We start from the raw sequence: 72,089 nt of genomic DNA, 5'->3' as shown, positions 1-72,089 counted from the left end.
TATAGGTTGGAAAAGATTTCCATAAGACTTTGCAAATGGCATCTGGTAGTCTCATTCTTGATTGCAAATAGGAATTATTCTTTGGCCCCAGAAATATTTTCTCACAAATGGGGGTGTTGTCACTTCATCTGACCTGGTGTTTCATAAACCATAAACTCTGTGTCAGAGTGGGGCTCTTTCTTCTTTTGGAGTTCTCCAGACTAGTCCAGGCTTGTTCAGGGTGTCCTCCCCATAATGTTTGAATTTTTAAAAGACTGAAGCTTGAGTGCTGTCGCCGTTCCAACACAGCTCTACTCCAGCTCTTTTCTGGGTCAGCATATTAAGATTTTCCCTGATGTAGCTTGGCCTCAGTAAGACTGGATGACTCAAATTTCTGTTACATAAACAAGAAGGTTCATACTTACTGCCTCAGTTTTTGTTGTTAGGATCTTTATTCATTGCATTATACCCAGGATGGCCCCCCTCAAGTTTCATATTAAAAGGTATATTGTATATTGTCTGTACTTTGCAATATTGAAAAGACCTTTTAATAAAGGATTGAACAATCCAGATAACTTTTCCTCTTTAATTTTGTGAGACAAACACTGGTAAAGGTCCTGTCCCCATATTCCCTATGCCCCTACTCTTCCTAAACTTTTCCTTTTATAGGGGGGTGGGGAGTGGGGGAACCCCAGCATGGGGCAATATCAATGGATAATGTCTATGACTTTCTAGGTGCACAACACTGTGCCATTGTAGTACGTCATCTTATTTAATCCTCAGCACCATTCTGTGAGCAGAGTCCTATTATTAGCTCTGTTCTACAATGGAGGAAACAGACCTTAGAGAGATTAAAGACAGTGCTTGTTAAAGAATAAGACAAGATAGTTTTCTAGACCTATCCCTCACAAAGGAGTGGGCCATCTTATAGTTTCATCTTTATAAGTGTCTCAAATTTTGGGATACTTCTTCAACTTCTAAAGTCACCTAGGCCCAACATAGCCTCAGATGATTCTGGTCTCAAAAGCTTGTAGAAGTCACTCAGAGAGTCTTGTAAAAAGGAGCCAAAGGGATTTTACAGATTCATTCATTATTCTTGGTAGGGTGAGGGGTGGGGTGATGACTTCACAAACTTGCAAGGGATGGATGTCATCATGAACAGCCTTTACAAGAGGTCTTTCAAAAAGCAATATGTCAGCTATTATAGTACATTAAGTGAACACAACAGCCCAAATATTCACTCACAGGATGAATGAACAAAGCAATGGTCTTAATGCTCTGAGAACAGGTACTTGTGGCTGGAATAAAATTTCTCATGACAGCCTCAAACAAACCATGTGGAAATGGCGATTAAAGTCCTGTGAAGATCATCAGGTGCCCCTTATATCAATACTGTGTATTAAAAATCTGAAGAAAACTGTTGCATGAAATGAGTGAAAAAATGTTTTTAAATTACTAGGTTATATGATTCAAAAATATTTAGATGACTAAATAAATTATTATAAATAGACATTTGATTATTTTATTGATATTGCTAAAAGTTTACATAATTCCACTTGGTAAGGAAAGTTTTCAATCTTCTCCTTGGGAAAATGGAGGAATTCCTTATATTCAGGAAAATACAGTAATTTATTCAAGTTCTTGTAGCTAAAAGTGAAATAACTGGGATTTGAACCCAGACCTCTCTGACTCATGGGCTCACAGTGACTACGCAGAATGATGGATTTCTAGAATACCAGTTCTAAGGGGTGTCATAAAGAACTTGTGTCTGTAATTGTACTCCTTTTCTCTCTTGCTTGGAATTGAACCTAGGACCGTGATCATGCTACTCAAGTGCCCTAACCATTGAGCAACACGCCAACCTTCCTTCTCCTTACGTGTGCTTTGCAAAGCCGTAAGACTGAATGTATGCATAACTCTAGGAAATTAAGTGTCTCTATATAAAATGTTTACTAGGTACATGCAATGAAGATTCCATTGTGTGCTCAATAATTGTTTTTATTTGGTGCTGGGGATTGAACCCAGGGCTTCATGCATGCCAGGCAAAGGAAACCACTCCTCCACCCCTCTTGTTCCTTCCCTGGTCCTTCAGTTCAGTAGCTCCTTTTCACTTTTAAGAGGATATGCTTTTTCCAGATTGTTTTTCTTTTTCACGGCCTCATTCTATAGAGGGGAAGATGGATCTGCACTAGGCGATTCTTCTTCCAGGGACACTTCTGACCTTTTACAATGTAGACATTATATAAAGAATCTTAGGCAGGTTGTATAACCACCTATTCCTGTTTTCTCATTTGGCAAACAGGTACATTGATTTTTTTCTAATCACTTCTCCTCTTCCCCTTCACTCTTCCTCCTCCTCTACGAACTCGGAAAGTATTCAGAATGATGCTTATACAGTGACCATCTTGCCTTAGGATGAGCAATTATGCATGATGGAAAACACATGAATGCATCTTGTAAGGCTATTAGCCTCCCCCTCCCATCCATGTACTCCTACCATCCACTCCCGCATCTTTTTGCTAAAAGCTAAAAGCAACTGATATAAATTAGGTGATACTACTGCTTGGTTTAATGCACCAAATCTTTTATTCCATTTCTTGCCTGAGGCTGTTGAGGCTTTCCTTTACTTTTTTCTATAGGAAACTGACTTCTTTCCTCCCCATCTATATGATGGAAGCCAATATATTAGGCCAGTGGCAGTTACTCGGATGTTCAGACATATGGTTCACAAACTGCTTCATTCTGTTTTAAATCAGTTCCTCCTGATGGCCTCCAATCTCTCTGCCATTTATGCCACAGGTGAAGTAATGAAGATGCTTATTGTGGCTTCCTGTTAATATTCCAAGGCCTGAGGCTCTGAACAGCAGGATGTCTGTTCTCCAGCTGTTTTTCCAACAGGAAGAAGGGATAAAATAAACAAAGCATCCACAGTAGTTCATTTGAAACCACAGGTAATCCACAGCTGCAGTGAAAACAATTCAGGGTTGCCTTACAAGTCCACCAAAGAGAGATTCACATCAGCAAAACACCTTCAAAATCAGTTTCTTTCATGTCCTTTACACCTGGAATGCAGTTAACTTTTAAGCCCAGGTTTGGATCAGTGAGACCTAATTCTTCTGCTTTTAAAATGATTTGAAAGTGGAGTTCTAGGCAGTAAAAAAAGGGACACTTTTGGAACAAACACACAAAAAATTACTACTGTATGGTCTTAAATTTAAAAATATAAAATGCATGTGAATTAGCAGGCCCTTCAAAATAGAACAGGATCTTGTGCAACATTACTGCTGATATCTTACTGCACAATTTTAGCTATCATTACGTCCCAAGACACCTGAACATAATACAGTCAATTGAAGACACAGAAATTTTTAGTGATACAGAAAACAGGAATAGAGTGTAAGTTTCACATAAAAATATTTACCGAACAAGGACCCAGAATCTGATCTCTGGGTCAATTCTATATAGATATAGATATATAAAGTTTGGAGTCCAAAGCTGATTTCTTTCTTTTATATAAACTTGCTGACTTAAAGCCTAAAGCAATAGATGCCACATAAGGCCAAAATGCATTGTTAATTCATTGCCAACCACCTGACTTTGATTCTTAATGTCCGTGACGATGCCTCCCCAAAGAAAGATCAGCTTACCTCTTAGTCATCTATAAGATGGAAATCCTGAACTTTTGAAATCCTGCCAACGAATTCCCAAAGACTCTTTTTTTTTTTCTTTTGAACAACGTGTGCATTTATTCTTTCAATGAGGCAATACTCATTGAGGGCCAAGAATGATTCAGAATGAACTTGAAATTGGGTTAAATGAACCATGCAAAGTCACAGGCTTGAGTGGTCATAGACACTGAGAGTGAACATTGGTGATGTTGAATGGCCTTTCTAAGCCGGACATGCTTACCTTGTCTGATGTTGACCCTGAAGACACTCACGTATTAAGTTTTATTATGTTTAGTTACTTACTATTTACTTACTAGAGGTGACTTCCAACTTCCCAGTATTATTATTTTCTTTTTCCATATTCACCATTGAGTCAGAAAAATCAGTCTGTGAGTAGAATTATCAGAGAAGTCTGATGGATGGCCTAGTTTGACTCAAAGATAAATGGATGCTTAAAAATTGCATTTGCACAACAGGAACATCAATTCTGTAATTTTAAGTAACCAAGATTTATTACACCAATCTTCATTTATTAAAAAAAATCAGCGATAACTTATTGCTTCAGTTAAGAAACTGATGGCTGGAGTAAAGCTTCGCACACTATCCCTGCTAACCTTGCAATATGGTAGAAGAAGCACTGAACTTGGAATTGGCAGGTGCAGGGATGAATTTTGTCTTGTCCTGGCTTTCGTGAGTCCTTCAACAGTAATCAGAAGCCTTGTTTGTAAGGGATTATTGATCCCTGTCCCTGACTCTGTACACAAGTGTATAACACAGGAATGAAATGTCTCAGGGAGTGCTTAGACTTTAAGAACACAGACAGGAAGAAGAAATCTTGCACAACAATGAGATGCCTGTAAAGGAGAGTTGCCTACTCTGCATTTCCTCCTTCATTGTATTCTGATTTCTTTTGAGGAATAATCTCTCCTCTATTTAGTGTCAAGTTGGAGGGCGATTTCTAGTGACCAATTCCCACTAGGAAGACTCAAAGGAGGATCTTTCCCACCCAACCTACTAGTATAGCCTCCTGCTGGTCAGGCTGGTCAGGAGACCTAAGGTTGGTCAATTAGACTCTCTTCTAGGACTGTGGCACCAGGATGGAGGGAATATTTTTAGGGCATGCAAGACCTCAGGTGAGGTAGAAACATCTAACGGGGATGTTGTTGCCCTCTGTTGCTTCGTGTCAGCTCCTTTGGATGTTGGGCATTTCCAAGTCTGTTTTCTAGTTAGTATTAAGTTCTTGATACACTTCCAATAAGTTCTTTTATTAGAGTTACTTTGAGTCAGTTTCTAACACTTGCAGCCAGGAATCATGAAACAGTATCACAATCTAGAATGGGGATGAAGAGAGTCGCCTGGGATAACATGGCAGTTCTGAAGGGTAACAACTCTGCCTGGACTTCAAGGACAAGAAGGAATTTCCTAAGTAAGGAAGTGGGGGAGGGCAGGGTAGGTAGAGGAAACAGCATGCAAAGGCTTGGAGGTTAGAGCAGTGGAAGGGCCTGGTGTCACGCAGAAGAAATGCAAGTAGCTGTGTAGTGGGTGTACATATTGTGCATGTGTGAGAGGAATTCTGGGAGCTGAGGCCCAGCAGACCTGTAAGGGATATATAATAATTGACTCTTTTCTCTGTTAGAATAAACTATACCTCTGTCATGTTATGGTACCAAACCCAGGGCTTGGTCTAGAAAAGTGGCTTCATAAAAGCTTAATGAAAATAGGTGACTCTTGAGTTCAGTTCCTCTGAAACACTGTCCCCTAGATCTTAAAGTTGGAAGAGCTCTGTCAGATTGTGTCTGTCCTGGATGCCAAAAAAAAATCCATGTCAGATCTGCAGACTGTCCCTCAAAATTGTGTAGAATTCCATTCCTCTGTTTAGGCAATATTACATGAGGGAACATTCCAGACAGTTGTTTGTATATTGCTGGAGAACAAGAAACTAAGACATCATTCCTGTTAGATTCTTGAGTATTTAGTAATGCTTGCTGCCAAGTAAGTTCCTCATTATCTAACCAAAGTCTTCTATGCTGCAACTTACCCTCATTTCCTGTTGTTCTCCCCTCAGAGGGTATGGACATTATGAGCTCATCACCCTCCTTGGAAATAACAACCTTTCACATGCTTGACATTGATTTCTAAATTGCCTTTAACTTTTCCCTCCAGTTCTCTTAGTTTGTTTCCAGCCTTTAATCATCTCTGTGGGTCTCCTCTCAATCCTGTCCAATTGCACAAAGTACCTCTTAAAGCACTTTTTGGTTTCAAAACAAACACCAAAGTTTCCAGTCTTGTTCAAACTGGCAGAAATGAGATGACTTTCTAAGAAAAAAATATTTTTTAAAAAGACATTTCAGCAAAGGAAACAATCAACAATGTGAAGAGAGAGCTTACAAAGTGGGAGAAAATCTTTACCACGCACACTTCAGATAGAGCACTAATCTCCAGAATTTATAAAGAACTCAAAAAGCTTTACACCAAGAATACAAATAACCCAATCAATAAATGGGCCAAGGAACTGGACAGACACTTCACAGAAGATTTACAAGCAATCAACAGATATATGAAAATATGTTCAACATCTCTATTAATAATAGAAATGTGAATCAAAACTACCCTAAGATTTCATCTCATCCCAATTAAAAAGACTGTTATCAAGAATACAAGCAACAATATGTATTTGTAAGGATGTGGGGAAAAAGGTGCACTCATACATTGCTGGTGAGATTGCAAATTGGTGCAGCCACTCTAGAAAGTAGCATGGAGATTCCTTAGAAAACTTGGAATGGAGCCTCCATTTGACCCAGCTATCCCACTCCTTAAGGACTTAAAATCAGCATACTACAGTAATGCAGTCACATCAATGTTTACAGTAGCTCAATTCATAATAGCTAGATTGTGGAACTAACCTAAATGCCCTTCAATAGATGAATGGATAAAGAAACTGTGGTATATATACACAATGGAATATTTTTGAGTCATAAAGAAGAATAGAATTAAAGCATTTGCAGGTAAATGGATGGAGTTGGTGAATATCATGCTAAGTGAGTTCAGCCAGTACCCCAAAACCAAAGACCAAATGTTTTCTCTGATAAATGGATGATGATACATAATGTGGCAGAGAAGGAATAAGGAAAGAATGGAGGATGGATTGTGTAGATGGAAATGAGGGGTGGGGAGGGGGTGGGGAGAAGGAAAGATAATGGAATGAGACGAACATCATTACCTTATGTACATGTATGATCATACAAATGGTGTGAATACTTCGTGTACAATGAATAAAAAAAAAGATATTTCAGGGGTTTCAGGAATATGAAACAATAGTCCAACCAATTAAGGCAGTAAGAACTTACTTCAATATTAGTCTTTTCAAGTTGGGGTAGTTTTAAGTTGGTTTCCGAAAGGTGCCATGCGTTTTGAATAGCACCAAGGAGATGATGAGAGGCAATTCCTCCTATTACACAGTTCATAGTCTAGCAGTTGAGGCAGACATAAATAGAAGTCATTCAGTATGGTAGGTATGATAGAACAGGTAAGAGGATAAGGAAAAGTGGGGACAGAAGGAGGTGGAGAGGGGGTAAGTCTAGCTGGTGAGGTCAGTTGTAAGCAGATGCTTAAGAGAGTACTGAGAAATTTTCAGGTTTGGGAAGTAGGTGATGAAGGGTGTTCCTTTCCCAGGAAGAGAATGTGGTGAGATAAGAGGTATGAAGACATGAAGCCACATGATGTGCTCATCGGGCAGCACAGGAGACAGCGAGCATGTGACAAGAGGTGAGGCTGGTGGAGATGAGTTCCCAGAGGGCTTCATGTGCTGCTCAGAGTTTGGAGTTTACATGGCGATAATGCAGTCCTTTAGGAAGAGTAGCTATCAGAATAATGGCTAAGAAGAGCGTACGGGAAGAGAATGCCTGGAGGCAGATATCAGAGTTAAAAAAAAGTGGTTGATAGATGAGAAATAACATGGGCCTCGTGAGCAACAGCTAGGAGGAGAAGAGACAATAGAATTAAGCTAGAATTTGAGAAAGTTCCATGAAAGCTGAGAATGAGCAAATCAGGGGGATACTTTAGGACCTGGTAGATGAAAAATTTTCCTTGGTATCCAGCTGTCTGCCCATGTGGATACCAGACACCCGTGAATGGTCAAGTTCCTTGTGTAAAATGCCATAGTATTTGCACCTAACTTTCACACATCCTCCAGCGTACTTTAAGTCTCTCGGTTACTTGTAATACCAAATACAAGGTAAATGCTATCAATAGTTTTTAGATTGTATTATTTAGGGAATAATGACAAAGGGAAAAGAAGTCTGTGTGTGTTCAGTATGGGCACAGTTTTTTTCCAAATGTTTTTGATCTATGTTTGGCTGCATTCATGGATGCAGACATGGAGGGGCCACCGTTACTGCTCAACAACTCTGCGTTCATTTTCCGAGGCCAGCTAGCTCCACCACCAGACTTCAGGTGGAGCTCCAGGGGGAGTCGAGAAGCTACAGTGATGACTTCTGAAATCAATGGAGAACATGTTCTAGAATCAGTGTTTCCTTGGATCTCAGAGAATCAGAGAAAGAGCTCAACACAAAATGGACAATTTGTCATCCAGGATGACCCACCATGGCGACATAGAACATTCAGTCATTTGTATGATTTAAGTAGATGGGATCTATATCTAAAAGATACAGGATACAAAATACACCTTATAAAATGTGCATTTCAGAAGCAATTAGATCCAGGACTCTACCTTTTACTCATTCGAGTTAAAACAATGGGTGAGAGTTGAACAAGTGCATAGTTGCTGTGATTGCCAAATTCCTTGGCATTTTTGGCAGGTTGTGGGTTCTGTAATTCCTTCTTTCACCCCTCCTTCCTCTCCCTGGAGCCTGCAGCCATGGAATGAGGTGAGAGTGGGTTTGAGTAGGAACTGAGGATGGAGCAGGGGTGGAGGGAGCATGCAGTGGGTGCTAGGTGGTGGTGGAGGGAGAAGTGGTGGATGGATGTGCAGAAGGCCAGGAAAACTGCTGAGAAGATGGGGAACCCTTGAGGTGGGGCTCAAGGGATGAGGATAAATGAGGTCTCCTCAGATGGGTAAATTCAGAAAATGAATCTGAAAGTTTTTATTGTCAGTTGGATTTGAGGTGTTACTATCTCCACTTGACTCATTTTCTTAGAACTCTGTCATGATTCAAGAGAATTGGTCAAGATGAGTTCTTAGGATCGTATTAGGAATGCTAGCTTAATCTCTGTGGTCATTCTTTTTGATGGCTAATCTAATAATGCCTATAATGCCAACAGCAACATCAAGGCTCCTGGCAATTTACATGCATTAGTGTTAATTATTACAACAATGCTACAAGGCAGGTATCATTCTAGAGATAGCAAATCTGAAGCCCAGGAGGCTGATGCTGTGTCCACAACTCTGCCACCTGTCAATGGTGGAGCCAGCAGTCAAAACCAGGTCCATCTAACTTGAAGATTTTGTTTTCTTCCCTTTCTTTTTCCTCCCAGTCCATCACAGCACAGAATTATGGGAAGAGTAAAGTTGTGTTAGAGTTAGCAAACGGGTGTCTGCCTGCATGGCGATCCTGGCCAACTATTCCACAGTGGTTTTCTGTCTCTGGCTGGGCTAGTGGTGATTTCTCTCAGGATTCTGACTGAGGTGAATGGAGTTGACACTCAGTACCTGAATCATTGTGCTGGCTGGGCTTCTGGTCAAGTGGGAGGCCCCAGGTCTAAGCCAGATGGGAAGGTGCATGTGGGGTGATTAGAAGGTATCAGACAGCTGTAGAGAAGCCTGTTTGGGTAAGAGCACCCAGGTCTATGAGGACAGATCTCTTGTTTCTTTGGGTGCTCTTCCTGGGTGAACAGCTGCTGCTTGCTTCCTGTCAATGATGCATGATATGATTTTCCTTATATGAGATGAAACCATGCAGAACTTTAATGTTGCTAATGTGCATAACTTAAAAATTGGATTTTATGAAATTTTTCTTGGTTTAAGGGATAAACTTGGGTCATAAAGTCATTCGAAAGATAGGTTTTGAGTACCTAATATATTTTATGTACTGTTCTAGATACTTGGATATATCATTGATTAGAATAGACAAAAATGATCTTCCTTGTCAAATTTGTATGCTTAACAGAAGAATGTTATTCTTATAGGGACATGTCCTTAAAATCAATTCAGCTCATTTTTCAGAGTGTTGTACAGATGAAAAGTACTAGGCATTAGAGATGAACATGAAGTTAGAATAAGATAAAGATACATACAAGTATATTACTAATATGAGTATGACAAATTCCATAATACAGACAGTAAGAAAATGAAGGACTAGGGATGTAGCTCAGTGGTAGAGCTCTTGCCTAGAGTGCCTGAGGCCCTGGGTTTGATCCTCCTCATTGCAATTGGTCAATCAATTGAAAATAAATTAAATTAAAAAATAAAGAGAAGTTGAAGAAATCATATATGATTATCAGAATTAAGTCTCATAGAAGGAGTGATGTATGAGTTGTTCCTTAAAGAATGGTAGAACTTTGACTAAGGGAGTTTAATGGGAAAGTCATATCCAGTGGAAAGATCTGCATGGTAAACATATGGGTGTGTTCAGGGTAGAGTAAGAAGGTCAGTTTGGGAAATGAAGGCTAAGAAAATAGTTTGGTTGATATTGTGAAGGACAAAGAAGTTGCTAGTTTTTTTTTTTTTTTTTCAATAGGAAAAAGGAAGTCACTTGAGGTATAAGCTTGCAAAAAAAGATGTGATCAAAACACTTCTCTAGGGGAAGAGTAATTGATCTTTGAGCAATTATACACTAGGCACTTTAAATTACATCATCTTTCTATACTCTTATAATGAAGCACCATATTATGAAGAAAATTGAGGCTTAGAGAGTTTGGGAAAATTGCTTAAGATCACACAACTGGGAAGAGATAAAACCAGGGTTTGAGTACAAATTTGTTGGATTGTGAAATTTTGTTTTCCCAGAATGGAGTTTGTAGTGGTCTAAGTGAGAAGATACAAGAGCTGAGAGGAGGCATTGAGAATAAAAGGAGTCAGATATTAAGAAGATTGGATGGGAATGATATACTGAAAATGGGTCTTAGTGACCTTTGCAATGGAATTTAAGAATGGAAGGGAGGAAAGGATAAAAAAAGAGGAGAGGGCCAACAATGATTGAGGTTTCTGTCCAAAATTACAGTGGCACCACTCATAGAAGCTGGGGAGTCAAGTGGAAGAACTGGTTTTGTGGAGGAAGAGGATGAGTTTGGTTTTGCACGTGTTTGCTTTGTGGTATTGGAGGAACATCTAGATATCCGGTTGGAAGATTACAATGCAGGTCTGAGCTCATGACCAAAGAATTGGAAGCGATTCATAAAGAAGTGATTGCTCAGTGAATATCATTGGAGGAAAAGCATATTTGGACAAGAGAATAAGGCCGAACCAAGATTAGAAATTGGGTTTCAGGGTAAGCAGACCCAACAAAGGATTCAATTCTTAGTTTTGAAAATGTGACTACTGTAGGGGAAGTAAAGAGAGGAAAAAACATTTGATTAGCATCTGATAGCCTAGAGACTTTGGGATGTGGACTCAAGCACTCCACAGTGACAACAAAGTTTCCTTATATGTTTGAGCGAATGTATTTTTTTGCTACTTGCACAAATGACCTAGAATGACGTCCTGATGTCACAAAAGTGTTGTGCCTCAGTGGCTCCTGTGTATGAGGCCTGGGGTACTCTGGGATGTGCACCAGTGACTCAAACATTGGCATTCCTGCTTGAGGATGCTTGACTAATATCTCCCCAAGTCCTGCCTTTAGGGGTTGTTAGCCTGCAGGACATATAAGTTTTTCCTCCACATTTGTTCCTATCTTTTCCAACTAATTCTGATAGAACTTCCTGATGGCTGAGTGGAAATGGCATACTGGAATAATCTATAGACAGAGGTTTGACTCCACTGTACCCTAAGTGCTTGGGTCTATGTCTCTCTTCCAGTAAAGAGTTGGCAAACCAGTGCAATCACCTTTGAGAGCTTATGGAGAAAGGCAAATTCAAGCAAGTGATTCATAGATTACAGGATGAAAAACAGGAAATGAGGGAGCAAAGCTGTAATCAATCTTTATAAATGGTTAGTCAATCCTCCCTTCCTACATGAAAAAAAAAATCAGCTGTGAGGAGGCATGGTGTCCTTTCTAAACATCAACATTCTTGAATTTATGAAGTGCTGGTTCATGATACTTTATTTATCTGAAGTCTGATTTTATTTTTTCCTCCAGATTCTCATGCCCTTTCCTCAATTCACTTGTTCATGGCCTTCGTTTTGTTTCTTATCAATTATCAGAGCCCAGAACAAGGCCTGGCACATGGTAAACACTGGGTAGACACGCATTGAGCCCACGTGCCCCTGTGTCTACTTGTTTGTTCATTCACTCATTCATCCTACAAATTTTTATTGATTTTTAAAAAAAATGTATCAGATTCTGTGCTCTTTCTTTAAGCTAAAACGGTGAATCAGTTGTCCCTTCCATAATTATGCTCAGAGCCTAGTGGCATGACAATGACATAAACAAAATTATAGTACAGGGCTGGGGAGATAGCTCAGTTGGTAGAGTGCTCGCCTCACAAGCACTAAGGCCCTGAGTTCAATCCCCAGCACCACAAAAAAAAAAAAAAAAAAAAAAAAAAAAAAAAAAAAAAAAAAAAAAAAAAATTATAGTACCACTGCATAAGCACAATAATAGACTGTGCATGTTTGATGCAGACCCATAGTGTGGAGGATGGAGAGGAGGAGGGGCAGCAGAGGTCACAGGAGGCTTCCGGAAGAAGGAAACCTCCCTTCCTGTACTTTAGAGATCTTCCAGTATTGATTATCTTTTTTGCTTTGTTATCTTAAACCTCTTCCTGTCTACTGTGTCTTTCCCACCAACCTTTAAATGTGTTTAATCCTTCACCATCTTAAGAAAAACAATCCTTCTCTGTCCTGCCTCCCCTGAGTGACCCTCCCTCACCTACTTTTCTTATCCATTCTCTCCGGACCTTTCTGAAAATCCACTGAAATCAGGCTCTGGTCTTGACCTCTCCCCCAAATTGCACTCCATCAAGTTTCATGCTGACATCTTGGTGGCCAAATGCAATGGAGACTTTCCAGCCCTTTTCTTCTTTGTCTTTTTGATTGTGATTGCCTCTGCGGACACCTCCTTCATGCTTAGCCTCCTACTTTTGTTACTGTTTCCCCACTTTTCTGTTTCCTTCTACTTTCCTGTCTGCTCCTCTTTACTGTTTGCAGATTATTCTACAGCTCACAATTTAAAGAGTGGTAAACATTGGAAATGGTCAGGGACCTCTTAAAACTTTGTATTTTCTTGCTGAGAAAACTTACCTATTGTGATTCTATTATAACTTTTATCCTGAATATTCCTACATGATTTTTTGCAGTTATGATCAGTTTTCTGAGCATCAGACTTTATTCCTGCCTCTAACTCATCCATTCAATAAATATGTGCTGGTACCCACTGTGTGCCAAATACTGTTCTTGAGATGGAGATTCAGCATTAAACAAAAGCCTTGTCTTTGTGCAAGTTCTACTAAAGAGTAACACACACACACACACACACACACACACACACACACACACACACACCCCTTTCAGATGCTGAAAAGTCCTGCAGAGAAAAATAAAGCAGATAAGAGAGTGCTGGGGTGTGAGTGGGAGATTTTTTTTTCTTGGTAAAGGGTGATCAATAAGTCCCCTGTAATCAACATTTAAGTAGAGACAGTGAAGAGAGGAAGGGAGGGAGCCATGCAGATATCTGGGGAAGAGCTCAATTGTCAGAAAAAAGAGCAAGTGTGAATGGCATTACTGTCCTTCTCTGTTATCCCTGACTATGAGTAAGAAATTCCAGCTACGGAGAATCTTCTACCCTGGGATGTGAGGTGGATAATTAAGGGAATCAGTGAGTGACTGGTGCCTTTTTTATATTTCCCTCCATGTCCTTTCATTCAACAAATGGACTTCTTTTCTTGCTTAATGTAGTTGAATCATACAGGTGGGCTAGGAAGAATTGAAATAGTCTCTGTAAATTACTGGCTACCCGAAGTCATTTGGCAACAATTATCTTCCCCCACAAAACCACTCCTCCACCCATGTCTTTCTGTGAGTGACAGGCACCAGTGTCCACCCTGTTACCTAAACCTGAAACCTGAGCATCACCCTCTCTCATCCCCAATATTGTAGGTGGCATCTTCTCCCAAATCTGTCTCCTTCTGTCTCTGTTTCCCCTACATAAAACAAGTCACTGTTGTCTCTGATTTGAATGCCTGCTCCATCGTTTGCTGGTTTCCTCTTCCCTGGTCAGTCCCTCCTTCAATCTATAGTCTGCAGGCCGATTAGGGGAGATGTCTCTAAAACAGAAATCCAATCTTAAATATTTTGGGGGCTTTTCATTGCCCAGGCAAAGAATCCTATACTCCCTCCAGCACCCTATATTCTGGTCAGACTGAGATATTTTGAGTTCCTGAGAGGAAATACACTCTTTCTATATATTATGCCATACCATTTGTTCATTATTCTGCTCTTCCATTTGTCTGAATCACTGTCCTCTTCTTTCATGTACTTGGTTAACTCCTGCTTATGCTTTGCAACTTGGCTTGTGTCTTAGTCCATTTTCTGTTGCTATAACAAAATACCTTAGGCTGAGTGCTTTATAAGTAAGGAGGATTTTATGGTTAATGATTCCATGGCTGGATCCAAACAATATGCTACTGGTGTTCTGATGAGGGTTCCCTGTCTATGTCACAACATGACAGAAAGGAAACTGGCCACATGCAGAATGGGTCCATCAGGTCGAATGCCTTGTTTTGTAACGACCTACACTCTTAAGAACCAACCAGGACCCTAAGAGCTACATTTTTTTTTTTCTCTCAAGGGTGATATTTCCAGTGACCCAATTACCTCTTGCAAGGCCCTACCTCTTAAAGGTTCATCACCCCACTATAGTGCCACATTGGGGACCAAGCCTTTAACATGTGAACCTTTGGGAGATTGGCTAGCACTTCTTCCAGAAAACTTTCGACTTTGGTTAAGTGACACTTGCAGATGCTGCAGTCCTCTCCAGTCATTGTTCTTATCACAGGAATATAATTTTGCTTGCTTGTCTGTACCCCCAACTCTCTGAAAGCAGAGACTCTTTGTGTGTGTATGTGTGTGTGTGTGTCTGTTTTATCACTATAACCTAGTTTCTGGCATAGAGTGAATATTTAGTAATTACCTATGGAATGAATGAAATCATAAACCAAGTGATAACTGAGCAAAATTGAAGGATGAGGTTACCTAGACAAAGGGGTAATGAAAACAGTGTTCCAAGGTACGTGTACTGCTCGGATAAAGATACAATAGTGAGAGGCATGGTGATTAGTGGACAAACTAGGAGCAGTCTGGTGTTTCTGGGATGAAAAGCATAAATGTGGAATTGACAAGAGGTTTGAGAGGCAGTTTTGAGAGGCAGCCAAATCATGAAGAGCTTATTAGTCAGGTTAAGAGGTGTCAACTTGATCTTGCAGACAATGAGGAGGTTATAGGGTTTGCTTCTAGATCACCCATGCAAGCAGGTCCGTGAAGATGGATTTCGAGGGCAGGAAGAATGCACACTAGAAAGAGTGGTTAGGAGGTTGCCCCATCCTTTCCTGGCTCTGCCTTACAATCTGTTCGTGTTTGTTCAACTTAACCTCCATTATTTATATTATGGTCATCAGAATTCTAAATCGGACCCCACGACCTCTGCTCCCTGGGTGTTACTCTGTGATTATGATCTGTTACATGACAGAGGAGATTTATGCAGATGAAACTGAGGTTGTTAATCAGCTGGAAAGGAAGATTATTTGGACTAATGCGATCACACAGCAGAGAGAAGGGAAGCATGAGAGGGATTCAGTGTAAAGGGAATTCTGTGGTTGATTTTGAAGACGAAGGGGATTCACGAGGAAAGGGACCAAGTGTTGTCTCTAAGAGCTGAGAGAGGCAACTTTGGTGGCAGCCATCAAGGGAAAAGGGCTTCAGTCCCACAAATGAATGCAGTGGATATCCACCTGAGCTTGGAAGCCTGATACTGCTCAGTCTTCAGGCAGGAGCTGTCCTCCATGCTGCACAGCCGTGACCTAATCAGTGTGTATTGTTTCAAGCGGGAAAGTGTGTGGAAATTTGTTAGGCAGCTATGAAATAATAACACAAATTTCAGGAAGGTAATGCTTATACTACATTTATTTGGAAGGATGCTGTTATTATCTTCTTTTGCTTTAAATCAACTAACACTGGGGCTTCACAGAGGACCAAGCGCCACACCAAATACTTGAGAATCGAGATCTCATTTAGCACCCCAAACCATCTCAGGTGAGAGGCACAATCAACAATCTACATTTTACATAGAAGAAAACTGAAACTTGGAAAAACTAAGTCACCTGTCCGAAGTCAACCCACCAGCAATTGGCAGGGCTGGAACTTGACCATATGCTGTCTTCCTCAGCCACAGACCAGTCAAAAGGTTTTGTGATTAGTGCTGGTGGCATTCAGCTGTTTCTCTGACAAGATGGGCTAGCTTATTCATAGGACCGGACAATGGGAATAATTTTCAAGTTCAAGTCGTGTGTTGTTTGGATAGATTTTGTTGAGGACAGGTTAGAGAATCATCTCCGGCATGATATCCTTTTACTCTCATTTGTGTTTTGTCATAGCCTAGACAAGGAGAAGGAAGAAGAAAACGAAAAATAATTGGAGGGAAACGGTTCGAACTAATAAAAAAAAAACAAAAAAACAAAACTGGGCTTGATGTGGGTTTAAAAAGCAGAGGGTTAGTCACAGATGTATCCAATTTGGCAATTCCCTGTTTCATGTCCATTCAAGCTTGGGCAGGTGTCCTTTTTTCATGTGTTATAGAAAGCTTGAGGCTGTCTGCCTTGTGCCAAAGGGGGGAAAAAGCAATTAAATATTTTAATATTTCCTGCCTATAAACTGTTCCCTGTTTTATTACTTCAAATGCACTGGATTTAAAAGGAGGTGTGAAAAACTCCTGAACCATTCATAAAAGGCTGCAGCTGCTTGAGTGGAGCGATGCTACATGTTTTTCAAAGGAATGTTTTTGGTCTGAACACCTCGGTCCACAGACTGTTAATTTAGGGTCACCCCGAAACTGATACAGAAGCATGAAGCAAACAATTATAGTGCTTCCGGAATATATCTGGGCAGAATGCAGACAGAGAGGGAAAACGCAAAGAGTAAAGGGAAGAAATATGAAATTGGTCGTTTAGAGGTTATGGTGCAATGCAGCATCAGCACACACACACACACACACACACACACACACACACACACACAAAAGCAAATCTTTTCCCAGAGTAAGTCAGATAAGTTAGTGGCGAATTTCACATGGTTGGTTTGTGAGATTTCTGCTTTGAGTGAACAGAATGAACAGTAGGGATTTAGGGATTTAATGATTTATTTGAGTGTCCGAGAGACATGCCTTAAAATTAAAAGGGAAAAATCAAGTTTTTTTTTTTCTTAAAACCAACTGAAAGAAGTCAAAGTCCTATTTCTCAAAGGTCTTAAAATTTATTTAAAAAGATGTTCATTTTCCCTTTACAGGGATGGTGTGTAACAGAAGCCAAAAGATGACGCCTGTTGAAGATTCCTTTCCACCCAGTGAACCTTTGTTGAGTCTTCCCACATGCAAGATCATGCTTGGTGCTAGAAAGATTCAAAGAAAGCCACTATTCTCATCCTGTCTTATGGAATTGGTTGGCCTTCTGTGTCAACATGCTAAGATCTTTTTGAACATGCTCTCAGATGTTTGTTAAGGTTCAGTCATTCCCATGACACTTTCCCAATTTTGGCTGTGAATCACCTTATTACACATTTAATTAAAAATATTCAACCCCCAGTATACTTAAGTAAATTTAGCCTCATCTTAAGCAATAGTATCTATGAAATCACAGGTTTACTATGATAGTTGGACCTTTTCAAACACACCTTCAAATAAATAAAACTTAACACTATCTCTACCTAAAACTCTTTGGGCCAGATGAATTTTAAAATTTAAAACATTTTTGGATTTCACAAAGGTAATGAATTGCACGTGCTATATATTTTGTATCATCCCTATGGGGTGTGGACACTGCCCCACAATCAAAGATGAACATTTTCACAGAGGGGCTTCTGAAAATTTTTACTAGCTAGATTGTAGAATAAATAAAAATGTTAAAAAAAAAAAAAACTCATGTCAGTTGGAAAAATTTTGGTTTTCAGAGCTTTTTGGATTTTATAACTGCAAATAAGGAGTTTTGGATCTCTAAGTACCATTTTCGAAAGTCTGTGTACAGGAAACAGAGTTGTCAGTAATGTTTGATGCATGAATGAATTTTTCTTTCAAATACGCAGCTATGCTGAAATTTTTGAAAAATATTTTAAGTAAAGTATAAATACACATTGAGTAAAGATTTTAAAAAGATCTACGTACTTCTCCTAATAATTTTGTGTACATATAAACTATACATATGCAAACATACATGCATACACATACAGAAACTTCCACAGGTCTCTTCCTAGTCAATACCTTGTCCAGCTCCATACTATGATAACCAATTCTGAATTCTATGAATGAACTCCAATAAATGGAATCAAAGACTATATGACCCTTTGCAGGTGTGTCTTTTGTTCAGTCTGTGAGGTTCCTCTATGTTTTTGTGTGTATCCCTCGTTTGCTCTTTTTTATTGTTGTATAGTATTCCTATGCTAATTTTTATCACCACAGAGGGTGTGCCATGTAAATATTTTAATTAAACACTTTCTTGGGGTGAAGGAGTCTCTTTCTCTTCAAAAGACAGGCACTCACATGAAGAACACTTTCATCAGGAAATTTAAAAGCAGCTGGCAGGGCTCACCAAGTCTGCAGCCCCTTCAGCCGACTTAGAAAACACAGCTTGTGTTGGGATGCTATATATAAACAGCGGTTAGATTCATTTCCCATCTTGTTTTCACCACTGTGGTGAGTGGCTGCAAGCTGCTAGCTTCACCAAATTAAAAAAAAAAAAAAAAAAAAAAGATCAGGAGATTTTTGAAGAAACATTTTGATTTAATTTTTGGACAGTGTAAAATTTTAGAAGAGGAAATTAAAAGCCCATATAGTTATCCAGCTAGACGATGAAAAGACATGAAAGAGACATCCCCATGAATTCTTTTTTTTTTTTAATTTTACTAAATTTGGGATGGTGTTTTCTGTTCAGCCCAGCTGTGTGTGGAATGGAGTGAGCAGAGATGAATTGGGAGCAATCATGGGCAGTTTTCTATTTCCTCTCGGGTTCCTCTGCAGCCTGGCTTCATTTAAAACACGTGAATTGGTGTGAATTACTGGAACTTGAGAAGCACTCATTCTCAAAATACAAAAACACATTCCAGAGGCAAATAGAAAGGATTTGCAGACTTTTGCTACTTTAGACTTATAGGGAGAATTGAGAGCTGAATGACCCAAGACAAATTGGAAACTAGTTTGCTTGGAGTTTTATGAAGGATTGTACTGTGTCCTTGATTAAAACACTCCAAAGTGGCTATAGAAATTCTCACTAAACCTGAGAAAGAATCAGAAGGGCTGGAAAAAAAAATGAAATCTTTTGTAGGCATTTGATCCACATTATATCATGAAAAGCAAAATAACAACACAGCATGTGGGTTCTAGACTGGCAAATGCCACCTCTGTCACTGTCTAGCTATGTCGTATTACATCTGTGGTCTCAACTTTGATTTTTTTGGTTTTTCTTTATACGCAGAACTATCATAAGCAAACCATGCCAGAGAATCTGAAAGTTAGATCCAAAGATGATTAAAGAACCTGTTGCTTCTTATTTCAAAATACAAGGCCTACCCCTTAAGAAGCTGGTTATTTAGGGGCTCAAGTTACAAAGGGAACCGTAACTTTCTCTGGATTTTTCTTTGGCTGGAAGTTTCCAGTACATTTTCAATTATACTTTGTAAGTATGATTTTCCCAAGAAGGCACCAAAATAACCACAGAGCTAGCCATAGGATCATGTTTCCTTGTTGTTATTTTTTAGACTGAGTACTAGGATAAGTTGTGGAAAATTAATTGTCTGAGAGGCTAAGCGGGGAGAGAGACTGATAGGGGCAAATAAACTCAAGTGAGCATTCATTATGTGTAATGGAAAGCTAATCATCTCTTCATGGATAACTATTGTCCAGAAAAAAACAACCAGATCACTTACTACATCCACAAACCTTGCTGGCCAGTGACGGCAATCATACGGAAAAACATCACTTTCTGAGTTTATCTGATTACACACTGTTTCACAGCCTCTTGATGATTAGCATGGGTTCTGATCCGTGGTGAACATTTTTTTATCCCAGTACTTTCTTTTTCTCTGCTCCCTTGTACAAACCTAAGAAGATTCATCACAAGAAGTTTGTACCAAGGCCTAAAAAGTACATCACTGAGCCAGGGTAAAATGTGCTTGACCTGAGTCTTCATTAAGAGTTGCTTGATTTAATCATCTGCAGCCTGGGAGAGGCAGGTAATAAAATACCAATTTGACTTTAAGGGTACTGATCAGAGAGGAGGGAGACAGACCTTCTATAAAATGTTTTTATTTGTCTTTTTTTTTTTATTGTAAACGAATGGGATACATGTTGTTTCTCTGTTTGTACATGGAGTAAAGGCATACCATTTGTGTAATCATAAATTTACATAGGGTAATGTTTTTTGATTCATCCTGTTATTTTTTTCCTTCCCCCCCACCTCTCTCACCCCTCCTTTCCCTCTATATAGTCCTTCCTTCCTCCATTCTTGCCCCCCTCCTTAACCCTAACCCTAAACCTAACCCTAACCCTAACGCTAACCCCTCCCACCCCCCATTATATGTCATCATCTGCTTATCAGCGAGATCATTCGTCCTTTGGTTTTTTGAGATTGGCTTATCTCACTCAGCATGATATTCTCCAATTTCATCCATTTGCCTGCAAATGCCATAATTTTATCATTCTTTATGTTGGAGTAATATTCCATTGTATATATATGCCACAGTTTCTTTATCCATTCATCAACTGAAGGACATATAGGTTGGTTCCACAATCTGGCTATTGTGAATTGAGCAGCAATGAACACTGATGTGGCTGTATCTCTGTAGTATGCTGATTTTAAGTCCTTTGGGTATAGGCCAAGGAGTGGGATAGCTGGGTCAAATGGTGGTTCCATTCCAAGCTTTCTGAGGATTCTCCATACTGCTTTCCAGAGTGGCTGCACTAATTTGCAACCCCACCAGCAATGTATGAGTGTACCTTTTTCCTCACATCCTCACCAACACCTATTGTTGCTTGTGTTCTTGATAATCGCCATTCTAATTGGGGTGAGATGGAATCTTAGGGTAGTTTTGGTTTGCATTTCTCTTATTACTAGAGATGTTGAACATTTTTTCATATATCTGTTGATTAATTGTAGATCTTCTTCTGTGAAGTGTCTGTTCAAAATGTTTTTATTTGTCTTGATACCCAAGATAGAGATTTTTTTTCCTGAAAAGATGATTAAAAATTCATTAATTTTTTTTTTTTGCATACTGGGGTTGAACCTAAGACCTCATCAGCTCTCTGCCACTGACTACACTCCCAGTCCTTTTAAATTTTTCTTTCAAAACAGAGTCTTCCTAAGCTTCCAAGAATGGCCTCAAACCTGTAATCCTCCTGTGTCCTGAGTAGCTAGGATTATAAGGGAATACCATGACACCTGGCAAAAACAGACTTTTTAAGAATTTTTTTGAAAAATGTGAGATGTACTAAATTGTTTTCTGGTTTGGATAATAGTGACTCCTTTCTCCATAAGATCTTTAGTGACTAATGTCTTATTGTATTGTGTGTATTTTACTTTTGTTGTAGATCTTTATTTTTCCACAGGCGAACCACTTTATGATAATTTCTACAAATATTTACTGAAAAATTGAACTAAATAGGCACTTTTTTCATACTTCATGTATGAAGACGAAGGCGATCAGGTTGTCTCCACTGATGACTCCTACATTTCTGAATTTGACTCCCTTAAAACATTTGCAGAATAGCCAAAAACTATATTCACAAACACTACCTGGGATGAAGGGATCACCTCATTACTCAGTTTTGATGCCGGATGGATGGCATCCCATTTGAGAGGCTGAAATACGAGAGTAATTTTGTTTTACTAAAGGCATATTTTCTTTTCCTTTTAAAGACATATAAAACTACTGTTTTGCTGGGGGAAGAATGAGTTGGGTTTTGGGCTTTTCATGACCAAGTTAAGTAACTCCGAGCCCTGTGCTAACAATGAAAGTGAGATTCCCTTTCACAGGAGGGCTGGTCCATTGGAAGTTGATGATCCCAGTCTGGCTGATCCAACAGGTTTTTACTTCTTAAGGCTTTGAGCACTGTGAGTCAGAGGGAGAGGAAGAGAGAGGGAGGACATGAGCTCATTGTAGAAGGCTGGTATTAGAGGAGAAGGGAAGGATTGTTTGTTGGACCCAAACCAGAATAAGGAGTGGCTGTTATTGCAACATGAAAATATGAGCACTGTGGGGGAGTGGTTGGGCTGCTGTGGAGTCGCCCTCAGAGCCCCGAGGATAATCTTCCACCGGGAGCTAAGTCACTGGTGACTGGCTCCAGGAGTGAGCTGGTTTTGGAATCTTTTCCCTTTTTGCTTTTCTCTGCCTGGAAACTTGACTGGAGAGGAGGGAGTTTCGCTTCTGCCCTTGATTCACCCACACCACACACTTCCTTTCATCTGAAGACTCTGAAGTGAGATCACATTGGTGAACTCATCTGGATTCATCAAGAACTTTGGCATGTGAAGATCTGCCTGGGTATCCACAGTGCTCGGGGCCGGGTGCCAAGCTGCCTTCTGAATGGAGCCGGCATCCAATTGTCTAATAGGATAGAAGTGTAGACGTTTCCCCTTTCCCGTCTCACCCGCAACTTCACCTCTCTGGACAATGGTTCAGATTCTCCCAGAGCTAAACTTATCACCATTATTAATTTATTTTTACAGGAGTTGCTACTCAAAGGAGAATGAACTAGATTGGTATTTCATAAAGGGATTATGAGAGGGTCTATATTAGTCAGGACCCTTTGCGTCCAAGTGGCAGAATGCAATTGGAGCTTTGCACTAGCACAAAGGATATAACTGGGCTACAGGACAATCCAAAACAGAAACTCAGATGCCTGCAGGCTTCTTTCATTTCCAGCTGTCATTCTTTTCAACATGTTTTCCTATGGACTTCTTCCACAAGGTCACCTCCTCCACCATGCTTTCAGATTTGAATCCTAGGCCTTGATACCAGAGAGGAATTGTCCCTTTTTCTGAAGTCCCAATCTATACAAGCTTAAAGAGAGTCCAGTCACAGCTCTGTGCAACTTTTCTGACCTGTGGATGGGTTATTGTGATTTAGTGACTCTTACCTGAACCATGTGGTGGTGTGATGGAGGAAGATTTCCCAGGAGGAAATGGAAATAGGAATGGTATGGGGCTGAATCTGGAAGAGAAGGGTATTGGGAAGATAAAAATAGTACATATTCATTACAGGAGATGAAATGAACTGTAAGATTGTATTAGGGTTCTCCAGAGAAATGAAACCCCGTGTGTGTGTGTGTGTGTGTGTGTGTGTGTGTGTGTGTGTGTTTTATGTAGGAGGATTTATTATAGGAATTGTCTTATGTGATTATGGAGGACAAGAAATCCCATGATCTGCCATCTACAAGCTTGAGAATCAGGAAAGTCACTGACAGAATTTAGTCCAAGCACAAAGACCTGAGAAAAGGGGAACCAGCAATGTAAACCTCAGTCTGATTTGAAGGTCTTAAGAATGGGGTAGAGGGGGAGAGGGCAATGGCATCAGAGTCTATCTAAGTCCGAAGGCCTGAGGGTCAGGAACACTGATGTCTGAAGGAGGAGAAGATAGATGTTCCAGTTTAAGCTGAGAGTGAATTCACATTTTTTCTCTCTCTCTCTTTTTTTTTTTTTCTATTGGATCCCTCCACAAATTGAATGGTGTCCAGCTGCAGTAGTAAGAGCACATTCTTTTCTCAGTTTATCAATTCAAATGCTAATTTCTTTTGGAAACACCCTCACGCATGCACTAAAAAATAACATTTGACCAGTTAGTTATCTGGGCATCTCTTAGTTCAGTCAAGTTGATACATAAAAGTAACCATCACAAAGAGAGAAAAAGGGAAATTAATGGAGATCAGGTTTAGAAAACTCATAAAGTACATAATTAAACATTGACTATCCTAGAGTTGGCGATATACATTTATGACAAGATCTCTCTGGCTAAACTTTCAGCTTTTATTGTGGGAGTAAATATGTAGCAATGATTGTTCATTTCATGATGAGATGAAAAACAAAAGAAAAAGGCTTGTCTTCCCTACATTCACACCTCATGCCAGAGTGCCCAATAAAAATAATTGGGCTGCTTTCATTTAAAAGAAAGTGCAGATCTCTGATGACTCAGTGCAAGCTTTGGGTTAAACCCAGCTTTGGGTTAAATTCCAGAAAAGGAACATGTCTAAGTTTTGTAGGTCTGGGTTCTCTGAAGATGGTGATACTCTTAGAGATGTCAATCACTGATGATTTGTATAAAAATTCAATAAATTCCATAAGTTAGTAGGATGCCTGAAACTATTCCTACAAATGGTCAATATAATATTTTATTTCACTGTTTTCCCTAAATATTTACTATTTACTGTCCATGTGATCTCAATATGTTTTAGTTGCTATGTTTTGCTTAAAAATATTTTCTAATTAATTCTGCCAAGGATAAAAGGTACCAAGTTCAGTTTTTTTTAAATACCTTTATTTTATTTATTGATTTTTATGTGGTGGTGAGCATTGAACCCAATGCCTCATACGTGCTAGGCAAGTGCTCTACCACTGAGCTATTACCCAAGTCCCTCAAGTTCAAGTTTTTAAATAGAGTAGAAACCAAGGCCAGAAGGAGATTAATTGAAATATTAAATTGATTATTGAAAATAGCTAGATACAGTAGTGGAAGCAGTGTTAAGTGCCTTTGGGAAAGATATTTGGGTTTGGTAAAAAGTAGAATGCAGAGGACATCAGTGTCTGAAGTACTCGGGTGAAACTGCAGCTCCAGAAAGCACTGCAGAAGCCAGGCACCGTGTGTTCATCTCCTGATAAGAGGTACCTTGTATGTTCCTGGACCTTGCACCAGGCTTCTGTGGTCCTGACAATGGCTCCATGTGAGATGTCTAATTGAGAAGCATGGAAGGGCAAGTTAATCTTTATCCCTTTTTCTTAACAGTGGTCTGAATCTTCTTGAGTTAAGGATAAAATAAATATTTGGCAAGCTAGAGGGGTCCCTGAGTTATAGGACCTTAGGACCTTTGGATTAAAGGGCAAAGATCCATAAATCTGTGCATATCTTAGATACGAGTTGTCCCTTCAGTAGATGCTTGTTTGTTTAGTCTGGTCAACATTTCACTTTGAATGCAAGCATTAGTTGTGTTTCCTGGTTTAAACATCTTTCATAATAACCGAAGAGGTTTTTAAGGCAAAACTACTGATTAAAACAAATTAGTTGAGGAAAGCAGAATGGACGTTAACAGTTTCCATCAGTTAAATATAAATAAATAGAGCAAAATACAAAGAATTATAGGTAGGAATGAAGTTCAAGTTGGAGATAACACCCCATCCCTGTTCAGTTTTTAGTCAAGTTTGTCTAGATCACTGTGTGTTTTCTGATTGGGGTATACTTTTTTTTGATGACACTAGCTCTGAACTGAAATTTTACAATAAATATGCCAATATTTTGCAGGAACTTCTTTGTCTGTGGCTACTTGGGCTTTAATGCAGCTTCACTCCATTCCACCTACTGAAGACTTAACAACCGCATCTCCAGTGCCTGGGAATTTTCTACTTCTGTTCTCAGTTGTAATTACACAAATGAATGCAAAATAAGTTCAAATTACTTAGCACATTACACAAGAGCCTTCACAAGCTGAACCAGCCTTCTTAATTTACAGTCATTTCATCCCATCCACCAGAGGTTCTGGTCACGCTGGGTTACTTAGTATTGCACTGTGAAGTTTCATATTGGCTTTCTAGCTCTTTGTAGCTTTGTCTTATTTGTTAGTCTCAGAGGCTTCTATGTATCTGTCTAAGCCCTGTTTAATTGATACTTTATCTGCAAAATCTCCATGATTTCTCCAAATATCCCCCAGATTAAATCAAATTCTGTACAGATCTTAGAATATCACAAAGCATGTTTTTTTGATAATTATATAGTGGAATTGAACTTTGGTTCAAAAACTTATTGTGTGAGAAAGCTCATTTATGCCCCCCTCCCATTACAGTTTGGATCTGGAATGTTCTTCAAAGGCTTATGTGTTGAAATCTGGGTCTCCAGCTGGTGGTCCTACTGGGAGCAGGTGGAAACTTTGAGAGGCAGGGCCTAGTTGGAAGAGGTAGGTCACTGGCTGTGTGTCTTTGAAGGGTATATTATGTCCCTGTACTCTTCCACACTCTTTGTTCTCACCTCTGCCATGACAAAGAGCTGATTAATAAATAGCTATTTATTTTTCCTCTTCCTTCACTCTCTCTTCCCTTCCCTCCATCTTTTATTCTTCCTTCCCTGTTTTTCTTCCTTCCTCCGTCCCTCCTCCCTTCCTTCCTCCTTCCTTCTCTTTTTTTCTTCTCTCCCTCCATCCTTTCTTCTTTCCCTCCTTCTTTCCTTTTAAACATTACTTTGAACCACACAACTTGGCTTTTATATTTGATTCCTACCCAAAATAGGTTGGATGCTTAATCTCAACCTTAAAAATGTTAGGTTGGATCTCTGCGGTCCATCTTCCCAAACTGCTTTACTCTTAGTCTATCCCTGATCAGTCAATAGCAATTCTATCCTTACAATTGCTCCAGTGGAAAAACCTGGGGTTGTTTTCACTACTCTTCATCCCTCACACCCCACAAGATATCTGTGAAGAAATAGTGTTGACTTTACCTTCAGAATCTATTCAGTATCTGACCCTTGCTCGCCAACCTCTACTACTACTACCATGTTCTTGACCGGGCGACAATAGCATTTTAACACTTCTTTTTTATTCCAGAGCATATAACCTTTTAACATACTGTCTAACTTACTTTATCATTTTGTTAATTGTTTATTGTAATTGTTTCATCTAGAATGTAAGCTCCTCGGGGCTGGATGTCCTTCTGTTTATCCCTGTTGTATCCCCTGCACTTGAAACAGTGCTGGAATATATATTAAGAAAACAGTCAAGTCTTGTTTAACAAGGCAGATGCATTCCTTCTAAAACATTTTTTCTTAATTGTAGATGAACACAATAAGTTTACTTTATTTATTTATTTTTATGTGGTGCTGAGGATCAAAACCAGTGCCTCATACATACTAGACAAGGGCTCTACCACTGAGCTACAACCCAGCCCAAGGGGGATGCATTCTGAGAAACGTGTCTTTTGTCATTGTGATTTTGTCATTGTGTGAACACCACTGAGTGTACTTATAGAAACTAAGGTGTCTACAACATCACTCAAATGTAACCTTCTATTATATAGTCTGTCCATCACCAGTTGAAACATCTTTATGCAGCATCTGCCTCTATAAGTAAGTGAATGTATTTGACTCTGAAGAGTGGACTTCTCTCTCATGGCCTTGTTTCTCCACTGCAGCTGTGGCGGAATGGCTAAAGCAAGTATTCATGCCACGATGGTAGATTGGAGGACGTTCCTTTTTTTGCCCTCAATTCACCCTAAACACTTTGGACTGTCCCATTTGTCATTGGTTACTTCCTGTCTCTGCTACTTTCATTTCCATGCACAGGAATCCTAGGTGTGGTTAGAGCCCTTTGCTGACAGCCCAGCCTCCCTACGCGCTGGCTGTCTCCCTAGGAAAGCCCCACTGCCGACACGCTGGTCTCCACTACCTGTGACCCGTTGACGGCCATCTACTTTCTTTCCCACAGGGAGAACCAGTGTCCTTTCTCTGCCTTCAAGGACATTCTCCTTTCCTCTCTTTTCTTCAATGATCTTAGGCTCCAAATAAGAAGCAGCAGTTTTATCTTTGAGCTGCTTGTTTCATCTCTGAAGAAAACTTGTGAAATAAGAGGGTCACCCAGGCCCTGAGAACCACTGTGAAATAGAACAGGAAGTGGCCATCTTATTCTACTGTTCACACATATACTGGGGTATGATTTCACTGCTTTTTGTCAGATAGTGGACATTCCTGTGATAAATCCCACTTTTCCACGATGGCTTGTAATTTTATTACACGCTTGAATTTTAGGTAGGAGTTTTGTACTCATTACCGTTGTTTGTCAGTAGTTGTGACATTAGCAATACATGTGTGTGTGCATGTGTGGTTTGTGGGGTTTCAGTGTCACAATTATGCCAGCTTTGTAAATTAAGCTAGGGGGATTTATGTCTTTTTATATATCCTGGAATTGTTTATATAGGGTGGCAAGGATCTATTTCTTGAAAGAATGCAACCACATAATAGGTTAACTCTGAATAGGGTTAGGGTTTGGAGTTATTTTTTAGAACCTTTTTTTTTTTTTTTAAATAAACGTTTCAATTTATTTCAGGTCTATTAAATCTATTAGGCTGTTTGTAAGTTTTATCATTTGATTGGAATTGTGTGTTTCACTGAAAATTTCAACCCTGAGTGGCACAGGGAATTGTTCCTAGAGAATGATCTCTTTTGGAGTTTTCCAGATGATTTTCTTTTCTCCTACTTAAGCACTAATTTTTATGCTTTATTTTCTCTTTATCCATCTCAGAATACAGTGTCTCCTTTTTAACTTCATTTTTATAATCAGACAGGGTTTGTGTGTAGACTTTGGCTTTCTTCACTGACTCTTCTGCAGCTAGATGAATTCTCTCCTCAGATAAAAATTGGAAGGTAATTGATTATATTAGGAAATTGATGGGCAGGTGTTCTGGTCCACCTCTTAGGATCAGCCAGGCATTCATTTAGGACAACTCTAAGCACATAAAAGGGAACTGGTCTTACCCCTACTTTTTACTTCTCTGAATAAGTGTCATTGGTATGTTTTTGCAAAATATTTGTTACATAATATATTAAGAATTGTTATGTGACAAACTTATTTTCCAGGCAAAAATATTTAGGCAATGATGGATAAAAATCTAGTGATGATTATTTCCTATAGAATATTTAAAGATCGTTACATGTACCGTGAACATCCTGGAAAGAGCTATACTTCCTTTCCCCCAATTCTTTTTTCATAAGATCTCTTTGAAAACTATCTCATGATGTTATTCTTCTGTGAACTTTATTTTGGGAACTTTTCTGTAATAGATCAGAGTACTTGGAAATCTGCGCCAAGAACAAATGGCTAGAATGTTTTCTGTACCCATTCATTTCTAGAATATTTAGCTATTTTTTTTTTTTTCTTGGAATTGGTCTTCAAAGGGTGGAGGACTGACGAATTTTAGCTGCCTCAAAATGCCAAGTAGCACCAGGACCACAGTCTGTGAATCTCAAAGTCAGAGACAAGATTGGGAGAAGAATAAGGAGAACTACCAGAGCTTCCTGTTTTGTTCTTGTTCAGATTTTTAGGTGACTGAGATATTCTGTTTGAACAGATGAAGCATGGGAGGCTTCTGAATATTTCAAATCTACCTTGACTGTTAGCCTTAATAGAAACATCCAGTGAATTCTTCTGATAGGCTGCCGGTTTTAGTTCATAGAGATATAATATCTTTTGTCTTTTGTAATTTTCTGCGTCATCCTGGGTGAGTAGTTAGTATAGGCTGGAAAAAACATTTTAAATATATTATTTCCATAAATATTCCTTTAAGTCCTGTGAATTAGTAATTATTATGCATGGCATTTGAAGTCAGAAAACTGAAGGTTGGTTGGGGGAGAAAGAATGAATAAGCTGCAGAGAGGGGTAAACTTCCTGCCACTCATGATGTAATTCCTGTAGCTTTCACACATCTTGGTCCTACATAAATGTCTTTAAAAATAGGCCACTGCTGCTGCAAACAGGCAGGTCTGCTCTGCTGCCCACTCAGGGGTTCTAAGAAGACTATTTATAAAGCCAGTCCCTTGTTAATCTATCTTTTGCTCTCAGCTTCAGTTAGACTAAATACAATAAACTGACCTTTGCAGGAAACTATGAACAGATCACCAATTAACTTTGACCACCTTAATTGGTCCTTGTAGTGAACCTAAGACACAGAGGAAAAACTGCAAGAGTTTTAGACCAGTGATACTCACAGTCGATCTGCAGACTGTCATTGGACTACTTGTTTCTGTTTGCATTAATGCAGGAACAGACAAGAAGGACTTGTATGGCAATTTGACATTGCCTTGACTTCCAAGTGCGTGGAAGTAGAACTGTCTTTTGAATAGGATATAGATCAATTCAGGTAGGTGTTGTTGGATTCAGGTGGTGGGTGGCATGTGCCACAAGCTGTGTCCTGGTCATGTTCTGAATCCTTGGTGCAGGACTGAGAAGCACAGGTTTAGTGAGTGCATGCCTTTTTCCCACTTCTTCAATTCTGCCGGAGACTTTGTGACATTTGGGCTCTTTCTTGCTTGTTTTTAATTGTACAGAGACACTTGCCCAGTCTCCTCTGACCCTTTTATGAAAATGCCCTGCAATTCAAATCCAAATTACTTGGAATCTGCAAAGGACCCAGTAAGATGGAGAAAAGGGCTTTCTTCTCCCAGTTGCTCCACTAAGTCTTCCTTCTAATGGCAGTGACAGAATACTACATACTCTTCTTTAGCTCACTTGTAGTTCAGGTTGTGTAACAGTAACTGGAGCATGAATTAAAGCCTCTCACTCAATGTCATGGACATGCCAAATGCATTTCTGGCTTGCATTTCAATCAGGAGGCCAAGCTGTTTAGCTGAAACCCAACATAATGAGGCATAAACCAGGTCCTAGAGATGTGTTAAGTTATTTAGCATCATCTGTTAAGATTTCAAACTTCAAATGAATTCTTTTCTCTGAAATAAAAATTTATTTAATTCCTCAGTAGAACATCAGTTGAGTCATATTTTGGCATGCTGTGCCCCAAATAGTGAGCTGATATATTCCATGAATTCACCTAAGGAGACTTATAGGGTGCGTGTGTGTATGTGTGTGTGTGTGTGTGCACTTGTCACATGTGTGTTAGATCAGTATCACAGATACTGACTGTGCCCACAAAATGTGCTCACAAAATCAAAGTGCTGAGTTGACAAAGAGCAGGCTGTAACATTCCTAAGAGACTCAGGTATTAAATAGAATCCGTTTCCAAGTTCCTAAGACAATGTGAGATGAATAGTCTTTTCTTCCTGTTCTCAAATCAAAATCTTTTTTGTTTTAACTAAAACCACTGTTTTTCAATATTCAAGATCATTTCCTTTTTAAGGTTATCTGCCAACACTGCTTCTCAGTAGCTCATTTATTTTTCATTTAAGGAACATTTATAGGGCACCTATTGTGAGTCTAGATCCAAGTCCCTGCCTTTCGAGGGGATGTCCACAATAAATAGCAATCATTGCAGATGAACATTTTTTTTTTTTTGGCACCAGGGATTGAATCCAGGGGTGCTTACCCGTTGAGTCACATTCCCAGTCCTATTTTAATTTTTAAATTTTGATATAGGGTCTCACTAAGTTTCTCAGAGACTTGCTAAGTTGATAATACTGGCTTTGAACTTGTGATTCCCTTCCTCAGCCTGCTAAGTCATGCACATTATATTTTTATAAATGCTTTCATAGAAGCATGGACAGGGTATGGGGGAGCACAGGGGTTGGACATTCAAACTAGAAGCAAAAGAATTAGGAAAGAACTTCCTAGTGTAGGTTCTATTTATATTAAGGTTTGAGGAATTAGAAACAGCTAAACAAAAATATGCACTTTGGTGTGTGCCCTTGAACACACGTTTCTGTGCTTTGTGTGTGTGGCACTGTCCTCAGTGGATTCTATATCCTCAGGGGCAGCACGTTAGAAGGTGCAGAGGCTTGAATGAGAATGACGCATTAAAGCAACTCTGTGTAAGAGGACTCCTACCTCCCCAATCACAAGTGCCACAAAGAGGGACTCTAATTAAACAATGTTACCCAGACCTTGGCACATAATAGGAGTTCCATAAATATTTATGCAACAGATAAGTGACCTTAAGAACTAACTTAGTAAGTTTGAAGCTCTCTCTGACATGCAAATTATAGCAGTATCTTAGTAGTTGTAGTTGGGCTTTACAATGCCCACCCCCCCCACAACCCCAAGGGAAGATGTCTGCCATATAATAGTTGCTCCTATTCATTTTCTGTCTTTTTTATTAGTCACCTGTTCTTACCTTGCCAGTAATTATTGATTGATCTGACAACCCTCTCTGTTTATGATGGTGACATATGACATTTGTGTCAAACATAGAATTCTAAGACTGTCACATGGCTTTTCAGATAAATCTATTGTGACATACACGTATATCTTAATATAAGATATGTATATCTAAATATAAGATATAAATTGATAGCACTGACCAGTTACTAACGACTTACTTGATTTTGGACTAAAGAAAAATAAAATTGGTAAAAAATTACTTATACTGAATTTACTGAGTTTCAAAGCAATCTAGTAATTTAAAGTCTTCTTCAGATTAGAAAACACAATATTCAAAATGAAATTAATTACAATTTTTAACATTTCTTTAAAAGATCAGTCTGTTTTATTACTTTGTTTTTGATCTCACTTTTCATGGTTTAATTTTTATTGTGTCTTTGCAGATCCTCTTTCAGATAAATACCTTTCTTACTGCAGGCATCTCCCTATTTTCTAAACTTGGTTCAGTTCATTCTGTTTGTGAGAGTTCTCCATTTAACTTCACCCAATTCTGAATACATGTACACTTGTATGTATCTCAGTCCTCACTCACGTAGCTTTTAGTTTGTTCTTTGACTTCTCTACATTTAAAAAATTAATATAATTAATGTCCATCTCTTTTTCTTTTTGCATTGCTGGGGATGGAACCTAAGCCCCACGCATGCTGGGCAAGGACTCTACCACTGAGCCCAGATACTGCCCCTTTTTCGTTTTGTTTTTTTGTATTTATTACATTTAAGTCTTTTTCTTTTCAAGGAATGGATGCCTGAAGGGCTTTCTACTGAAAATAATTCGTTGAAAGGCTACTGGGCATCTCTGAAACATTTCCACGCAGGGAAAAATGTATTGTTACACCATAAGATGCTCTGGAATTGCAAAATCATCATCCAAATCTACTCTCTTTTCTCAGTGAACTTTAGGCCTCCAGACAGTACTTTTGCACATCTCCTCGATTATGGTTTTCATATTCACCACCTTCCTCCTGGTTGCTCTGCTCTCCTTGGCTTCTATTTGGTCATAGATTTTGCTTGAATGAGGCCTGCTCTGACTTTGGTTCTATACCTGTCAATGTGTTCCTGACCCACCGACTTCATCTCACTATCTCAGTTGCCTAAGCCTAAATTCTATATGCCCAGGTCAGAGAACCCGATTTGCTGAATATGGATGAATTTTCCATAGGGCAGTTTTCCTCATCAAGTTAGGGGGTGAGTATCATTTAGCACAAGCAGGATGGACTCTGAAAATTGACTGTGGGCAGCAGGCAGTGACTGGTCTCTCAAGTACAGCATTCTCCACAGCGTCTTACTCAGCGTTCTTGATTATTTGAAAAAAGGCACCTGAGAGACTGTGACTAACTTTTGTGAATAAGCACTTCCAGTTCCCAGTAGTCTTTGCAATTTTGTGACCCCCTTTAAAATTAAGTATGCTACTTCTTTCTTTGTAAATGCCTTCTTTCCTAGGCTGCCTCTGAGTAAGGGTGAGGAATAAGCACTGAGAGTGTTGCTTAGATCATATAGATATCACTATCATATAGATATCACTATGCTTACATAAGTAGCTCAGGCCACCCCGCAAAGACAGGGTTCCAAGTCCAGCCTCCTGATTGCCAAAGCATTGCTCTTCCCTTCATAGCTCTTTGCTTTATCATAATTCACATCTATAAAATAAATAAAACCCAGCCCCAGGAACTAAAGAAAGTTTCAAGTATTTTTTTAAAATACAATTTCCCAATTTTTTTTTTTTTTTGATTTTTGTGGTGCTGGGGATTGAGCCTTCAGATTCACGCACAGTAGGCTAGCACTGTATCGCTAAGCTACAGTTACAGCCCAAGTTTCAAGCATTTTAAACATGCACCATTAGAGCATTTAATTTAGTGGAGAGAGATCCTTAACAAAAACTTATTCCTTATTTCTAAATTGATCAGGGAACTTGTTTTGTTTTACATTGACAGAGCTTCTAATATAAAGTAGTTTTAGGCTTTGATATCCATTATGAAATTAAAAAATAAAATTCATTTTAATTTTGTTTGTCTTCAAATGTATCTGAAGTTGTTGCTGTTGTCACAGGGAGTATGGAGAAGAGTTTGAAGGGCTGTGTGCTTCCAAGTCTGGTCTCTTTTCCCAATTCTTGTGTAACCAGGGCCTTTTTAGAATTTCCCCAATGAAGCACATAACCAGATATGATAATCTTGAATTATGGCTTACTAACTTTAGAGATGTAGCAGAGGAAGGAGCTCCTCAGTGGGAGTTTGGACTCTGCTTGTTAATAGCTATGTGACCTTCAGGAAATCCTGTCTACTTACCAAGCCTCCATTTCCTAACCCTTACGAGGGAACAGTCAGGCCTCAGTACTTAGGAAGAATGTTGTGAAGATAAAATAAAATAATATATGGGCAAGCACTTTGTAAACTGAAAGGTAATTCAGAACTGTAAGTGGATATTATTATTTATTTTATGAGCCAGTAGAAATCAAAGCCCTGGTTTCATTGCCAGGAGGATTTTCCTTACAGATCTAATTCTTAAAGCTTGGCTTTGCCTAGTTAATGAGTACTTTCCAAATAAAGATCTCTTTTACTGCTTTGATTTTTGTGAACTTCCCTTTACTCTGATTCAAAGTCACATGGGAAGGTGCTCTTGTAAAGCCATTGTTTAATTTAGACTTTTCATACTGCGTGTACGTCCGGCTATTCTCTGGTTTCAGTCTCTAAGGAGCCTTTGAGGGCAGACCTTGCTTCTTTCCCTTACATATAGTTTGGCAGCAAATGAGATGTTTTCAATAGAGATGAAAAAAAAAAAAAAGACTCTCAGTATGTAACCTGTCACCTCAAGAAGAAGCACATCCTGTTCTAAGAAGTTGCCTCAGAGCTCGCCGAGGACCATACCAGTGTTTTGACTTGTGACTCAGGCAGTAGCCAGGGATGAGGTTTTAAGGAGAGTTGCTTCATGATATTGTGTAATAACAGTGTGAGAAACCACCATACAAAGCTCTTTATTTTAGTAACTTAGACTTCTTAGTCTGGTTCTCAATTCTGTTCAGTTGTTTTGAAGTCAGTATATCTAAACCTTTTCATATTAATACACACAAAAAGTACAAAAATGACATTTAAAAGATCATTGGGTAAAAGCAGATGTGCTTTTAATTTCAATCTCAGTGAAGTGAAGGTACTCAGATAATGGGAAGTCGATTTGTTTTTCTCATGTCTTTTGATGTGGCTTAGATGGAGACAATTGCGCTAAGATTTTGTGTTATAAATATTACCTGTTAATTATTCTTTAATCCTGCTCTTCCTAAGCTTTTATCACCCAGGCACCAAATCCAGGAAAAAGAGGAAGATGGATTTTAAAGAAATGAGGGGACTTTATAATCATAATTCTATGATTGCTGTCTGAAGTACTAGGGGGAATGGTAGAACTGAAAGCATCTCCAATCTCCTGTCTCTAGCCTTTTGAACAGTATTGTGTTTTCAACAAACTCTGAGATAATAGTCTCCATCTGGGGACCCCAGTGGAGTGTCACAATGCCAGGCCAATAATCAAAACTTCCAAGGCATTCTATCTATTGTGATTTTCTTTCCTCTCCATCCTAGTCCATTCCCCAGGATTGAATTCAAAGCATCAGGCCCATAAAAATAGACAGATTGTCCACAGTGATCATATGCTCTGGTTGGCAGCTACTTCCTGAAACCCACATCTAGGTGGTAATAAATGTAGAACTGAAATTCTAATCTTAGAACTCATAGTTCCATTTTTCTGTCCCTCAATAGTGACTTTCTTCATGAGTTACAGAGAAAAGTAAAAATTCATTGCAACCTAAACAATGTGAAATTTGGGACCTCAAGTCAAGAAATTTCAGCTTCTTAATGGTAACAGAAGCAGAATTTAGTTGTTTCATTTCATATCTTAGTTTTCATTAGTACTACATTTCTAAATAAATAAAAGCCCTAACTGATAGACTGTGAATGTTTTTGCCTTGAACCCAAATTTTTAATATGACCAACTCTTTGCAAGATCTGTGGCAAGAATCTCTGGGATTTTCCAGGCAGTGTCCCAGGTTAGCACATGGACAGGTACAGTTAACAATGAAGTCCTTGTCTGTCACTTGAAAATATTCAGAGACCAAATGATCTATTATCAGCCTATATATAGACAATTTTGAGGGTTGGATTGGTTAAGTTTTTTTTTGTTGTTGTTGTTTTTTAAGCCTAAAAGCCTATAATTACAAGACAGTGGAGAAAATTCAAGAAATATTTAAGCAATAGAAAGTTAGTAGGTTTGGCAGAGGCAGAGAGTTCATGGCATAGAGAAGTAGAGAACAGAGCTGAAAGGTCAGGTTGGTTTTTTGTTACTAATGCTGTACTAACCTGGAAGTGAGTATTGTCACAATCTTTGGATATAAAGAGGCTGATTATTATAAAACATTCACAAAACGTATATGAGAATGCAAAGTGACATTGTATTAGGGAAGTTAACAGATAGACATACACTTGAGTTTACCTCAGCCCCGGCTAACTCAGTGATTTGGGGCAAGTTAACATTGTTAGCCTCAATTTCCTCATCTCTAAAATGGCAATGGTAATATTTACCTCACAGGGTTGTGAGGATTAGATGATAGCATATGTAAATATTAAATACATAAAGCAGTTCTCACGCTGCCTGGAAAAGAGGGGACAATGAGTATAATCATCTCTCTCCTGGATGGTTGAAGTGGCTACCAGCCTTCTTGCTAGTTTGCTTGTTCTGGCTCCAGTTCAGCTTCATTCTATTCTCAAGACAACAGCCCCAACAATTCTGTTACAGTCGTATCTTTGTTCAAACCCTTCCAGTGAATCCCCCTTTCACTCAGAGTAAAAGTTTCACAGTGGCCTGCATGATTTCAGTTTTATCCCCTCTTGATTCTATCTGCTCAGTCACACTCTTCCTTAACATTCCAGGCAGGTCTCCCCAACCTGACACCCTGTACCTGCCTTCCCTGTTTAATTTGAACTGAATACTTATCACCAGCTAAGGCTTCCTGTATTTTACTTGCTTAAAGTGCTTACCATTTGTCTTATCCATTGAGAAGACAAGCTCTGAAGAGGGAACTGAGCTCCACATTAAGACCCCTTGTTTTAATTTATTTTAAACCCTAGAAGAAAAAGAGCTCTAAACATCTTTGCAGTATTGGATTTCATGCCTTAAATATTTCTTCTCACTCTAATGGTTAAAACAGCATCATATTTAAAATCACATATGATAACTTTTAGAAATACTGTCATCCACAATGATTTACTAAAATATTACTTGAGTCTCTAATTTTAATTCCATATTTCGTCCCATGATAGGTCAATTCAAATCTCTTCACAAAGCAATATTATATCTCAGAGTCTGCAATTTTGTTAACCTCTTGTGGTTAGAGAAGAGGTTATTTAAAACTTCCTTTTTTATTACTCTTAGCTCTCCCTCAGATTTTAAAAGTTATTACAGATTAATTTTAATACTTTTCCTTTACTGATTATGAGAATAAGCTATTAAGGTATATTCAATCTGGTAAGACTGTATCATGTAAATTTTAAAGTGATTCTTAATTAACTCATCTTTGTACTTGAATTTGTTCAAAATAATTACTCAGTAGTTTTGATTTCAAAAATCAACATTCTGCAATCTGCTGCAGAGTATGATTTAAACAATATTCCTTTACGGTCTGTTTTCCTGTAAAGGCATCACATCTGCTTGCATTGGTCACACTGAATTTGTCATGTTAAATACAAGTAACACAAGCTTAACCCATGCAAAGTACACCATCACAGCTCATTGTAATCAAGTGGGAGGATTGAAATGCTCCCTTTCCTAATCACAAGAGGTTAACGAAATTGTAAACTCTAAGATAATGTTACTTTGTGAAGAGACCTGGGTCAAATTATCAAGGGTAATTCTCAAATAGAATTGAAATTAGGTAGAAGAAGTTCCAGTTGATTGCAATCTGGTCAATCTCAAAGCTATAATGATCAGATATCTCACATTTAGTGGGGTTATATTTTGTCCTTGGATGGGTTTAATTGAAATTAAGACCTAAATTTGAGAAACTTACAACAATTCAGTAGTATCTTCTGCTAAATAAACAGTATTTCTTAACAAATACTGCATTAAAATGGGAATTAGATGCAGCAAAGACTGGTGAATAGAAAAAGAATGAAAGGTCTAATTTGTTAAAAATTTCAATGATGAAAATTGATGACAAAGTTTTGAGTGAGAAATAAGAAAAAAAAAATCTTTCCTATAAGTAAACTGGAAAGGTAAAAGAATGACTAAGACAATTTCATTTAGTTCCAAGATCTAGTCTGTGTTTAAATTTGATTTTATTCTATTCTTACAGAAACACAAAACAGATAATTATCTTTCAAGGGATATAATGGGAATTGCCACTCCAAAATAAAATTACCACAAAGAGCAATACTTTCTACTTATAAGACTTTCAGGTAGAAAATATAAAGTTGAAAAGTACAAGAAAAGGAAAAACTTTTTTTTCTGTGATAGCTTATTAAAAAGATCTCAGATAGCTGTAAAATAATGTTTCTACATGTAATAGGAAGGAACTCAGAAAACTCTTAAACATCCTGTAATGACTAGTGCTTCAGCTTGCAATCAACCTCATCATAATCTCATTGTATTCCACAAACATTTATTGTGTGTGTGTGTGGTATGTGGCAGGTGCTTAGAACACAAGATGATCCTGGACTCAGGAATTCAGTTTAGTGAGGAAGTATACAGGCACTGATAGGGAAGAAACTAAAATTAATCACTGAAGTTTGTGCTAGACCCATTTATTGCTAGGTCATTTACACACCTGATTCCTTTTAATCCTTGTAGAAAAATTACAAGGTAGTGTGTTAGTCGATTTTTTCTTGCTGCGACTAAAATATGCAACAAGAATGACTTGGAGGAGGAAAGGTTTGATTTACCTCATGGTTCCAGAGGCTTAGTCTCTGGGCTGAAGTTGAGAACATCAGAACATCATGGCAGTAGGGTATGCTGGAGGAGTATTGCCTCACTCACGGCAGCCAGGAAGCAGGGGGACAGGAGGAGGATGGTGAGGGAGGGAAGATCCCTTCCAGGGCACATTCCCAGTGACCCACCTACTCTAGCTATGCTCCACCTACCTACAGTTACCACCCAATCAGTCCATTCAAATTAGGATGGGCTGTTTAGGTTGTGATTTCCATAATCTAATCATTTCATTTCTGAATATTCCTGCATTAAATAGTTTCCGGGGCACAACTCTTATCCAAATCAAGGGACCTATTATCACTTAAGAGCTCGAAGATGCACCAGCAGGTAGGGAAACTGATATTCAGCACTAAGTCTGTCTCCAAAGCTGTGATTCTTTCCAACCCAGCATGCTGAAAAAGTGGTTTATACATACACACATAAACATGCATGTGTACGTGTATACGCACTCATACATAAGTTTACGTAAATTGATACAAATATATAAGCACATGTGTAAACATGGAGGTATATTAGTCACACATGGACATACATGGGCATCCTTCATAGTCCAAAGCAAATGAATTGTGTAACAAGGTGTTGTGTAGTTTTCGGTAAATAAAGCCTATTTTATTTAAAAGAAAAAAAAATATTCGAGTGGTGCACGCCTGTAATCCCAGAGGTTTAGGAGGCTGAGGCAAGAGGATTATGAGTTCAAAGCCAGCCTCAGCAATTTAGTGAGGTCCTAAACAACTCTGGGAGACCTTGTCTCTAAATATTAAAAGGGGCTAGGTATGTGGCTCGGGTGGTTAAGCACCCTTGGGTTCAATCCCCAGTACCAAAATAATAATAATAATAATACAATACTTGACAGGCATCACACTTGGGCAAATAATGCTATAAAAATTTTAAAAAATATATGGTAATCTCACAGGGTCTTTGGCATGTTATAAAGTATTTATAAAACCAATAATTTAATTATACAATAATGCACTCAATAGTGCATATGTTTAGAGATTGCAATAATTGTGCAGGATCTGATTGTAATGATAATTTCCATCTGCAATGGATATGTACTGTAATGTAGAGCAATGATGCAATACTATGTTAAAGTTACACAATGAACTCAAAAAAACACTTGGAAAAATAAGTGAGTCAATTTAAAAATATGTAGTGACTTACTGGTGGAAGAATTACTTGAGTGAGGTTGGTGGTGAGATGACAGGAGAAAAATGGAGGTTGTCATCACTGTTGCTGTTTTAGTGACGAATGAAGGTGGAGCAAGGATGCCTTGGAGGAGAGTACAATGCCTGGGGTTCTGGTCAAGGGAACTGGTGGACAGGCTCCTCTTCTTGACATTTGAGAACATTTCTTTGTTCTGGTCAAGGGAACTGGTGGACAGGCTCCTCTTCTTGACATTTGAGACTGTGGATGAGTAAAGTCATAGATGAAGCAATAAGGCAAAGCAACAAGCTCAAAATGGACATCTCTTGGCATGGCAGCTCCTGGTAACCCTGCAGCTATACTTGCCACTGTGGCTGTAGATGTAATGCTCTATGCATGTCATGACATGCCTCACTTAAAATGACAGTTATTTTGTTTGCGTGATCCTAAATTTCCTATTTTGAGATTGAATATTTATGGCTCCTCTGGTTCCTTTATCCCCAATCAATAACCAGTGACAAGCGCCGACTGGAATGAGTTCCTCAGGTGTAAGCTGTATCCTTGGATGCTAACAGTTTCAATATTTTCATTGTCCACTGAATCCAACTTCCTTAGAGTGGTCTAATATTTTTGCTCTGTACCACTTCCTTAAAAACTTGCCAGGAAGCGACTAATAGCCAAACATGTCTCTTGTAAACTTCACTCCTTATCATTGGGATTTTCTTTTCCAAGCCTGATTGGTGTGTCCGAGAGTTTCTGGTATTGTTTGCATCTCATGTGGCTCATGATTCTCCTGGCCCTACCTCCCTCTCATGGGCTGCGTCATTCTTCGGCTTAAGTCGATCAGCCACAAGTCTTGATTAAACATCAGGGTTTGATACACACCATGTTGTAGGAACCTGTCTTCCCATGTGATAGGGACAGGTGATGAAAACCCAGAAGTTCACTGGGAGGCGGGAGGGGGAGGAATTGCAAGTGAAAAGTTAAGTTTCAGCTCCCTTCGTCTTTTCAATGAACTGTCCAGAGTCAAGCCACACGAAGAAAGGATTCATCTGCTTAGCAACTGCTGTGTCTTCTTGCAGCACATCCTGACTCAGTGTCTGTAATGCATGACTTCGTGTAGCTTCTGATCCTTCATTGTCTCATATCACTTTTTCCTCGCTCATGCTGTCCTGATATGGCAATCCATTGAAAAGGATTAACACTTAGTCTGTGCTGTTGACTTTGTTTTCTAGGTAATCCAGATGTGAAAACTCGATCATATAGGATATCAAAAAGATAGAGGGAAGATCAGTAGTAGAAGAAAAGAACTGAGAGGCAGAGGAGAGGATGGAAAAGGGAGGCAGGGCAGAATGGATTCTTAAAGCATCATGTTGTGTGCACATATAAAAACACCACAGGGAAGTTCACCTTTATGTGGAAGTGAAAAGAACCAATTAAATATATATAAATAGATGAGCATAAGAAAGTCTAGCAGAGTAGAGGAAGGAAAATGGGGAAGAGAGGGGGACAGGAAAGGGAAGAGGTGGAAAAGGGGGGGGATGATGAACTGAAATCAAAATCCATGCATTTATAGTTTTGTTGGAATGAATCCAACTACTACGTATAACTATAAAGTTCTAATAAAAAATCTCTAACATAAAGTCTTCATCAAAGTGATGTTCTCTGTGTGAGCCTTCTGTATGTGATCTTTTATGTTGAGATAGTACATGGATCCCACAGGTGACATAAGTGACAGGGTATTTAAAGGCAAAAGGGCCACTAAGATATTGTTACCAAGTTCAGGAAATTATAGCAAATGTGACAGCATCAAATTCAAAAGTTTCTGCACAGCAAAGGAAACAGAGCAAGGAGACAGCCTATAGAAGGGGAGAAAATTGCTGCCAGCTACTCTTCTGACAGGATTGATATGCAGAATATATAAAGAACTGAGAAACTTAACACCAAAGAAGCAAATAGCTCAATGGGTAAGTGGGCGAATGAACTGAACAGAGACTTTGCAAAAGGAGAATTATAAATGTCCAATAGTTATGTGAAAAAATATATGCCATCATCTTTAACCATCAGAGAAATGTAAATGAAAATTACCATCTCAACCCAATTAGAATTATAATCACCAAGAATACAAATACCAATAGCTGCTGCTGATGATGTGGGGAAAAAGGAACCCATTTATACACTGTTGGTGAATATGTAAATTAGCACAGGCACTATGGAAAACAGCATGCACGTTCCTCAAAAAACTAAAAAATAGAACTACCATATGATCCAGCTACATCACTCCTTTGCGTATGCTAGGTGAGTGCCCTCCAAGAGGAGCCACCGCTTCAGCTTACATCACTCCTTGGTATATATCCAAAGGAATTAAAGTTATCATACTATAGATAGACCTGCATACCTGTGTTTAGCACAGCATAATTCACAATAGCCAAGTTACAGAATCAGTCTAGTTGCATGTCAACAGAGGAACGGATAAAGACAATGTAGCATATTCACAATGGAGTATTATTCAGCCATAAAGAGAAACAAAAGTATGTCATTTGCAGGAAAATGGATGGAATTAGAGATCATCATGTGAAGTGAAATAAGCAGAGGGCATGGCAAGTACCATGGTCAGGAGACTGGAGTGTTGGATGTGCCATAAAGCAGAAAGGAGGAACAAGAGAGTTGGAGGGATAGCCAGGCACAAGATCACAAGAACTTTGCAACCATGAATGAGTGACCAAATTATAGGAAAGGGACACTGCATAAACAATGCTAGAGGAAGAAAGTCTGATGCTTTCCTGGAATGGTAAGGCGACAGGAAAGAGTGCATTTGTTTAGAGAATAGACTTTAGCATCTTTAGTATAAGGTTCATGGTTCTCCTCAATGTCACTTCAACCAACTGCGAGGCAATGGTGTTTTTTAAAAACTAACCAGGCATGGTGGCACATACCTGTAATGCCAGTTACTCTAAAGACTGAGGTAGGAGGATTGCAAGTTTATGGCTACCCTCAGCAATTCAGCAAGACTTATCTCAAAACAAAATTTTGAAAAAGGGCTGGGGAAGCAAGTCAGAGGTAGAGCACTTCTGGCTTCACTCCTCAGTACCTGAAAACAAAAACAAAAACAAAAAACAAAACCAGATCAATCTGAAATTGGAGAGGACTATGAACCTTAAGGATTTTAAACTCTGTTCTTTAGGAACTGGGTAACCTTCAAAAATTTTTGAACTATACTATCAGAATTATGTTTAAAGAGCTGTTATTAAGGGTACAATAATTTCGTAGGGCAATTGTGCTATTATCTATTAAAATTTAAAGGGAATATGCAGATATATTATGTAAATCTGCTTCTAGCAATTTACCTTAAAATATTTATCTACATATGTTTATACAAGGATTGTCATTGCTTTATGATAAATAATAGAGATAATTAGAAATAAATTAAGTGTCCAATAATAGGGGACCTTTAAAATTCCATTTAAACAACAGAATACTATGCATTCATTAAAAGAAGTATGGCAATTCTAAGTCTACCAATATGGAAAGATGACTAGGACATACTGTTAATAGGAAAAACAAAATTTTAAAAGAATATGCATACTACATTTCCAAAAAAGAATATACATATACTTGTTTATATTTACATAGATAAATATCTAAGAAGAGACAATAATTTTTCTGACTTCTTGGAAGTTATGGTGGGTGGCAATGGTGGGGTGGATCTGGAGAGAAAATGAAGTATAGCTTATAATAGTGAACACTTATCATTTTTTAAAATAATCATTTTTAGAAGAAAAATAAAAAAGAACTTTTAGCCAAAGAAAAACTATTGATGACATTCTACTGAGAACATGGAAGCATTTTCTGAAAAAGTAGTTTTAATAATCAATTAAAAACCTATTCATGTAAGGCTACCCAAAATACTCATTTCCAGTGAAATTAATCTGTCTAATTATATGTTCCTGGTTCTAAGACAATTAAAACATTGTTTCAGAGTGCTTTCTAAAACTTCGTAATCTTAAATATAATTTAAATTAGTTCATTGAATATAAGTCTCAGTGAACTTCAGTACCCAAAACTCATGTCACAAATTGGTTAGAATTAATGTGTTCTCTGTTGATTTAACATGCGTTTCATTTTAGGGTCGTTTCGATGCTGGTGGTCCGTGTTTTTGATGGATTTTTGTTCAGATATAACCCAGAAAAGGTCATGCACATCATTACCAAATAAATATTTCTGAATTTGGTTTTGAAATAAAATTTACATGATTATCATTTAAATTTTTAAAAATAATTCAGAAATGGCAAATGCACTCTGATACTCACTGCCCATTTATTTTCGTCTAGCTTCCTATTATCAACTATGTTGTTGGTCCATGTTTTTGTATTTAATTTCACTTCACAAATTAGATACGTAATATTTTGGAGACAAGGAGTATGCAGTGTTCTTCCCTACAGCCACCAGCATGGGATGCACCCACAACTGGATGTGGACCTCATAGAGATTGACATGGAGCTCCCCAAGGGTCAAGTTTTTATTTTTATTTTTAAATTCACCAACACGTTAAAATTGTATTTCAAATTTTTAGTCATCTCAGTGTGTCTCTGTGTCTCACAATAAACTTCACACAGATGTTCATTTTGTGATCGCAGGTCACTGCTGTACAGAGATTTCCAGATTTACCTCTGTATTATAAAGGAAGGTTGATTGGTATCACCTCCTCCCTCATATTATTCATCTTTTTGTGGGGCTACAAGTTTCTCTCTGTTCCTGGTATTCCCAACTCTTATTCCCCAATTTTTTTTTTTTTTTGTTGTTGTTGTCTTAACCATTTCCTTGAGTATGTCCTTCTCTCATGTCTTCTGCCTATACTTCATCACGAGTGGAGATCCTGATTAAATGGTCCTCTCTCTACCTTGCTTAAGGAGTTCTTCCATCTTTCCACCTCCATGAAATGTCCTGGCACATTGTAGGCATTTAATAAACACTGGAATAAAGCTTGCCTTTATTTATTTTTTTTAACTAAAATAAGTTCTTTATTTCTTTTTCTTTTTTTACAGACTGCACTTTGATTCATTATACACAAATGGGGTACAACTTTTTATTTCAATGGTTGTACATGATGTAGATTCACACCATTTGTGTAATCATACACGTACATTGGGTAATGATATCTGTTTCAGTTCACTATCTTTCCTTATCCCCTCCTCCCCCATTTCCCTCTACACAATTGAAAGTTCCTCCATTCTTCTCTTACCCACCCCCAGCACCCCCACTCCCCATTATGTAACATCATCCACTTATCAGAGAAAACATTCGGCCTTTGTTTTTTTAGAATTGGCTTATTTCACTTAGCATGATATTGTCCAACTCCATCCATTTACCTGCAAATGCCATAATTTCATTCTACTTTATGGCTGAATAACATTCCATTATGTATATATAGCAGTTTCTTTATCCATTCATCTATTGAAGGCATCTAGGTTGGTTCCACAATCTAGCTATTGTGAATTGAGCATCTACAAACATTGACATGGCTGCATTACTGTATGTAGTATGTAGTAGTTTTAAGTGCTTTGGGTATAAACAGAGGAGTGGGATAACTGGGTCAAATGGGTGGGTCCATTCCAAGTTTTCTGAGGAATCTTCATACTTAAAGCTGGCCTTTTTATAAAGAGTTATATACTTGTCTCATATCAAATCAGCAAACATATATTGCATATCCATGTTGATCAGAGCTCTGGGAAAGAAGCTCTAGAGAGTATGAGGACACCTTGGATCCCAGATTCTTAAAATCTATGAAGCACATAACAGAGTGGCACAGTAACCAAAAGAGAAAAACACAAGAGGTACCACTATTACTTATCACTCATTACTAGATTTGTTACATAAAACAGGAGTGCTAAAACTTCAGGGGAGAGCTTGGCCCCTATGACTTGCAAAGACCACAAGGAAGGAGATGTACCCCTGATCTGGGAGAGAAAGTTGACTTTTTATGAGGGGAGAAGTCATGTAAGGCTGAAGGGAAGAACTAGAGAAGGAGCAGAGGAGGGAGAGGGAGTGTAACCCAATCGCTTGAGGCAGGTTTCTTGCAGAGTAGTGTTCTTAAGTATTTTTAAGAAGTGTTCTTAAGGCTATGGATGCCTGAAGAATTTGATAAATATTTTGAATTCTCTTCCAAAAAGCCATAAAAAAACAAATGCAAAATTTTATGTGCATTGGTAGGAGTTTATGTACATACAGCCTTCCCACGAACATCAGAAGGGAGCCTGGTAACGTTCATAAATCTCTCCACTTCAAACATCTTGAAAGAAATTAATAGGAAGAGTAAGCAGATCTTGAAGCATTTTAGGTAACAGACTAAATAGAAGTAAGGGGAAAAACAGAAAAGCATTCAATTTCGATTCAGAAATTGCTGTTTCCTTTTTGACCCTTTTCTATACAGAATGAGGACGGTGATGATACTTTGCCCTCTAGATTGCTGGGGGTGATTAATGGTAATGATGATGTAGAACACACACTGTATGGGAAGAATGTTTTGTTCTACAGGGAAGAAAAAATCCTTTGAGAATTTTAATTAATGAGTACCATAATTAAAATGGAATTTTAGAAGAAAACTTGGAAGGATGGAAGGAAAGAAGAAACAGCTGATTATAGAAGAGGAGGAAACACTGAGATCCCATGAGAGGAGGAGGCCATAGCAGTGTTCTCAGTGTGGATAAGAGCAAGATATATATATATTTTTCAATAGGAAAGAAGTGTTGCCTAAGGAGGAGTTAGCACTTAAAAATAATTCTTCCTTTAAGAGGTCACTTTTCACAGGAACTTGCTCCCACTTAGTAATTTAGAAAGGTACCATTGCAATCATTGTAAACGTTCACTTAAAATATTCAAGAAATAACCATGACTGGAATTGGTAAATAGAAGCCTTTCTTGGAGAGCTTCACACCAGAGACATAGGATGCAGCCTGGGATGTCCCCAAGAATAATGCCATATTCTTGCTTTCTCTGGGGGATGACTGGCATCTTTCTGCTCTACTCGTCCTTAACATCTCCCTTACGGCTCAAGGTGGAAGTTGGTTCCCATTGGTCCACAGGTCCTTACCAACTGGTGGGTCTATCTTTTCCTTGTTTCCAGTATACTTGATTTAGACCTATCTTTCCATTTGACTTTTCTAACAGCTTCCTAAAGAGACTCCCTGCCCCTATGCCAGGTTTTCCTTTATTTAATGTGTCCTCTGCAATGCAGCCTGAATACTATTTCTACAAATATGACCACATCTCTCTCCTACTTTGAACTCTTCACTAATTCCTTAAGTCCTACAGCTTCAAGTTCAAAGTCGTTAGCATAGATTATAATCCACCATCAACCTATGTCCCTCGAGTATATCCTACCATTCCTGTTGACGAGCTTACCTTCTACCTGCTCCAGGGGCTCCCATCTCTTCTGAGAGGTCAGAGCTGTTTTTCTTTGTATAGAAGGATTTCAGGCATTCTAGTTTAAACTTAATTATAATTTTAAATATGTTAATCATGAAAATCATACTGCAAGGCTGTCCTTGCTCAGTCTCTTGTGGCAAATTTTGATATTCCTTAGGAGCAACCAGATTCACCTCTTAGATATTTCTGGTGTTTTCTTAATCTATCATCTATCTATCTATCTATCTATCTATCTATCTATCTATCTATCTATCTATCATCTATCACTTTTCTTTGAAAAGGTAGACATTATTTCAAAATACTGCAGTGGAAAGAATTTAGCTCCTTTGACTCTCTTGCTGCAATATTAGTTTACCCTCAAAATTAGGTACTGGCTTTATATGTCTCTTGTCTCCCCTGCCTCTATTCACATTCCAGACTATGTTGCTTCTCCCAAGGAGCCACCAGTCATTTGGCATGGATATGGTGGGCGCTTCCTCTTGGCTACCAATAACTCAGCTGGGCCAACTAACCTCATGTCTCTAATTTCTGGGTCTTACTACCACATCTGGGCTCACATGAAACTCCAATCTTCAGAATTCAAATTTCTAAATAAATTTCTACCAGAAATTTAAAGGCACTGTGCTTTCCCCCTATATTGCATTGTTTCTGAGAAGTTCAATACCAATTTAATCCTTAATTCTTTGCATATTATGATTTCTTTTGCCACAGTAAGTTTTAGTGTCTTTAAAAAAAATTTCTAACATTTTGCATATCATGAAGTTGGGTCTTGGTGCAGGCCTTATTGATCAACAAGGCAACAGGTGTCAGGTTGTAAACTCAGGTCTTTCAGTTCTAAGACATTTTCTTGAATTATTCCCTTGATAATCTTCTCCTTTCTATTTTATTGGTTGTTTTATTCATCATTAAGCATCTTTATTATGTTTATGCAAGCTGCCAGGCTCTGGGGATACAGCAGAAGAAACAAAGACAAAAAGTATTACTTTCCTGGAGTGTTCACATTTTCTTGGTAGAGATACATAGACAGATATATAAAAGTACATTAGGTAGTGAAAAATGCTAAAGAAGAAAAGGTCGAGGGCTGAGGCTATAACTCAGTGGTAAAGTGCTTGCCTAGCTTGTGAGAAGCCCTGAGTCTGATCCCCAATACCACAGAAAAGGAAGGGAGTTTCTAATATATGGTGTGCATAAATGATATTGTAATTTTAGATAGAGTGATCAAAGAAGTCTTCACCGAGGAAGTGAGGTTTAAATCCTATTCAAAACTTAACCTTTTCTGTCCTCTACTTACCAACCAAAATAAAAACCTGCACCTCCTATGCTGTTCCCTCTTTCAATTTTTGGAAAACATAAAGAAAATGAAGATCTCTGGAGGAAAAACTTTCAGGAAGAAAAAAATTCAAGTTCAAAATCCACATGCACCTCAGAAATAGTGAATAAGCTAATGTGGTTATAGTGAAGGATGCAGCCGGAGGAGCTGAGAGGGTGAAGCTGAGGGCAGCTGAGACTCAGATCACGACAAGACCTCGTGGGTAGCAGAGGAGCCCTGGAGGGTTTTGAACAGAGGAGAAATGTGGTTTGACTTATATCTTGATGGGATCACTTTAGCTGGTGTGTTGAAAATGGTCTGAAGGAGGACAAAGGTAGAAGAAAGCTACCACTTAGGGGGCAATCGTAAGAACACAAAAAAGGTAATGGTCGCTCTTATCAGTTAGTGGCAGTAAGGCTGTGCAAAGTGCTTGAGTCCTTTATGTGTCTTAAAGATAGAGGTGTCATGGAACCAACCTAGATGCCCTTCAATAGAAGAATGGATAAAGAAACTATGGTAAATATACGCGATGGAATATTACTTGACCTTAAATAAGAATGAAATTATGGCATTTATAGGTAAATGGATAGAGTTGGAGAATTTCATGCTAAGCTAAGTAAGCCAATTCCAAAAAATCAAAGGCCAAATGTTTTCTCTGGTAAGTGGATGCTGATCCATAGTGGGGGCGGGGCAAGGGAAGAATGGAGGAACTTTGGATTGGGCAGAGGAGAGGGAGGGGGAGGGTATGGGAGTTGGAAAGATGGTGGGATGAGACCAACATTATTACCCTGTGTATGTGTATGATTGCACAAATGATGTGACTCTGCATTGTGTACAACCAGAGAAGTGAAACATTTGTGTACAAAGAGTCGAAATGCATTCTACTATCCTGTAGAACTAATTCGAATAAATTAAAAAAAAGAGGTGTCATAATTTGTGCACAGACCACATCTAGGGAGTGAGACAAAAGGGAAGGAAGGATAGCATCAAGGTTTTGACTCAAGTCTGAAAAAAGAAGTTGCTAAAAACTGAAAGAGGGAGCAGTCCAGGAGAAGCAGGTTTTTATTTTGGTTGGGAGGGAGAGGAGGGAAAAGAGCAAGTTTGGAATTGGGTTTGAAAGCATGTCCATTGCACAGTCAAACTGAGATGGAAATTGGCATTTTGACACTTAGGTCTGCATGTTCAGGAGCCCAATGTGATCTGGCCATGGATATGTGACAGTCAACAGCCCGGCGGTACATATGCCCATAGAATTAGATGAGATGGTCTCAGGAGAGGGAATGAGGGTTGATTATAAAGAGTAGTGACCTAGGAGAAACTGGAGGAACTGCCCATTTTTAGAGATGAGTAGAGGACCACATAAGAGACTGAGAGGAATGGTCAGGTAGATAGGAGGGAAAGCAAGCATACCTGGGGTTCCATGAGTCAAGCAAGGAAAGATTTCCAAGGAGGAGGGAACAATGTGCTTTGTCCAGTGCTACTGATAGTGTAAGATGAAGACTGGGAAATGAACTTTTTATGGTTGATCTTGATAAAAAACTGTTTTAGTGGAGTGGTAGGGGTGAAAATCAGATTGAAGTTGGTTAAGAGAGGTAAGGGAAGGGTTGTAAATAGCAGGTGTGTACAGCTCTTTCCAGGAGTTTTGATAAAAAGGAAAGAACAGAGATAAGATGGTAGCTGAAGCTCTAGTCTGTATTTTGAGGTCTCATATTAGTTAGATGTTAAATATTTGAAGTTGACACTCCTCAGTTTATACCCAAAGGACTTAAAATCAGCCTACTACAGTGAGGCAGCCTCATCAATGTTTGCAGTAGCTCAATTCAAAATAGCTGAACTTTGGAACCAACCTAGATGCTCTTCAACAGGTGAATGGATAAAGACAATGTAGTACGTATACAAAATGGAATATTGGAATATTACTCAGCCTTAAAGGAGAATAAAATTAGGCATTTGCAGGTAAATGGATGGAACTGGAGAATATCATGCTAAGTGAAATAAGCCAATCCCAAAGAACCAAAGGTCAAATGTTTTCTCTGATATGTGGATGCTAATTCACAGTAAGGGGGATAGGGAGGCTAGGGAAGAATAGGAGGTACTTTGGATTAGACAGAGGGGCATGAAGGGAGGGGAAGAGGTGTGGGAGTAGGAATGATAATAGAATGAATCAGAATTGTTATCCTATGTGCATATGTGATTACATGACCTGTGTAACTCTATATCATGCACAACCAGAAGAATGAGAAGTTATACTCCATTTATGTATAATGTGTCAGAATACATTCTACTGTCTTGTATAACTAATTAGAATGAAAAAAAAATTTAAAAGTCAGTAAAATATCATGCTAAGTGAAATAGGTCAAGCCCAAAAAACCAAAGGCCAAATATTTTCTCTGATAAGTGGATGACAATATATAACAAGGGGGGGTGGCGGAGGAGGGGAAGAGAAGAATGAAGGAACTTTGGATGGTATAGAGGAAAATGGGGTGAGAGGGGGTGGGGGACAGAAAGGTAATAGAATGAAACAGATAGTATTACCCTATATATGTATGATTACATGAATGATGTGAATATACATTGTGTACAACCATAGAAATGAAAAGTTGTACCCTATTTGTGTGCAATGAATCAAAATGCAGTTTGTAAAAATAAAAAAATTAATTTAAAAAAAGTCAAAAATATTTTGACTTGATTGACTTATTTTCTTTCTTTTCCATTTCCAAAATCTTTATCTTCTTGTTCTACTTGCTGGAAACATTCTTGATTCTTGTCTTAAAACCTTTCTGTTGACTTATCCTGCTGTCATTTTAATTTCAAGAGCTTTTTATTTTCTGACTGTTCGTTTTTCATAGAACTATGAGCTCTGTTCTAATTCTTCATTTATCAAAAGTTTCATTGAAGTATAAGAAAACTAATATCTTTTACTAGTAATAAAGCTTTATGATTTCAGTCTAGTTATATTTTTTCCTTTTCAAAAAAGTATCAAAGGATATTCAGGATATTCAAAATGGCATAAAGGATAATACAACATAATCTGTGTGTTAAAGATATAAATTAAAAAAAAAATTAGTTTCTCAGTTTTCTTTTATAAATACAGCATCTTCTCATCTTCTTAAAGGTATTTATTCGAGTTTGCTTTTTCCCTGAAATTTTCTTACTGACTGTTGCCTAGATCTCTATTTCTTATGTCAAATCCATCCCCCTGCTTTCCCCCCACTGTTTTGATATGTCTTTCATGTGAGAGGATGTCCTCAAGTATGTGGAGATTCCTGCCTGTCTGTGCGTGGTTATGAGTGGGATCCACTAAGGCTTTGTGTGCCTGGGCAGTACAGACCAGCTGCCAGCAAGCGATGGGCTGTGACTCAATCTTCTCCTCAAGAAACTCCAAATATCAATATCTTATAGTTTTCTTCTCTGGGATCATTCTACTTTCCCAGAGAAGAATCTCAATTTTATTTATTTATTTATTTATTTATTTTTTGCGGTGCTGGGGATTGAACCCAGTACCTTGTGCAGAGATGAATTTTAGAGTTTCCTGCCTAGAGGTGTAACTCCAGACTTAGGAAAGGGCTCAAGAACCTTACCATCCAGTGCATAGGTTTTCATGTCTTCCATCTCCTCTTGGTACCTTGCCCCTGCCCTTAGCTGTGCTTGGACTTTGAGTTAAGAACCTTTCAGGTTCTATTTTTCTTGGAAGTAAGCTTCCTATCTTCTGCCCAGAGTTGTGGGGGGAAATTCTTCTGGCACTACAGAATTGGGGGAGGCATCTAAAAACTCCAGGAAGGTTTTTAGGTTGCCTTTGAGAGGTGTCTTATGATTCCAGTCTAAGCCATTTCGAGGTTCTGTAGAGCCAATTCACTCATTGCTCTGTCACCCCCAACTCTAGGCTATAGGCTTCATCTCCCCCACAGGACAACCCTGCAACTTCCTTCCATCTATAGTAGTACCCTGTATTACTCAGGTTTTTATTGCTCTCACCAAATTACCTGACCAGAACAACTTGAAGGAGGAAAAGTTTATTTTGAACTCACAATTTCAGAGTTTCAGTCCATGGTTGACCAACTTCATTGCTCTGGTCCTGAGTGAGGCAGAACATCAGGTGAAAGGGCAGGGCAGGGAAAAGCTTCTCAGGTCCTGGCAGCCAAGAAGTAGAGTGTGGAAGGAGCCAGAGACAAAATATATAGACCTTGAGGTACACACCTTAGTGACCCATTTCTCACCACACTCACCACCCAGCAATCCATTCAAATCATTAATCCATCAGATGGATTAATCCATAAATTAGGCTACGGATTTCATAGTGCAATCATTTCAACTCCTTCATTAACACAGGAACTTTTGGGGGACACCTAATATCCAAACCATAACCCCCACCACTTATCTACAGTTTTTCCTCCACAGTTTCAGTCAATTGTGTTCAAAAAAGATATTTTGAAAGTAAGAAAGAGAGCACATCCACATACATTTTATTACAGTGAGGTTCTATTTTTTTCTATTTCAATATTAGTTATTGTTGTTAATTTCTTTTTGTGCCTAATTTAGAAATTAAACTTTATCATAGGCATATAAGTATAAGAAAAAAATTTATATGGAGAGAGACAGAGACAGATAGTTTGATACTACCAACTACTTGGGCATCTGCTGGGGGTTTTGGAACAGATTCTACAAGGACAAGTGATTATTACTACATTACTTCTTCATTCATTCTTTTTGTTCTTTTGTTGAAAGTTGGGGTTTAAGTATTTACTCTGTGTAATTTTAAAGGGGTCACTCAGAGTTAAGCATGAATGGCCAGGGCTCCATCTTCACCTGTGAGACCACCGACTTGTGTTTACCCAGTTCAGATGTGAGTTTCTTGAGATGTTCACAGAGACTCATATGGAGAGTCTCTTATCCTAATCATTATTTTGTCTCCTATTGAACTGTAGGCTCTAGGAGGGAAAGAATGATTTACTCATTCTTGAAGCTCCTAAGCCCAGCACAGTATTGGATGCATGTATCTGCTGAGGTCATCTGATAAGTGTTCTTGTAAAAACCTGGTTACAAGGGCAGAACTATGCAAGAGCGTGTACATAACATTTCTGTCACTGAAAAATGATTCTATTGCTTAACAGCTCAGTGAGGTTAAACAGGTTATTTGGCTTCTTTGGGCCTACTTTCCTCAGAAATAATTCCTACTACATAGAATTTCCTGGGAAAGAACTGAGTGTTCTACTATATGTAAAATATTTAGATAAGTGACTGGCTTCACTACTACTATTTTCATTTTTAGGATAATCTTGGGATACACGTCCCATGGAATTGTTACTCCTTTGAATGTTTTTGATAAAATGTGAAGAGTAAGGTCAGGGGAGGAAAGGGCCTGTATTTGAAGCCCTGGGGATAGGAAACCTGTTTAGGGACAGAGTTTGACCTACAGAGTGAGCCTCTGTTGCTTTATTCTCCCCATCTCTGAGTTTTCCTTTCTTTCTCTTCCCTTTTGAGGATTCTGGGAGGTTTATTTTTTTCTTCTTCTGGACTTTAAGATTAAAAGGGGAAATATTTCTGAAGTTATGATTCAGCTTTGCATATTTGGAATAAGTTTAGAAGTAAAACCGGAAAGAATAAAATTTAAAAAAAGACATTCAGAAACTGAAGTGTGAAATAAAGTGCTTTTGGGTCTGCATGAAGCATGGAATTTTTCTTTTTCTTTTTTTGCAGTGCTGGGGATAAAATCTAGGGTCTCATGTATGCTGAGCAGGCACTCTACCACTGAGTTACACCCCCATCCCAGCAGTATGGCACTTCTATTTTTTTAATTCTTTGGCTTTGAGAGTAAAGTGGGAGGGCTTGTAGCACTGACCAATAAGAAGATGTACAGGATGTTGAAAAACTTGCAAAACTTTTTAAGTATATTTGCTTTGATACTTAACAATAAACTGTGAAACAGTATTGGTGGAAAAAAATGGAAATGAATTTAAGTGTTAAAATTGGGCAATTTAATTATTCATTTAATTTTTTATTAGGGGATCTAGACAGTGAAGATAGGGTGGTAAATAAAATACACATTATTCCTAATATGGTAGACTATCAAGACTAAAGGGAAACGGTCTTTAAGTAAAACCCTACATATATAAAGTACAGGGCATTTTGAGAGAAATTATCAGGAATGGTGGTGGGAGGATTGGTAATTGAGACTGGTTATGCAAAGTCTTATCTTATGGAAAGGAGGCGTAAGGTGGGATATAATAGTTGAATAGAAGCCATCCAAGAGAATGTTGAGGGAGGAGAACTTTAGGTAGGGAATACTTGATTCGTGGTGCAGCAACAGAGTCCAGATAGGTTGGTGTTTGTTACCAGGAGAGAATGGTTGAGTGTGAAGCTGTAGAAGTCAATGAGGACCAAAAATCTGCACAGACTTGAGGAGTCTATTAAAGGCAATCCGTGTTATTCCAAAGGCTAGGAGGAGTCACTGAGTGATCTTAGCCAGGATAGAATCTTACATATGTTGAATGGAAGATTGCATTGGCTACTATGCAAGAAGAGTTTGGAAAGAAGCAACAGTAGCCTTAAAAGAATGAAAAGGAAGTTAATGCAGTGCTCTTGAGGGGAGGGCATTAGCAGTGGAAACAGAGAAAAATGGTTACATTGGAGATTCATTTGCAAGAGAAGTCAAAAGGACTTGATGCAGGACTTGATGCATTGGATGCAGGGAAGTGAGGGAGAGGGAGGTGTTAGAGATGACTTCTAGTTTTCAGGGAGTAACTAAAGGGAAGAAGAGATTTAAGAAGAGTATAAGGAGTCAGGGAGAAACACCACATTGTGTAATATAAGAGCAATTAATAAATAATTATTTATATTCCTCTCAGCCAGTCCTTCAAGTTCTAGATCATGTCTTCTTCATGAAGCTTCTCTGGTCACCAGAGGTAAAGGTTGGTTGACTCCCTCCTCTTGTCTCTTCTTCTACAGTCCTGGTTGCTCAACTGAAGTTTGCACATACTGTTCTTATCCTGCTTGTCTTGACATGTGATGTTTTCCTTTTCCACCTAGATTTTGAATACAGTTGCAGAGCCTTTTTCCTGTATTCCTCTGAATCCCCCAAATCATTTAGCAGAGCTTGATATATAACAAATGTTTTTAGATAGACAGCAAATACTAGTTTAGGTTTTGGTACATAGCAAATCGTTTTTGACAGCTAAATAAGTGGAAATACTATCATTTTCAGAGATAGTTTGGAAAGGTCATGTTATTGATGGTAATTTCTTCTCCTGTAGTCTATTTATAGAAAATAAAATAGAGTAGATTATGTGCCCAATTTAATTTCTGAAATCTCTGTGAGCACAGTCTGTGAAGAACTATAGAATAAAGTGGATATCATTTATTGCAGCATACAAATTTATTAAAGGGAGGTTGAGGGAGTTCAATGTATTTATTTTTAAGTTTCTGATTTAACTTTCTCATGATTTAGAGATGCCTGTTGCATTTTGAAGAACATAGTGATTGCATGAAGGGGAAGGATTGAAAAAGGACTAAAACACACACAATAGTATGATGCCAATGATAGTATAATGCACACCTATTACCTTCTGTTATAGTTTGGATCTGGAATGTCCGCCAAAAGCCCATGTGTTAAAGGCTTTGTCCTCAGCATGGCACTATTGGAAGGAGGTGTACACTTTTTTTTTTTTTTTTTTTTTTGCAGGGCTGGGAATCGAACCCAGGGCCTTGTGCATACAAGACAAGCACTCTACCAACTGAGCTATCTCCCCAGCCCGGAGGTGTACACTTAAAGAGGTTGGGGCCTAGTGGGAGATTTTGGGCATTATGCATGTGTGATCTTGAAGGGAATTATGAAACACAGGTTTCACTCTCTCTCTCTTTACTTTCTTGTCTCTATGAGGTAAATGGGCCTCCTCCTCTTCCATGCACTCTTGCCACAGACCCAAAATAATGGGGCTAGCTGGTCATAAACTAAAACCTCCAAAATCATGGATCAAAATAAACCTTTTCTCTTTTTAAGTCAATTGTCTCAAGTGTTTTGTTACAGCAGCAGAGAGCCAACACACCTTCCAGGTCACATGGTTAATGTTGAAAGTAGGACAGAGTAGGCCAACCCTTGGTTCTTTGATAGACTCCTTTTCTGACTACTCCTTCAACTCAGACTAATCTCAAAAATTGTCTTCTAGTCCTCCTGGTGAGTATTTCTGCCTCTCAAAGCTGCCTTACACAATCAACTTTGCCCATGATCCTTTGGAGGCATTTGAGTGATAGTAGGGACAGAGATCTTTCTACTGCCACTTGTCTATCAGCTCCTGTTGCTACTATTATTAGCCACAACTAGCCCCTTGCTAATATGAATATTTTATAGAAGTAAAACACATTTATTGGATATGCATGCAAGGATTTTCTATTGAAAACTTGGATACGAAAACCACTGCCACCACCAACAAAGGTCTGTGTTCTCAGGGAGCAAGCCGTGGTGAAGTCAGTTGTGTACAGAGGCCTTTACTTTTTCTCAACAGAAAATTTTTCCCCTATGGAAAGCATAGTTATCTTTGCTTAAGGCTTTAGAATCAGGAGGGTCTGGATTGATAGCTTCGCTTCTCCAAGTAGTAGCTACATGATCTTGTGTTAGTTCACTAATTACTTCAAGCTTTATTAACATCAATCCTAAAATAAAGGCAGTGATGCTTTTAATCTAGGATTGCTGTGAGAATTAAATGAGAAAATATATTCAATGCTCCTAGGGCAGGGTATCAGATGCGGTGAGTAAACAACTTTTCCTTTGCAAAGACAAAGTTGAAGAGGATGATCTATTTTGGGGGGCTGAGTCAGACCTGTTGGTCCAAATACCCACTGTTTCTTCACAGCCCGTGCAGCATCCTTCCATGGTTAGCCTTCCACACACCCACTCCACCCATCCCTCTCCCTCTGAATTGCCTCCCACCCATCCTCACAGGACATGACTTTCCCTTTCTCCCACTCCACATGGTTATGCAAGAGTGAGGCTTCTCTTTATCCTGGGAGCCCTATACAAGCAAACTTGAGAATAAGTAGTTATTTCCAGCACCAAATGAAGTAACTTGTCTCTCACTTCATCAGTGAGTCAAGAAATTTATTGGTTGTGATTTTTCAATATCGTCTTCTTTTCTGCATTGGAATAAACCTGATAAGTTGTTCACTCTCCCTTGACTTTAGCTTTCTTGTTTGTAAAAGAAATAACTGGGAAATGAGAAGGCTGGGTTGCCTGTAATGACTGGGGCCATAATGGTGAGAAGTACTGGACAAGAATTTGGTGGAAAGATCACCGTCTGAGAAACCCAGAGATCAGTACTCAACCTCTCTCACAGGGTGATCTGAGACTGGAGATTTAAGTGTGGGAAGAAGAGGAAAGAATTTACTGTTCTAAAATATCCTGACTTAAATCCACTTTGCACTGCAGTGTTTCTTATTTTTCTCATCTGATCTAAAAATGGGGAGGAGGAAAATAGTGACCTGAAAAAGGAACAGGAGGAAGGAATATCAGAATGTTAGGGTGCTTATATTAGGGTTGGGGTGGTCAGAGCAACCATCAGTTCTATCGCAGGACTTTTCTTGTATGGGTACCAAGGACATTGCTTTCTGGATTTGTCTCCAGGAAGGAAAATATTCAAAAATTAGAAGCTAAACACTGTAATGATTCATTTCAACTATTGTGCAAGAATTTATCTAAAATCTCTGGAATGTGTTTAGGTTTTCAGCCACTACCTTATTTTTGGGCAATGATTTTCATCAAGTAAAAATTTTATGATTATCTTGAAGGGATAAAGAAAAATCATAATCTCTGAGAGGTGGCTGGAATATTAGTTCTAAGACTCTCTTCTGCCTTAACCTTTCCTTCTCACACAAATTTAATATAAATTACTCAATGTTGTTATCTTAGATTTCAAAATATGAAGAGTCTCATTACCTTCCTAGCCACTGTCTCTAGGAGATAGTATTCCATTGACTTGCTCGAAGAAAGACAGCACATTACAGATAATCACGCATTTCCTTATTCCGGCCTCTTTTCCCACAACAAGAAACCTCAGTGCCAGCATGTCACTTACGCTGTCATTCGATTCACTTAAAAATAAATTGGCTCTTTGTCACCACCACTGTGACAGACTTCATATATATGTGTGTGTGTGTATATATATATATATATATATTATTTTTTTAACCTGTGAAAACCAGAGAAAACATTTCTTAGTATTAAAAATAAAGCTGGTCCCTCCAGAATTCAGCTTTTTTATAAAATGCTGCTCCTGAGACAAACCTCATTTGCAAGAAGGAAACTGGAAATGTGATGTGACAGAGATTGACAAGTTGGCAAAGGAAGTGTGGCAGGAGAAACTCTGCATTCAACGTTCAGGGGAGGCTTCTCTGTGGGGAGTTACTGTCCAATAGGTGGCTAACAATGACAACCAGAACAATAGTGATGCATATTAATTAAAAATTTAATTACATTTCTAGTCACTTGCATGTGTTAATTCACTGTGTCCTGGGATTCAGGCTCTTGAGTTAAAAAGTTCTTACTCTTATAATCTCATTTTATATGTGAAATATAAAAAAAAGTTCATCTCATAAAAGTTGAGAGTATTTGGTAGTTATCAGAGGCTGGGAAGAGTGGTGGAGAGAGAGGTGTGGGAAGAGACTGACTGATGAGTACTAAGTTATAGTTACAGAGGAATAATAAGTTCTAATGTGCTCTTGCACAATAGAGTGACTGTGGAGCATAATTATACACTGCAGATTTCAGAAAGCTAGGGGAAAGGATTTTGAATGTTTTCACCTTAAAAAAAAAAAGGATAAATGTTAAAGGAGATAGATGTTTGTTCTGATTTACATGTTGTATGACATATGCATGCATCAAAACATTACCTGGTACTCCATTAATATGTATGATTTTTATATTTTTATATATCATTTAAAATAAATTTAAATTTAAAAAATTCCTCATTCTTGTGGTTAAGTCTTGGGAAGTATTAGGGAAGAACATTCCAGAAAAAGGAATGGCAGGTAGAATTCTGTAAGCCAGCAGGAAACCAACTATGTTGAGGAGCCAAAATAGGTCCAGAGAGGCTTGTACAGAAAGAACTAGGGGAATAGTTTGTAGTATAAAAAGTGTATTGAAGGCTACAGTAAAGAGTTTTCAACTTATTCTTTAGTCTAATGTCTTACCTCATTCATTATCATTACTTTTTAGGTATTTGAAGATAAACTTCCTTCTAATTTGTACCCTGGGAAGGAATCTATGCATGCCAGGAAAATAGACTTTGAATTTTTTTTTTAACTCAAAACATCTTAGCCTCAATATTATTTAAAAAAAATCATTGAATGTGGTAGCTGTTTAATATTTGTACTCTCTAAAATATCCAAGTTTAAATAATTCACCAGATTTAAAAACATCTTATTCCAGTCTGAACTAGGCCTGTTGACCACTCTAGCAGACGGTTCCTATTAGGTGCATTTTCCTCTTGATCTCAAGATTTTCAAGAAAGTATAAACATTTAACATCTTTGAGCAATTTGAGCAATCAATTTTCTCTGCTAGTAAAAGTGGAATGGTGATGGGGGAAAAGTCTCTCTACAGACCCAGATCTAGATAAATACAACCTTCTTGTCCGTAACTTCTTTCTCAGGAAAACTTGCCCATCTTCAACAGGATGGTTTCAGTTTAAGTTTGACCTTTCAATACATTGAGGCCTTCCTTGCTGATCAGAACAGTCTCCCCTAGGATTTCAATTCAAGGACAAAGGTCTTTGCAGGTATGCAGGCACTGAGTTTTTCATCACTATGACCAAAACACCTGACATGAACAATTTAAAGGAGGAGAGTTTATTTGGGGCTCAGGCTTTCAGAGGTTACAGTCTATTGTCAAGGACTTCATTGCTTTGGGCCTGAGGTGAAGCAGAACATCATGGCAGAAGTGTGTGTTAGAGGAAAACTGCTCAAGTCATGGCAGCCATGGAGCAGAGAGAAAAAGGGACCAGGAACAAGACATAGCCACTAGAATCAGACCCCTAGTGATCTACTTCCTTCAATCATGCCTAGTTTCTACCACCTCCTGGCAGTCCATTCAACTATTAGGGGATTAGTCCAAGATGAGGTCACAGTTCTTATGATTCAATCACTTCCTCAAAATCCCACCTCCGGACATCACTGCACTGGGGACCAAGTCTTGAACACGTACCCATTTGGGAGGTATATTCTATATCCAAACCATAATAAAAGCTGACATTTTGTTATTTTAGAAACTTAATGTTTTAGAGCAGTTTTAGATTCAAAAAAATTGAGAGAAAAGGACAGTGATTTTCCATATACTCCCTACCCTCCATGTGCACAGCTTCCCCCAACACAACATGCCCCACTAGAATGAACATTTGTTTTAACTGATGAGTCTACATTGACATAATGTAGTCACTCAAAGTCTATAGTTCACCTTCGGATCACTCTTCCTGTTGTACATGGGTTTGCACAAATGTATAATGATATGAGTACACCATTATTATATTATACAGAATATAAGAAAAATTCTCTGTGTTTTGACTTTTCCTCCCTTCCTCCTTCTTAACTCCTGGCAACTACGGATTGTTTTAAACTCTTTTCATAGTTTTGCATTTTCCAGAATGTCGTAAAATTGAAACCATATAGAATATAACATTTTCAGATTGGCTTCTTCCACTTAGTAATATGCATTTCAGTCTCCTTCATGTGTTTCATGTCTAGATAGTTCATTTCTTTTTAACACTGAATGAAATTCCATTATCTGGAGATGCCAAAGTTGATCCATCAATTTGCTGAAAGATGTCTTGATTACATCCAAGTTTTGGCAGTTATGAATGGATGCCAAACATCTATGAGCAGGTTCCTGTGTGAACATGAATTTTTAGCTCCTTTGGGAAAATACCAAGGAGTGTGATTGTTGGATCATATGGAAAGAGGGTTTAGTTTTGCAAGAAACAGTTAACTTATCTTCTATATTGGCTGTACCATTTTGTATTCCTACCAGTAGTGAATGAGCTCCTCTGCTCCATATCTTCATCAGCATTAGTTGCTGTCCGTGTCCTGGATTTGGGCCATTCTAAGAGGAGTGTCATGGCTTCTACACTAGTGTCTCACCGTTGCTTCTCACTGCTACTGGTATCTCACTGTTGTTTCAATTTGCATTGCCTTGATAACATGTAATGTGGAGTAACTTTGAGGTTAAAAAATACCACAATGGGGAAGAAGAGAAAGAGCTTTCCTATTCCTATCCAGGACTAAAGAGTCAAGTTCTCTTAGGGTGATGGATATTTTGGTGGCTATAAATCTTTTGAGTCCTCTGACAGAAGACAAAAATCAAGGACTGGAGTTGTAGCTCAGTGGTTGGACTCTTACTTAGTATTTGAGAGGCCCCAGGTTTAATTCCCAGCACTACAATAAATAAGTGAAGAAAGAAAGAAAGAAAGAGAAAGAGAAAGAAAGGAAAGAAAGAAAGAGAAAGAAAGAAAGAAAGAAAGAAAGAAAGAAAGAAAGAAAGAAAGAAAGAAAGGAAGGAAGGAAAAATAGATAAGGATATTAAGAACATCTTTTTAAAAGGTGGACCCATGCAGGACTAAGTGTTGATTATCTGAACCAAGAAATAGATGGGAGTGAGTAAAGGGGGATGTTTCCTCAGTAGGTTGATGTTTTTGGCAGGAGTACAGCCGATGTTGCAAGACGGGAAACAGTCTCAAGATGAAAATCTCTTACAGGTTGGCATTTGCCCAAAACTAAATGTTGACAGGGAAGTGCAGGCACACCCAAAAACATCCTGATTAAATTGCAGGTGTTGTGCAAAACCAAGTGGGAAGAGAAAAGTTTTCAACTAGTAAGCAAATTCTGATAGTTGCCTTACATATGGTGTGCATAACGAGTGATATTATAACATCTTGGGACACAAGACAATTATGTTTTTGTTGTACAGCAGAATTTTGAGAATCATACACTATTTGATTTGTGTAATACTCTTCAGATCATATTTTCTTTCTTTCTTTCTTTCTTTCTTTCTTTCTTTCTTTCTTTCTTTTCCTTCAGAAATAATTCCCTTCAAATAAAATCTTAAATGGTACCCTACTATATAAAAGTAGAGCATATTTTATTAGTAACAACAACTTTATGAGTTCAAACTGAACAAATTTACTCATTACATAGGCAATAAATGAAATCAATGGTGTATTTTGATTAACACAAAACTTGGAATCAGAGCTATTATGACACATAACATCTAATTTATTTTAGTATTTTTATACACTATAAAAATCATAATTAGCCATGAAAATTAACTACAAACAAGAGGTATTTAGCAGATTACCTTGTAACCTCAGGATCCACTTGTAGAAGCCTTTATTCTGAGACCCATTCAGAAATGAGTCAAACCGGAAACATAAGTTAATAAATTGGTGGTTACCAATGTGTTAACATCTGGTACAGGGTTCTTTGGAGTGTTTAAAGTATTATGGTACTTAAAATTTTTTTTAAAACCCTTGAAATGCAAATTGAGGTTGACATCTGTTGAAATCTTGCCACAAAACTTCCACAAAAGCTCTTTTTAACCCTCAAAAGAACACTACTACTTCTTAGTGTGGTGTTGACCATTAGTTCAAAATTTTCAAGAACTGAGGAGTACAATCCAGCAAAATAAACATACTTAACCCTGTTAAATGGTAATTTACATTCTTACTAGAAAATGTCATGGTCAAGACTGGAATCTGGGCTTCTTGACTTCTTTCCTGTTTGATTTTCATGGAGAATAAATCCAACACAATATATAATGCTTTATGAATTGTCAATTTTATTCATTGAGTACTTTAGTAGAACACACCTTGTGGGCTAGTATGCTATCTTTATAATGTTTTTCACCAGTTAGATTTAAAGTTGCTTGCCTAAAGAAAATTAGCTATGTGTTTTTCTGTGTTGCTGGTGCAGAGTGTGCATAGTAGGAAACTAATCACATCTCTCACTTATGAATTTAAGAAGTATGTGAATTATTCCTCAAGTAAGTTTCTATTATTAATAATTTACTTCATGTAGGTATTCCATTGATGCTTCTAACTGCACCATTTTCAGTGTATAGATTGATGTATCCATATTTTTGTTCAAAATCTCATGACCCAATTTTACATACTATCATACTATTAATTAAAGAGGTATATATTGAATAACCACTATTTCTCTAGTACATGGCTGATTCTGTGGATACAATGGTTAGTCTTGTTTGCAGCTATTTCTTACACTGTAAATGCAAGAAACCACTCAATCAATGGATACTCATTGCTGAATTTGCCAATAAATGGAACCATTAATGGGATGGCTGGTATATCCTTCTCTCATTTAGAATGGCAGCAAATGGTAGACTTCAGGTCTGGGTTTATGTTGTGGGTAGATCAGAGTTTCTTTTTCAGAAATATCCTGGATTTGCGTGACAGTATTTCATATCTCATTCCTATGTGTCCATTCTTTTACCCAAGTAAAAGACTTCATTGAGTTTGTGATTTTCATGATGATATTTCAATCTTATTTTTTAAAAATATTTTTAAGATGTCGAGAGACCTATATTTTATTCATTTATTTGTATGTGGTTCTGAGAATTGAACCCAGTGCTTCACACATGCCAGGCAAGTGCTCTACCACTGAGTCACAACCCCAGTGCTCAAACTTATTTTTAAGTGTTAGAATGAACTATATAAAATTGGCCTTTTCATAGACTAGAAAATCTAAAAATTTGACAATTTCATGTGATTTTGTCTAGTTATGAATCTTACTCTAATCAATCAGCTGTTTGCTGTCTGAGTTGTATCAAAAGTTTTATTAGTTTTATTAGTTTTATCAATAAAATTAATAGTAGAGGTTCAGTTTAAAGAAGGGATCAACGAAGCCCCATTCATCTTTTAATTCTATTAAACTACTATGCATACCATAAATTATGTGCTGATTTTCATTCTTAAATTGCTTTTTAAAATTTTTTTAGAGTTTCTAATCCTTTTTTTCTAATTTGCATTGGTTTTTTTTTATCAAGGACTTAAGCATTAATTATAAAGTATCAAATTTAAGAACTACTTCTATTGCTTGAATGCCTCTTCGCTCATCTGTTCTGCCTGTTCCTTTGAACTCTTTGCAGATTTCATCTAGTGACTGATAATTCTTACTTTTCTGGCAGGAGTCCCCCATTTCTTGGCTTGAAGTTTCTCTTTCTTCATTTCCTCCCTTCTTTTCCTGGAAAGCATCCCTAAATAAGTTCCCAAGGAGAGGACATGTGGGAAGTAAACATTCTGAATCTTTCTGTATTTTAAATGTTTTTACTTTACATTATATTTGATTGTAATTTGACTAGTAATAGATCTATACATTTCAAATTTTTTTTCTAATAGTAAAGTCATTGTTTTGTTGTGACTTTTTAAAAGAGAGCCTTAATTTATTTTTTAAATTTATTTAAATTTTATTTACATTTATAACTTTGCAGTGTCTTCAGTATTTAAAAGAAAGATTATAAATTCATTGATATCAGTATTAGGGGTGAAATCCAAGCAAATCTAAGGAGAACAGAAGGAAGAAAACAAGTCAGATATATTTTTATAACTATCTAGATTTTATTCATTGATGAACAGTGTAGTGCTCTCTGATTTAGTTTCCTTCTTATATAAATTTTGTTTTTCTTGGAGTGACATTGTATCATTTTTCCCCATTTGTTTAATTTCATTAGTACCTATCATAGTTCAACATGAAACTTTTTTGCCAGAATTATAAATCTTTTTTAAAAAATTTTAAATTTTTTTATTTGTTCTAATTAGTTATACATGGCAGTAGAATGCATTCTGACACATTATACATAGAGTATAACTTCTCATTCTTCTTGTTGTACATGGTATAGTACTCAAGTACATAGGGTACATAGGGTAATAATGTCCGATTCATTCTACTATCCTTCCTACCTCCAACCCCCTCCCCTCCCATCACTACCCTCTGCCTAATCCAAAGTACCTCTACTGTCCCCTTCCCCCCACCCATATTGTAAACCAGCATCCACATATGGGAGAAACATTTGGTCTTTGGTTATTTGGGATAGACTTATTTCACTTAGCATAATATTCTCCAGTTCCATCCATTTACCAGCAAATGCCTAATTTCATTCTTCCTTAAGCCTGAGTAATATTCCATTGCATATATATACAGCACAATTTCTTTATTCATTCATCTGTTGAAGAGCACCTAGGTTGATTCCATAGTTTAGCTATTGTGAATTGAGCTGCTATAAACATTGATGTGGCTGCATCACTGTGGTAGGCTGATTTTAAATCTTTTGGGTATAAACTGAAGAGTGGGATAACTGGGTCAAATAGTGGTTCCATTCCAAGTTTTCTGAGGAATCTCCATACTGCTTTCCGTAGTGGTTACACCAATTTGCAGTCCCATCAATAATGTATGAGTGTGCTTTTTCCCCCACGTCTTTTCCAACATTTATTGTTGCTTGTACAGGATTGTAAATCTTCTTCCAATGTATTCAAACACATCAAATGACCTCTCAAGCTCATTGAAAAGCATTAATGGCTTCCTCCTGGAGGATGGGTTTGGTGCTGTCTAGTCCAGAAGAACTACCATTTTTAGTATCTCCCTCATCATCGTGGAAAACCCCTTCAATTCTCTTTTGGATTGGAGTCCCTGTTTCCTTCTTCCTTCCTCCTTGTTCTTCTTTCTTTGCTTACTTTCTCCATCAGTTCCAGAGAAAGGGAGCATGGCAGACACTTATTTATTTATTTTCTTGAGATCTTTCATGTCTGAAGTATTTTTAGTCTGTTCTCACTCTTGATGAATAATTTGGGCATGGAGTTCAACACTGAAAGTCATTTTCTCTTAGAATTTTTTAAAGAATTACTCCACCACCAGAATTGTCATTGAAAAATCAAACATGATGTGGGTTTGATTCTTGGCTTGTGTGTGTAATCTATTTTTCTTTCTGATTTTGGAGGATCTAAGACCTTTTCCCACTTGATATTTCAGAAGCTCACAATTTTGTGTCTTAGTGTGGATTCACCTGTTTTCATTGTATTGAGAATCGTGCAAGCTCAGTTCTTATAAACTTGCTTAGATCATTTCTTTGACAAAACTTGTCCCGTGTTTTCTCTGTTCTTTTCATCTGAAGTTTCTATTAGTTAAATGTTGAACATACAGGCCGGTTTTTCTGGTTCATTCTTCATCTTTTATTTTACTTTCTGGATTGTTTTCTTTCTTCTACACATTTTAACTTTCTTATATTATGCTTTAAATATCAAACACTCTTTCTTGTATTCTTGTCTTTAAAAAAATAGTATCTTGTAAAAAAATAGTGTCTTGCCTTTTGTTGCATAGAAGCAATGATTTATCTTTCTGTGGATAATAATTTGTCCGGGGAAGGGTTTTTCTGTCTCCACTCTCTCATCTCTCCTGGTTTCTTTTAGTGCTTATGTGGTATGGTTGGTGTTTTTTATGTTAGAGAATGCCCTCAAATGTCTGTGCTTTCTTGGTCTTCCCTCATATGTAACTTTGATGCACCAGAAGGCTGGCTGGGGACTCTCATAAGTTTCTTTCGGCACGCTTGGCTTGGATGTTTCACGGGAGGATCTATGACCATCAGTGTCTGTAGATTTTTTTCTTACAGATTGGTTATCCTAAGATTTCCTACCAAAGGGTCTCACTGGCTGGTGGTGCAGAAAGCAGAGTCCCACTAAGCAGTACGTCAGCCATCATTTCAAAGTTCTATTTTCAGTTATGTCTCTTCTGATTTGACTTTCATGATGTATGCTCCCTCTTCTTCGATCTCTATAAAAAGTAATTTTTTTTGAGTGGTGAAAGGGAGGTCTCTGAGCAAGTTAGGATTGGCAGATCTGGATGCAACTGGTTTTTGCCTTCTGATTCGGAAGTTACTTTAAAATATCTACCTGGTTCAGCCCAACTCTTGCCTACTTGTCCAGAGGTAAAAGAGGTCTTCAATTTTCACACTTCCCAGAGATCACTGAGGTCCATAAACCTATTCCTTATCTTACTCCATTGCTGGTATGTTTAAATTTTCCCCTTTTTACTAAGTTAATCATCCCCATTTGTTGGTTTTATAGATTCTAAACTTTTGATATTGCCATTGCATTCTCTTTCCTCATATCCTTTGTAGGCTTATTTTTTTTTTCATATCTCTAGTATTATTTTAGTGGAGTGTGGTAAGGAAATGATGAAGACATGTTCAAATTCCCATGTTTAAAAGAAATCTGTTTTATTTTTAATTCAACATTTATTTAATAGGATATTAAAAATGGGGAGGATTTAAAAATAACAAAAATCACATTAGTTCAACTATTTTGCAAAGTCCTTTTTCCTAGTTTTACTCATCTTACACATGCTCATATTTACTTTCCACTTTCATGTTTCATCATACATGTTTTATTTTCCTTAGAGTATCTGTAGTTATGACCTTATAACATTTCATTGTGTTGATGTCATAGTACTTGCTCATCCAGTCTCTGATTCTGGGTTCTATTTTTCCTCCATCATTTATAATATTGAAGTAAACATTTCTACTTTCTGGCCTTTCTTGTTTCCTACAGGTACATTCCTTGCATTGTAATGGCTGGATCCAAGAGGAAGAACATCTTTATGGGTCCTGTTAAATAATTCAGTATTGATTTTCCAAAACTTGTATTACAAATTTTAAAACTCAACCCAAACTATTTTTATTAACAACTTGGCCCTTCTGAGATTGCTGTGGCTTGCATCTGTACTGTCCCACAAAAGGCTCATATGTTGAAAGCATAGTCCCCAATGCAACAAGGTTCAGAGGTGGTGGAGCATTCAGGTAATGACTAGATTATAAGGTCTCTGACCTCATCAGTCCATTTGATGGATTAATTCATTGATAGGTACATGGACTATTGGGAGGTAGGACCCAGTTAGAGGAAGTAAGTCTGATGGAGTGCCAGGTAAGGATTTAACTGTACCCACTCCAGCCCCAGCACTCTCTCTCTCTTTGCCAAGCCTTTCTGCAATAAGATTTTGCCTCGTGTTGGGCCCAGAGCAATGGAATAAACTGATCATGGACTGAAACCTCTGAAACTGTGAGCCAAAATAAAGTTTTACTACTCTAAGTTGTTCTTATCAGGTATTTTGGTCACAGAAATACAAAGCTGACTAACACAGAGATCTTCCCTAAATCACAGATTTTTTTCAATTGAAATGATTTTCTTAAACCATCTATGGTATGCAGTTATGTCTGAGAATCTGATTAAGGCTATGGGCCTCCTTCCCATTAAAGCGAAATGCCTTAGCTACCCAAAGACACACTCACAAGCACACTCACATACCCACCTTGACACATAATTTCAGGTCCCTGATGAGTTCCTCTGAAGACCATTCTGTGGACTCTGGTGTAAGACCTCAGTGTCTACAGAAAGCATCTTCCAGAGCTATGAGCATCCAAATTCATTTATAGTAGAGAAATTCAAATTAATATAAAGTGTAATCATTGACTCTTAGGGTCTCCTAGTATGGAATTCTTGTTGTTCTTTCCCTTACCATCACGGGGAAAAAATCTAGGGCCATGGATTTATGGGGCTAAATCTAGAGCCATGGTGAAGCAGGAAGAGCCAATTCTTCTAATCTTGGCCCACTTCCTTCCCGTTAACTTTGTTTCTTTGCCCTGAAATGATTATCTAGAAACATGATCACCATCGAGGTTGGGCACACAAACGTAAGCCAAAAAAAGAGCAAAAAGGGAAGTTTCAACAGGGATTGGGTGTGAGAAACTTGAAGAAAAATAATAGAAAGAAGAACATGTGGAACTAAAAGGGGCCTATTCTGAAGTGTTGTACAATCAAACATGATAAAATACATATTGAGGAACTGAAATTAGAACTCTTGGTAACCATGGGAACATCACAGTTATGGCTCAATTGTTAGAAAAACAGTCCTGGGATTTCTTTGAAATGGAAATGATTGTTTAGATAATGACACATCTCTAGTATGAGGACTGAGGGTGAAGTTCCAGTTTAATAGGAAATAGTGGATCAAAAAATATGAAAATCTTTTAAAACCCAGCATTCCAAAATGTTTTTCTTCAAAAATAAATGCAATTAAGCTTTATAGGAAATTCTATCATTTGAATTTTTTACCACATGATTTTCTCATCATTTTATAGCCATAATATTCCTATATTCCATAGTTTCCCACTTCCCTCCTCTTTATATTTACTGTATTTAACAGTTTTTCAGTAGCTTGCTCCTGGAAAAATGTCATGTGAGGTTTCTATTATTCTAGTCTCCAGATCCCAGAGTTAATTTTAGAAAGAGAATTTAGAAGTTAGATGCAGAGTAATCTTAAAAGAGAAAAATTATCTACTTATAAGGAAGTACAGAAGTCTGTGGTATTTTTGCTATGAAGAAACTTTACAATAATAATATAGCAAAATACAGTTATTTCAAACAGTCATGCACTAGGATCTATGCTTCTCCATTACAATCACAAACAACCCTATGGACTTGTTTTTACCACACTCCATGTTTACAGAAGATTAAACATGCTCATCGAGGAAAAGTCATTTCTCCAAGGTTATCAAATCAGTAAATGACCTCGGTGACTGGACCTCCTCAACCCTCAGACTTTGTGTTCTTTCTACCTCTGTGTGGTCTAAGATCTGTGTCTACTTCAGTTTGCTAAGGCTGGGAACATCTGTGTATTGTTTGTTATTCTCTGCAAATCAGGAATTCTTATTGCTGATCCTAATGACTCTCGTAAACTCTTTCCCTAAATCATTACAACCCTCTGAATCTTAATGGCTCCGTTTAAAATGGTTCATTCTTGCCCTGAATTTTTCCTATATTATGTTCAGTAGGACCATCTCTCCTATCTGGACTTTCCTGTGACATTCAATTTTTCATTTCTTGCATGTCTTTAGAACTTTTCTCTTTTATTGTACCCATATCTGGTTCAGCTACTTGACAATGTCTTATACACAATAAATGTCCACATGACACCACCGCCTCACTCGTCCGTCGCAGGTGGTTAGTGTTTGTTGAATTAACTGATTACATTCTCTGTTCTGTCTTCAAGTGATTGAATAGATAGAAGATCAACAGAAGATGGAATCTGCAGAAATGAGGACAACAATTAAAAACTATAATGTTTTAGTCTTTTCACGCCTTTTGAGGAAGTTTCTGTAGAATAGGTAGAGGCTTGCCTCAAAGGATTTTTTGATAAAAGACAGAAATTCTGTTAGTGTTCAAAAAGATTTTGGGCTTAGGTCTTCATGCAACTGCCTTAAGAGGAATATTTTCTAGTAAAAATGAACTTATTTTCAGCAGCTAGAAGACCTCAGAAAAGTATAACTGTATCAATGTTTATAGCATCAATGATACATGACCAGTATGAACCCCACACATTTGATTTCTGTTAAGGACTTTCTAACTATACTTGCCAGATGCATTGTTTTCTTCTCTGTATCTGGAACAGACCTGTCTACTTTCTGATAAACCTGATATTTGAAAATTTATTTAAGATAAGGCAGTCATCTACTACATGGATGCATTTTTCTCTGAATTAATCATCAAGCATCTGAACATCTTTTCTGAAAGTTCGAACAATAACAGATGGCTTAAAAGAATCACAATGATAATTCTCATAGCTTCCATTTAGATAATATTCCCTATCTGAAAACAAAACAAAACTCTCCAAATAAAAGGCAAGTCCTCCAACAAAATGAAATTAGCACAAAATGCTAAAGTATTATATACTCATTAATAGTAATAATTGGTACTTTTAATTCATTTAGAGTGTCCATATTTTAAAGTTGATGGTGATAATTTAGGCAACTCTCTTGTATGATTTACATGATTGGTGCCTTCAGGCAGTTAAAAAGACTACTTCTTTTAATGTTGGATAATATGGGTGTGTTAGGTTGTCATTGGAGCAAACCAGAGAGTTCTAAGTTTCTTCCTCTGGAAATCTTATCTATCCCTCACTGGTTGCAAAAGATTCATACTCTGGGTGGAATTCCACATAGAAATATGTTTTCAGTTAGATATGAATCTGTGGGAGCTTTTGGATTTTTCCTTGGGTAATGCTGCTGCCTCAAATTGACATAATCTGAGTATTTTTTTCTGAAATTTTAATTCAATGATAGTTCAGTGAAAGGAATTAGCTACTCATATAGTATGTGTTGTGGTTTGGAAGGTTTATAAATTACAAAA

The 72,089-nt window shown here is 37.9% G+C and overlaps 1 long non-coding RNA gene across 1 annotated transcript; it reads right to left on the bottom strand.

Moving 5' to 3' along the window:
• Positions 1 to 21,130: 21,130 nt before the first annotated feature.
• On the bottom strand, positions 21,131 to 52,946 carry LOC124982076 (uncharacterized). The gene is made up of 4 exons (XR_007108174.1): positions 52,897 to 52,946; positions 40,153 to 40,395; positions 23,093 to 23,166; positions 21,131 to 21,184 (listed from the first exon to the last, which is right to left on the bottom strand). It is a non-coding gene; the product is annotated as an uncharacterized LOC124982076 (long non-coding RNA).
• Between the last annotated feature and the right edge of the window lie 19,143 nt (positions 52,947 to 72,089).

This window comes from Sciurus carolinensis, chromosome 4 (assembly GCF_902686445.1).
Source record: "Sciurus carolinensis chromosome 4, mSciCar1.2, whole genome shotgun sequence".
Classification (NCBI taxonomy): Eukaryota; Metazoa; Chordata; class Mammalia; order Rodentia; family Sciuridae; genus Sciurus; species Sciurus carolinensis.
The sequence above is the reverse complement of the archived record's forward strand: the minus strand, read 5'-3'. Positions and strand labels throughout refer to the sequence as shown.